This window comes from Ixodes scapularis, unplaced genomic scaffold (assembly GCF_016920785.2).
Source record: "Ixodes scapularis isolate PalLabHiFi unplaced genomic scaffold, ASM1692078v2 PGA_scaffold5__190_contigs__length_132052651, whole genome shotgun sequence".
Classification (NCBI taxonomy): Eukaryota; Metazoa; Arthropoda; class Arachnida; order Ixodida; family Ixodidae; genus Ixodes; species Ixodes scapularis.
Window position 1 is genome coordinate 6,706,468 of NW_024609880.1, and position 59,627 is coordinate 6,766,094.

The 59,627-nt window shown below is 44.0% G+C and overlaps 1 protein-coding gene across 1 annotated transcript; it reads left to right on the forward strand.

The window, feature by feature from the left end:
* Window positions 1-9,867: 9,867 nt before the first annotated feature.
* On the forward strand, window positions 9,868-46,568 carry LOC8037841 (retinol dehydrogenase 12-like). The gene is made up of 6 exons (XM_040214195.3): window positions 9,868-10,054; window positions 20,386-20,625; window positions 23,522-23,614; window positions 39,617-39,811; window positions 40,338-40,447; window positions 46,371-46,568. Exons 1-6 carry the CDS (start codon window positions 9,868-9,870, stop codon window positions 46,566-46,568), a joined length of 1,023 nt encoding a protein of 340 aa, XP_040070129.3.
* The last annotated feature ends 13,059 nt before the right edge of the window (window positions 46,569-59,627 follow it).

Genomic DNA, 59,627 nt, shown 5'->3' on the forward strand with positions numbered 1-59,627 from the left:
TTCGTCCACTCTTACCGCGAGCTGTCGTTCCCCACTCCTACAAAATCAATTGAGGTCGCGATATATTCGAATAAGTAAATAAAAATATATTGCACTATATTTCATTTTATTGCGAGTGATGAGAAGCCTCGGGATGGCGTCGAAGCGGGAAGACAACCTACATTATAGCGACAAACAGCCTAAGAAACACGGGGCATTCCGATCACCTTATCAGTCCGTAGCAGCCAATAAGAACGCGGCATTGGCCAATAAAAAGCGCCGAAAAACCAACCCCGAAGCTTCACTGCGCGTGATTGGGTTAGCGAGTGACGCCAAACGCACAAAGACGACGAGCGGAGGGGCGATATACAGGGCGTTTCAAACAACGGCCAGGCTCTTTAAGTGGTCCGCAAAAATTGGTTTCTTAACCTATCGCGCTACGATTTCGTGCAGCGTCGTTCACAGGTGGTGCATTTTTTCTTATAAAATTTAGAAGAGCGACTTTATCCAAGGAAAAAGTAAAAAAGAAAAAAAAGGGGCTTGACTCCTACGGAAACGCCTCGAAGTCACCGGTCTTTAACCAATAGGGCGCCCTAGGGGCTGATCACGTCGTCTTTGCTCGAATCCTCTAATGGAGAGTTACCATCAGTACCTGAAACTGTTCGGATCTTGCCAGTACGGATCTCGCCGGTACGGCATGTGGGACATTTCCATGTTTACGCCTAGCAGTGTCCGGGAGAGGCAGTAAGTCACTATGTACGTAATAAGTTAACAAACTAAGACAGATGGACAATCATAGGTATCTAGTGGGGGCAGTCAGTCACTGTGTACATGATAGAGACAGAGATAGTCAATCACAGTAGACCGGTAGAAACACAAGAGAGATATAGAGGTACAAAAGAATTACAACAAGCTTTTCAAAATGAAGGTAAGAAAACATTTTGAGTGGTTCCGTCCAATCACTGAGCAATTTTTTTAAGTTGCTTTTTTTGAGGCAAGCGTAAAACTGTCATCAGGAAGTGAACGGAATATATTGTGGGCGTAAATGTCCCAAGTGGCTTGTCCCTAGCGGGTACAGGAACGAGGTGCAGCATAGCGAGGACTGCCTGTGTGCACTCTTGACGGCATAAAAATTTCTTATTTCATGGCTTATCCGTCCAAAAGTGGCGCTAAATTACTGAATTCACGAACAACTTTTGGAAGGAAGGTAAATGAATATACTCGAAGATACTTCCGCACTCGGTCAGATCACACAGTCTTCAGTAAGTTCCGCAGATTATTATGGATTTGTTCTTGCCATCTTATGGGGCAATTGACGCGAAATATTTATTTATTTATTTGGTGATACTGCCAGAATTCTGTGGAGCGCCCAGGAAGGAGGTGTGCAAAATCAATATTCAAAAACAAGCGGAAGCTGTCAAAAAAAACAGACCGAGCCCATACTCAACAAAGTGCGAGAGCAGGGCCTCACTAAAAGTATCTAATAATCTCAAATTTACAACACTTTCAGGAAGCTTATTTCACTCACATGTGGTTCTAGGAGAAATGGATGCTTTGAACAAAGTGGTTTGACACAATGATTCGACAAGTGTTAATTGGTGTTTGCCTCTCGTGAGCCTTGTTTCGTTAAATGAAGTGTAATCACAGAGACGACGCAGTCGTAAATTACCTTGTATCATATTATAAAGAAACTTCAGCCGTTCTGTTTTTCTCCGGGTTGCGAAATCAATCAATCCCGATCTTGCGTACAAATCCGAAACGGATGACATAAAACCATAACGGTTGTATACAAACCGCAATGCTTTTTTTTTTGGCACAGTCGCTAACATATTAATTGACTGCTTTGTATGAGGGTCCCATAGAATACATGCATATTCTAGCATTGGTCTAATGATGGTTTTATAAGCAGTCAGGTTAGTTTCAGGTGAACAGAGGTTAATATTTCGTTTCAAAAACCAGAGCTTCCGCATTGCTTTACGAGCAATAAACTCAATATGTGCACTCCATGACAAATCAGAGGTAATTAAAACTCCGAGATATTGACTGTTTAACAGTCTCGAGCGGTGCTCCATTGATAGAATATGTAAAAAAAAAAAAGGTTGTTCTTCCGCGTCACGATCATTTGAACGCACTTTTTACACTTCAGAACCATATTCCATTTTATCCACCATGCATGAACCAAAGATAGGCAATAATTTAATTCTTGACTAGACGGGCTGTTTATCTTAGCAAATAAAACACAATCGTCAGCAAAAATTCGACTTCGTACATTGGGGTGGTGTATCTTTAATCCTATCTCAAAACCCCATATCTCAAAGTACCGTATGCAAAACTGCTGGCATTAGCTCTGCGCACATAGATCGGAGAAACAGGTCTAAGGGTGCACAAAGGCCTTCTTCTAATTTAGCTACAAATATAGGTCAGGTCGGTGTTCCTAGCATGGTCAGCCTCAAAGTAAACGCACACTTATTTAACTAAATTGACGTAAGAAATTGCCATGCAGGAACAAGAAGCACAATCAGAGGTATGAATCAACAGAATAATTTTAATCACAGTTTATTCTAAGATTTCCTAGAGCATGCTAAACAAGTTCTTGAGGCCTTGATATTGATACAGTTGTCACGAAACCAGTTCATAGCGGTGAAAGCAGCTTGTTGTAACATTTGTACTGCAGATGTGTAGTTGGTGTGACATGCGACTAAAACTGTCGTCCGCATATTGAAAAATCTGAAAATATAAGAGGCTTTCCGAAAGGTCGTTGACACAAATGTTAAGGTTTTCTAAAGGGTCATTCACAAAAATATTAAACACCAAGGGGGAGATAATGGATGTTTGAGGAACACCGCTGGTAAGAGACACCTCTCTACTGATGTTTCAAACTCAAGGAGTAACAACCTGCGAACAATTAGAGAAATAATTTGAAAAAAGAGAGAGAAAAGAAGAAAAGAAGGACAGAAGAAGAAGAGGAAGTTTATGTGAACTTAGAAGGGCGCAGCTGGTAGTGTGAAAGGCTGGACAGATAAGTGAGAACCCTGACGCAGAGTCCCTGCCAGCCCGCCCCCCCCCCCCCCCCCCCCCCCCCCCAACCTGCGGAAAACTAAACAATTTGAGAGGAATCTCAGTGATGTTTGAGGCGCCTCGCCCTGTTGCGAACTAGGCAATACAAACCGAGATATCAGGACATGAATTCAGTGTGTGGAGTATATGGAGAGGAAAAGGAGACGCCTGAACACTAAATACTTTACTGTAAAGGATTTCACCCTGGAGTTGCTCGAGGTGAAATCAATTCAGTAGAGGCGTTGGGCTTTAAAGACAGCGACGGAAATGCAGACTTTGGGAAACGATATACAAAGATATTATCGAACTTGGGGCATAAGTCAAGGGAAGAATAAAGTTTGCTATTTTCTTCCTTTCAATAGCGGGTTAACGTGGTCTCGCTAAATTTAGTGGGAAACCCCTATGGGTCACATAGTCACCTATGAGTCAGGTGGCCGCGTGGCTGGGGACGTTGCGGCTCACGTGACCATCCGACCTGTCAATACGCTGCAGCTCACATGGGGTCAAAGTGTCACGTTGCGGAGCCCCGTGAGGTCCGATCAGGTTGTTCAAGATGCGAAATACTGGGTGACCCAAGGAGCGGCCAGGTTCTTTAGATCAACCACAAGATTAGGCTTCTTCACCGATTGCCCTACGACTTCGTGCAGCGTTGCCCACAGATGGTGCATTTTTTTTTTTTTGTAAAATTTGCAAAGAGCGAACTTACCTGGAGAAAAAGTAAAGAAAGCAGAAGGCTTAGCTCCTGTGGAAACCCAGCAAAGCCACCGGTCCTCAAACAATACGGTGCCGTTTCACACGGGAGACAAGTGATGGCGCAATCGGTCGCGATGCCAACTGCCACCAACGAACGAGCATACGGCGCCGAGAGCCGGCGCCCTTAGCAGACGATCTTTTCGACTCAAAAGCGGCGCGAGCTTTTCTGATATCAATTGGGAATGCATTATTTTAGCATCTTTACCAATAAAACATAATGAATGGACACATAATCGGCTAAAAAATGGTCTGTCGGGATATTTTGACAGTTCTTTTCGGGGTACTGATGTCGTCTTCTTTGCAGTTCCTAGTTGTTGGGGCGCCTGTTTTTGTTTCTGCGACTGCCGCCACCGGCGGAACGCGCGCCGCTTTTGAGTCGAAATGATCGCCTGCTAGAGACGCCGGCTCTCGGCGCCGTATGCTTGTTGTTGGTGGTAGTTGGCATCGCGACCACTTGCGCCATCTTTTGTCTCCCGTGCGAAGTGGCGCCGTATTGTTTGAAGACCGGTGGCTTCGCTGCGTCTCCATAGGAGCTAAGCCTTTTTCTTTCTTTACTTTTTCCGCGGGTAAGTTTGTTCTTTACAAATTTTCCAATAAAAAATGCACCATCTGTGGGCAGCGCTGCACAAAATAGTAGCGCGATAGGTTCAGAAACCGAGTTTTGCGGTCGATTTAAGGAGCCTGGCCGCTCCTTGAGACACCCAGTAGTGCTGTCTCGTAACGTGAGCCCGTCAACAATACTAGACCTATCAACGCTGGGTGCCAAGTCGCGGTGTACGTGACGTCACGCCCCGTAACCATGATGTCTAATGTCAAGTCCCGTGACGCCACAATGTGGCGTGACACTGTCACCTAACGTGACGTCACAACACCACAGTGTGACGGCCTGACGTCACACTATGGCAGGTCATGTCACGTCGCGGTGTGGCATGTCACCAAACTTGACACCTTACACGACGTAGATGTGCGATTCCGCGTTACGTTACTTTTTCAAGCGGCAGATATTGGTGTAGATATTTTAAATAGATTCGCATATGGTACGTTTTGGCGGTACAGCAAAAGAGAGCGTTATTTTTTGTTTCATCTACCCTGGCGAGTAACTTCGGACTAAGGCACAGTTAGGGAGCTGGGCTTCCGTATGTATTTAATTTCAAAGAATTCAATGCCCCGATCACCTGGAGGAATTTAGATATTTAATGAACCAACAGTTTTTGTCTTTAGTTAGTACACCCTTGTCAACTATGCGGCTTTTCTATGTCTAACCCAAAATATTCATATCGGTTGACATGTCTTACAAAATCCTGACCCAGTGTTAGGTAACAATTGCGCCTCTGAATGAATAAGATTCTAACCAGATTTAATGTTCTCCATTTTCTGTGGTTGGAAGTTCTCCACTTTAAACTATTTCCTCTCACGCAAGTTGCATACCTTTCTGGAAAGGTAGCTGATTGAATTTTACTGACATTGGTATTAAAGTGGTGCGATGTAAATAATCGTGTCACCAAATGCACTCGACTTGAAAAGCTTTTTCATTGACGATATCAAAGAGGGGTGACAGTGAGGTCTGGACGGATCACACTAAAACACTAAGGTAGGGCGGGGTAAAGTTACAGGAGGCGTGGGGTATTCGGGAGAGAAATTGTATTCCAGAGGATATGAACAAGAGTAACGTATTAAAGGCAAACCCAGGGTATAAATTCCCCAATTGTTCTCAAATGTGTTTAACGCTGTATTCTCATAAATACAAGTTTTATATTAAGCGGAAATAATATGTAAAGACGGATAAGTCAGATGAAATTGATTCAGTAAGCTTTAGTTGTTAACATTTTAGTTTTCACAAAGAAAAAAAAAAGAGTATTTGTTGGTTTTCCTGACGTGTTTGCCTTGTTAACATTTTAGTTTTCACAAAGGAAAAAAAAGAGTATTTGTTGGTTTTCCTGACGCGTTTGCCTTGTCATTTATACATATACAGTGCTTGACACTGTAAACAAAAAAAAAAGACTTACTGGCTTATATGCCACTTTAAGCATTTTCGGGCGACTGCATAAATTGTATCAATGCTCAAGGGCAAACTGACACTAAATTAGTTTCTCTGAACGAGTGTAGAAAAAGAAACGTCACCGGAAGTGATACAGGGTCGCACGCAGTTTACCAGGGTCATATTTAAAATTCAGCTAAGTAACCAAAGTAAAACGTAAAAAAAAAGTGAAACGGAAATCTTCCCGTCATTGCAAATAATTGGGTGAGTAACCTCGTACCTTCGTCTTCAGTGCACCTCTAATGCGCCGATGTTCAGCGATGCGGCCAGTGTGACGGCCGTTATGCGATGTCGTCTGCCATGATTGGGCTATGTTAATTCTGAGACGAGTTTCGCGCTGCAGCGCATGCGACAGAAATAACAGTTTTTTTTTTCTTAATGCTTCTAACTAGTACCTAGACAGTAAGACGAAAAGAGGAGACCGGAAAACGTCGTGCAGCGAATGGACCAAGGAAAGGTGCGGATTTTGTTATGAGTATAGATATGAGATTTGACGCGGCGTTAAATTCTGGCTTATATTCGGCAGCTCTACCCGAGGGTGCTCGTAAGAACTTCAGTATTAGAGGAATCCAAAAGACCTATCACTAAGGTACAATATTGTTTCCTTAATAATATTTTTTTATATATATATTGAGTTGTGGAATGTCATAAACGCGTGTGAAGTTACCCGATTTCATCCGGTTAATGAACATAAAGGCATTCAAAATACGAAAGAGTTAGACAAAAAGGACGGACAGGGCAAACATCTTTCGCAAAAGCTGTTTGTCCTATCCACCCTTTTTGTCTAACTCTTTCGTATTTTTGAATGTATTATTAACGCACACAATCTAATGTTATAAAATAATTATTTGATTATTTTGTGAGCTTGTAAGAAACAAAAAGTGCATTATACTTTTCTAACCATATCATTATAGGAATTTTTTATTGAATTTGGTCCACCTTTGTGCCTCTTTCTTGCGCGGCGTCATTCAGTGATTTCACCCAGGCATGATTTCACCGACTTTTCTTTTGCAAATTCAGCAACGGCTTCACTGATTTTTTTCTTCAGTAATTTATTATACATTAAAATATATGAAGTGTTAGGTCACTAACTATTCTGAATAACTACGTCATTTAAATGCGTAAGTGTCGCATCATACTATTTACTTGCAACGTCGCAATCTCATTGGTACTATTTAAGAATAGGGAAGGCGGGTACGAGTAAACTTTTGTTTGGTGTCCGTGATTTTCCTTTAAAAGTGTTCTTTGCCCAGCGATCTTATCACTAACATTATGCGAATTGAGTAAGAAAAGAATTTCATTCAAAGCCTTTTAAGTACAACTTCACACCGAGGGAACATTTTATTATAAAGCGATGGAGCTAATTATAATACAATACAATATATTAATTAAAGTTTAATATACCACAATTGTCTTCAACACAAAGCACCTAGGAGTAACGCAGAAAGTACATCAATGAAACCCGCCAGCACGTTGCTAGTTACGTTAAAGTTTGGCTTCGTAGTAATAAAAAACAATTGTTTTACGCATTCATAGGAGGAACAGAAAACCGCGGTTTAATAACTGAATGATCACTCGGCCGCTAAGTGAATGCATGACATCAGCTAAGCAGTTCATTCCTGAAACAATATCAGATATTTTTACGTGTAAAATTGTGTAACTTTGCTCAAGAAGCTTTTAACGAGATGAATTGGCCGGATCCTATTCTTTAGCATGTATTCAAAAAGTACCAGCGTACTTTGACACCCTTTCCAATTACCTGTTTTAATAACTCTTTAGAAGGTAAATGCTTCCTTTTGAATGGATGTATGCCAACATAGCCGCAATACTTATACATTGGGTGATATAAACAGCGTCAATAGGTGTAGGCCAGTTTTGATTTACAATTTGGGCTTCAAAATCATGTAGATTATTGCTTACTTCAATATTATAAAACCTAAAGAACCAAGAAAATCGTTTTGCCCCATCAACGTGATTTTAGACATATTTTGTGTAGTGTCATTCAGTTTAGTCAGCCTTCCCATAATATAATTGCTTTATAAGAAAAAGCCGTGCAAATTGAATTTGTATTCTTGAATTTCCAGAAAGCTTCTGGTACGGTTCCACGTAGTCCTTTTCACATAAAATGCCACCCTCATGGTTACTATACAGGATTACTTCAAGGATCGAATTTGAAGCCGTCGCTTTTTACGAATATTAAAATTACAACAATTTTAATATTATCAGGCATAAAGTGCTACTCCGATCACTCCGAATTTAACAGAAGCGTGCGCAATGTTCCTGATGTCGACGTCTTGCAACATAAACTGGGGTCCGGGTTTGGTCAGCGCGAGAGCGAAAACAAAATTTATTATCAATTTCGAAGATCCAGCTAAGATACCGTTCGTGGGCGGTTTGTCTGCTAACGCAAGCGAAGAAAGCAGTACGTCTGCCGTGAATCGTCATTCCTAGGCGGAAATATAACGATTAAAAGCCTCACGTCGTCTGGTAACACACCGGACAAAAAACTTGATCGTCTGCTTCGAGCCCAGCTCCGCGGAGAAGTGAGGTCGGATGAGGGCTAAACTTCTATAAGTCTGCTATTTTACGTTGGAAGCCATTGACAACTCGAGCTTCGTTCGTTAATCAGAAATTCTTCTGGCTGTCACGGGCGTAAGCAGACATCGAGCGGTTCATGAAAGGGTACTAACCACAAAAAAACATTAATGACTCGCTATTTGTATGGTAATCAAAATCTCACCAAAATCTCGCGTACGGGTCCAAAAGACCCCATTGGTTGATTACGCTCAATTTAAGGAGCAACGTCCAATCACCAGCTGAGAGCGCTCTCGACGTCGGCTTGGCTGAAATTGGACCCCTCGTCTGTTATAATGGGTGTTTCGATTGTATGATTAATCTAAAAGGTGCTTAGACAATAGACATTTTGTATTTCCTTGACTGGGGAAAAACCGTTAAATTTTTATTCGCATCATAACATTACATTATTTTGGAGATGTGTCTGAATCTGCATGAAAACCTGGATTTGAGCTAGTTGGTCCATTTTCATTCATTTTTTCATTCATTCATTCATTTATTTTTCGTGCTCATGAACGGCGAGTAGCCTATGTAATGATGCACAGAGTCAAAAGAAACACACATAAGAAATCAACAGCACATGCAACAGCTAATATCTATTATGGGGGAACAGGAAATAGGTAACAGTTAAATATCAGCCAGAGAACACCTAAACGCTTGAACACTTGAGTTGAAAATGTCGATGTCGATGCTGGTTGTACTGAACCTGTTATAAAAATGTTGGATGCGGTTCATGGGACTGGAGAGGTTGATTTTTTGAACTGAGAAAGTGGGATTAACCCTCAAAAGCACTCGCGGTACATATATGCTAATAGCTGATATAAGGGTCGAACAGTCAATGCAACCATGAACACATTTATACAAAAAAACTAGATCGCGCTCAAGTCTTCTCGAGCTTAGTGTGGTACAATCACATCGTCGTAAAAGCCTGTTATACTCATAATAAACACTGCGGCCAATATAGCGATCATATACAATACGGAAGAAACGTCTCTGCACGTTTTCGATTTTTGCTTGGTTTGCATTACCAATACAATTCCAAACAACAGAACTAAACTCAAGCTTGCTACGTATTAATGAAAAATACAAATTTTAATTTTAATTAAAGGTTGTCTTCAAGTCTTTTTTCTCCTCGTCATGTTGGCGCTTTTTAATATTTTTTTATTTAGTCTGAATTTGGTTTGAAAAGGATCAAGCACATGGGTCACTTAACCAAGAGAGCTTCAAAACGGTAGTTGTTTTTAGCACCTGGCGAGTGTAACAAGAAGAGCAAACACGTTAAAAAACCACAAAACACTCAAACTACTATTTAATTATCCATGAACATTACTGAATTGAACTCATTTTTTTTTTCTCTTGATATCGCAGGCAAGCGCTGAAATTGTCCAGATCAAATGCTTCGAACTTCAGGTGTCAAAAACCATCATATAAAACCAGCTTGTTAACCTGATCTCGAAAGGAGCGCCATGAAAGAATGGAATGCCAGTCGGATATGGCGTTCACTTCAGCTGCTCTGGATGACTCTCACCAAGTTTATCTTTCGGACTGCCGCCGGCGCACTGTGCCTCTTCGCGCTCTTGGTTCGAAAAGGAGTGTGCAGAACAGAAGCAACCATGGCAGGAAAGACCGTCATCGTGACTGGGGGAAGTTCAGGTAAGCTGTGTCGCATCATGCGCATGTGTCTGTTTGCAACTGTATGTAAATGGGTACCTAGAGTTCGGTATTGATGTTTTAGAGCGCAGCTTTTAGGCGCCCGTTTCCGGCTTCAGCGGCGTCGTCGTCGTCGGCGGCGTAACCGCGCGATGCATGATGGGAAAATTTCCCCGCTAAATTTAGCGACAAATTTTCCCCAATAAATTTATTGGAAAAATTTCCCCGCTAAATTTAGCGGAAACTTTCCCCCGCTAAATCAAGCGGAAAATTTCCCCCGCTAAATTTAGTGAGTTTTCCCCGCTAAATTTAGAGGGAAATTTTTCTGCTAAATTTAGCGGAGAAAATTTTCCCACTAAATTTAGCGAGAAATTTTTTCCCGCTAAATTGAGCGGAAAATGTCTCTAAATTTAGCCGAAACTTTCGCCGCTAAATCTAGCGGAAACGTTTCCCCGCGAAATCTAGCGGAAAATTTTTCCCGCGGAAAATTTTGCCGGATAAAATTAGCGGAAAAAATTCCCGGCTAAATTTAGCGAAAAAATATTCCCGCCAAATCTAGCGAAACATTTTGCCCGCTAAATTTAGCGGGGAATTTGTTCCGCTAAGTTTACCGGAAATTTTTGCTATCAATGGGGAGGGCAAGAAAGAGGAGGGGCATAGCCCCCTCTCCGCACCTTCCACTCTTCCTCCTCAAGTGCTGCGCTCCAATAGGTGACCGGCGTTTGAGCCGGAAGTTTCGTCATCCGAAGCGAGGCACCACGTGACTTCACGCTTCCGGTTCGTCCGGTGCCGGTCGCGGTTCGTCCAGCTGCATCGAGGCGTGGTGGCCGTGCTGTATTCGCGGTGAAAATGGCTTACAGCTCCGCGGTACGTTGTTCTAACGCAAGCCATAGAGGGCATAAGATGTTTCAGTTCCCGTGAAACAAAGCATGGAAGCAACGATGAGCCGTCGCTGTTAAGCGAGTGAAAGAGCGAGATGGACCTGTGACAGACAAACGTCGGTGACCGTTTATGCGCGGCCAATATTGTTACAGGCCAGTACAACGTCTTCTTTCTTTCTTCGGGTAGGGCCCGCGGGAAATAACGATCTCTAACAGTCTTTTGGCACCCACCAAAAGCGTCTCGATTATTCCGCGAAGGGGTGAGCACTGCTTGTCGTACAAGGCATCTGCGAGAACGCGGAATACGATCTCGCAGGCAATCAGTTCATGGCACGACGTTTCGTCAACATACAGTGCCATTGCCAGACCTTTTAATAGTTACATCGACAGCTCGAATTAACATTTTCTGTGATGAGCCGCCGCAGACTGTTCCCGGGAAGCGGCATGGATGGGTGGCTTGCTATAATATAAATAAACAAAAGGACAGGTCAGCTTTTTGTAATATAAAGAAACAAAAGCAAATGGGCAGCACCTTCATATTGACGGATGATAAAGCAGTAGTACGACCCTGCGTAGCTCATATCAAAATCGGTGCTCGTTTGTGCATGCTTTCTTACTCGACATCATTAAAAAAAAAAACGTGCGGGAAGGGGTAAAAGGGGGGGGGGGGGCGGGGGGTTATTGTAGTTCACGGGAGACAATTTAGTTGAAGTACCAAAAACGCGTGAGTGTTAAAAAGCAAGGATTGTCACGTAGTCAGATGTCGTCGAAACTAACTTTCGCACGGAAGTTGCGTTTTAATCGCGCGAGAAAACATACTAGCTGAGTTTGAAACGCCGTCTGACCGACTTTTTTCCCCGTCTTAAACATTTGATTGCCTGAAGATTTTCTTACCCAGGCTTAGGTGTTCTAACAAAATGAGAAAAGTATGCCAGACCTCCGACCGGGCACTTCAGCTGGCCGTGTCTTACGGCTTACATTCGCGCCTATTTCAGTCGGTGCTGTGACCTAGCGTAACCATCAAAAATAAACAGAGCCCAAATGAAAAACGCTGGCTCAAAAGGAAAACGAAACATCTAACGTTAGTTTTCATGCGAAGATCCGGAAAGCGCGGTGCGAGTGCAGCTTGCCGCCGGCCGCAGTCGCTCTGCGCTTTCGTGGCCGTTCTCGATGCTTCTGCGTACCGATTAGTACTTAACATATCCGTAGAAGTAACTTGACACGTTCAGAAGTGTGCAAGTCACCCAGCGGCAGAGGAAGGTGGCCCGGATTTGATCGGGTTTCAACAACCGCACACGCTTCCGTAGCCGTCATGGGGCTGCGTCGGCTGCTAGCTACGTACCAGAAGTGAATATTACCCAGAGTTCTTTGAGGCTGCTGCCAAACGCCGGTCACCTATTCCGCGTTACAGGGAGTTGTAAACGGCTTTCATTTTTTCATTCTTTTTTTTTTTTTTACTTGTCTCTCGTATTTTTGACAATAGTATCTTCTACACTATTCGCGATTGCCTTTCGCTTCATTTTTTTATGCTGCCTGGACAGCATGGCGGATGACACGGTATAAATTTCCCCGTTATGTTAGCTTCTCTTAGACGCATACCATAATTTATGTCGGAACACATAAGAAGGAAAGAAACCCCCTTTAACAACGGCGCTTAAGAAACATCACCTAGCCGAGCAGCACCTCGTATACTTCTTTTCGGCTTAAGTCCAGACGTTGACGACTCTACGAGGTAATAAGAATAATCAAGCAGGTTCAAAAGCGCAAGTCACTAGGCTTTTTCTCTTTATAAATTGGTTCAGCGATGATAAAATGCGTACAGAAACATGACCGACATTGTTATGGTGCGCTTTCGAGCCTTGTGACATAACGTTAAGCAATGCAAGCGCGACGTTTTGCATTGCTTAATGTCACAACTGAGGCTGCGTTTTTTTGGTCTAAACCTATGTTTCGGCATTGTCATTCGCTGAGCTGCCTCCGTAAGTTGCGCTGATTGGCTCTCCGAGTGTTGTGCGTGGAAGTAGACGCGCAGACGTTTTTTGAGTTTAGCAAAGCCGTGGTGCTTGGTTTACTACTTCACCTTGAACCTCCTGTAACCGGGCAGAGATAGGGCACGGGTGCTGCGTCGGCGGTCGCTGGGAACTCGTGTTCCGTGTGTTTAAACGCGAGTCGTATCCGAACCCTAAGGCAGCACTCGTGTGCGATCGGTGCCTAACGCAGCTTGGTTGTAAATTGTCGATAGCGTTGGAGGTAGCGCGTTCCAAGTAACGTCGTTATATCGGTAACACGTTGCACATTTCACTAACGTAGTAACCTACACTCTTAAGAAAAAGCTAGTGAAAAGCTAGTAACTGCAGCAGTTACTACCGCTTTCTGACCGTTACTACCTTTCACTAACTATTTACTACCTCAGACGCGCGATAGGTATTAAAAAGTTAGCAAAGGCAGCCATTACTACCTTTTTCTGACCGTTACTAGCTTTTTACTAGCTATTTACTACCGCAAAGGAGCGGAGAAGATGGCGGCGCTTGCTTCATACCCGATTGCCAGCGGTAGCGACGTACTTGCTGCTTCGGATCGCCGGGGGAGGTATCCACACGTAATCGTACCGTCATATATTGTATGAGGGGGCATGTTTAAGGGTTGGAGCTGACTTTATAGCGATCGCAGCCTCCATACCAGCACAACGTGGAAGCCAGCGCTGCAGCGAGCGCAGAAGCCATTGTTGATGCAATGGCCATGTGGCTCACATAATTTCCTTCTCAATTGCATTCGTTTGTGAGCGTTTATATTTTCATTTTGGTTTTAACTCGGATGAAAATAGCCACGTAGTACACACTAAAAGCGTTTCCGAAAACAAGAAATGTCCATTCTGTTTTTTATATTTTATTTTTTTATTTTTTTAAACATATGTTTGTTTGTTTTTTCACAAGAGACGCTTGGCAACGCTGTACGACAAGCAGGTGGGGGCCAGTCGGCGTTCGCAGGACGCTAATTTCTCCGATGTGAACCTGCCGTTTTTACCTTGTGTCGTGTGCAGTTCTTGTCCCGTGTTGGAGTGCATAGTTAACGTTCGGGCGCTCGACGGGGCGAGTGTGTGCCTGGACCTGGACTGCTCCGAGGGTAGTTCTAACGCGAAGGTGCCGCTGTCACTGAATTGGGTTTCGACATCCAAGAAGCTTTTCTCTGCCTCCTCCTACTTGACACTGAGAACTTCTTCACGGTTTGTGTGTGCTCGGTGGTTGAATGATTCTGATTGAGCTGTCTTCGGTCGTGCCAGTGCACTGTCACAACCGTTGATGTGCGTCGTAAATTGTGTATGTAGCTTTACGACTAATGCAAAAAAAAAAAAAAACTGTTGTGGCATTCTACGAGTCTTTTTGTATTCGCTTATATCTTCCCCAAAAACGCGAGCATTCGTCAATGTGCTACAAAAATTAAGATGCGAGCTGCACGCGGTATTAATTTTGTGTGCATTTTTGTAGCGCAGCACGCGAAACGAGTGCGGCTGCCGTCGTACTCCCCGTCAATTACAGCCTTCGCTCGCCGCGGGAGACGGCAAGAAAGCACTCTCTCGCCGACGGCGACCGCAGTCGTTTTAAAGGCTGAACCGCATGTAATCAATTAAGCGAGTGACGGAGTCAGCGACGAACGACGGCGATTTCTCACGGTCACCCGTCGCGTGGCTTGGTTTTAATTTCAAGGAAATTGCACTCATCGCCTTGGCCGCTTGTTCCCGTCGCTTTCATGCGGTTTGCCTCGTCGCGCAGCTGACCTACCGACTGCGAACAACTGACGTGCTGATACACGCCAAGTTTGCGCACTCAAATGGTCAGTATAAAAGACATAAGAGCAGACAAGGAAGTTACCGGGTGGAAGTGGCCCAGTGGGCTAACGCGTCCCGGCTCGAAAGGTTGCACTGAAACCTCCTGGGTTCGATCCCCGCTGCTCCCGCCCATATGTTACCGATTACAGTTATTAAGTTAGCGTGTGTTTGTGTTGAATGCATTGTGACGTTTGTGTGCTAAAAATGAGGGTGTGTATGTATGTACTCGCAAATGTTGAAGAATTGAAATAAACTATAAATAATCGGCTTTCCTTTTTGTGTACGCTTAATTGGACGGTGACGAGCGCCACCTGGATTACTCATTTCCCGTTTAAAATTTCGTTGCGCCTGCCATCTGGTGGTAAGTGGCGTAACCTCCACACCTTTTTCTTTTCCACCGGAAATCACCTGACTAGTCGGGTTTCCGGTCTTCCGTCAGGAGGTAGCGCTAGTTACTAGCTTGAGGTAGTAAAATACATGGATTCTACTTAGAGGCTAGTAACAGTTACTAGGTTTTTGACCTAGTAACCGTTACTAGCTTGACCGTTACTACCTAAGCGTACTAGGTACCTAGTAACATATGTGACAAGCGGTTACTAGCTCTTACCTAGTAAATACTACTAGCTTTTTTTTAAGAGTGTACTTTTAAAACAGTAAAGGGTAACGCATTCAGGTTACTTATTTTGAGTAACGTAGTTACGTTGCTCGTTACGTCTTCTTCCCAAAACCCGAAAACAAAACTACACGGACATTTTTTTCCTGTTTTAATGCTTCGTTTCAACATAAATTGAGTCGCAGCCTACGCTGTGAGCTGATGGAACAAATCAGACGGAGTCAAAAGGGCATCATCAAGATGTTTGTCGTGTTTCTGTACGTGTTCTAGCATCGCTGAACCAGTCAAAAACAAAAATAACCCAGTGACTTTTGACGCTGCTTAATCGGTCCCCTTAGCTCGCAGCGCGTATGGAATTAAAGGTGCCCCAAGGAGGCTTACAAAATCGCCTAAATGTGACAATAACTCACTCTGTTTGCTCTAAGCATCCTAGAAAACCCTAAGACATGACGATGCGCGGCCGACTTCCCCATTAACAAAGCAATTAAAGATCGCAACACACCGTGGTCATTTCCGCCGATGGGAGGAGCCTGTTCCGAAACCAGGACCACAGTCAGCCAATAGCGAGCGAAGGATCCTCGCGCCTCGGACCGGTGAAACCGCGGAGTGATATCTCGAATATGCGTGCGGCTTGTTGCCCATAGAGCCCGGACAATGATTCAACCCATCGAGCGCGCGCTCGAGAGCTGACGACCGAACATATCCCTCCCGCGAACAACTTAAAAAAAAAAAAAAAATATATATATATATATTAATACGCTGTTTTTGAGACGATGATTGCAGTATTCTGATTCCTCTTCGCGGAAGTTTTACATTTTTCAACTACTCTAATTTGATTTGATCATCTACAAAAGCCTGCGCATTTCGTAAGAACAGAGTTTGCACTCTCAACGAAATGTCGCGTTTTCATTGGTCACATGTCGTGCTGGCTGCCGGCACGATGCTTCTCTCATCGCAAAGGTGACCTCAGTGTGGTGGAGCTTTGATTGCTTTCTTAATAGGGAAATCGGAAGCTCATCGTTCCGATTTATGGATTTCTAGGATGCTGAGAGCCCGCGGAGTGAGTTGTCGCCATATTTAGGTGATCTCAGAAACCTCCCTAAAAGCACCTTTAAGCTTAAACAAGGTCATTAATTATTGCACTCATTGCACATACCTTCAAAGTTTTGCCTGTCTTTTCCCCACGCCAAAATGTCCCACTTTAGAAAAACGGGGACCAAGGGGCCACGCCCTTTGTCCCAGTGACGAAAAACGCTGTGCTAAAAAAAAACGGTGTAGCCGTCAATTTAAATATAAAGAGTAACGCCAAATTAATGTGCTTTTTATTTCTAACGGTAGCGGTAACGCGTTCCTGTTATTTTGGGGTAACGTAGGCGGGTAACGCGTCCCCTTATTTTGCAAGTAACAGGTAGCCTATTTCGTTACTTTTTTTTTGGTAACGCCTACAACACTGCTTGTGCGTAACATTAAGACTATAGCGTTACTGCGCTGCTTTTCAGAAGGTGTTTAGCCGGGCAAGTCGGGAGGCGTATTCGGAAACGCTTGTGAGGTAAGTTAACTGGCTTTTCGGCCTTCTGATTGGAGCGTTTTTGTGGACGTCAGATCGCCTGCTTTAAGGTTGGAGAGTGAGGAGAATGAGAGCGAGGCTTACCGTATTTACTCGAGTAATAGCCGCACTCTTTATGAACAAGGCTTTTGCATCTTCTTTACTTCTAGAATACGTGTACAACCAATCATTGCATTGCGCATAAGTAACATAGATAATAATCAGGTCAAGAACACGATTCTCCGTACACAAGCAATCTTCACAGATGGTACCTTAGCACCGAAGACATTATCTCTCTCCTGTAAATAGTTGGAATCGTGGTGTCGATCGCGATGATTGGCAATCTGCGTGTTCCACGGAAAAGCGAACCCTCGGCTTTTATTTACAAACGGTGCGGCTATTACTCGAGTAAATACAGTAGGTAAACACGCCTAAGTGATTCACGCGTTAGCCTTTAACAACCTCGCAGATTTGCTTACTTTATAAGTGTAGGCAAATGTGTTAGCCAGCTAAAGGCTCGTGATGAATAACTAAGACGTGATTTCTAAGATTCTCTCCCCCCCTCTTCTCTCTCTCCACCCGTAAACCAGTTGACGTGACGTTCATGAAAACGCTCCAATCAGGAGGCCGAAAGGTCCGTTAGCTTACTTCACAAGCTTTTTCAAATATACAGCCGGGAGAGCCTGATATGTGAAAGGATAGATTAGGTAGGAGTAAAAATTGCGAATCATAAGCGAGTTTGAAAGGTAGATGGGAATGAAGAGAAGTATGATAGTGGGGTAATGTAATGAACTGTTAGTTAATACGCGAATGTTTCTGAACACGATAATAAACAAAGAGTTTTTCGCAGCGTAATTTTGGCGGTCATTTTACTACTTTTTTTCATATATCAGTTTCACTTGGGTCACCCATAACGGGTTTCAAGCGTAGCGTCTGATATATATATATATACATATATATATATATATATATATATATATAGATATATATATATATATATATATATATTTTTTTTTTTTTTTTTCAATTGACTTTTTAATTTCTTGTAGAAGTAATAATATATTAACTTCAGGGTAGACGCAGTCAGGTTAAATGATCATGTAGCCATGCATTGTGATCTTGCGACAGTGAAATCCTAGAAGACTACAACACTTCAAGGCACTCCACAATCAAAACTGTACAATATTGTTTTGTGCGGAGTAATCATTTTTATTATATTGAGTAAAAGTAATTTTGTTATATTGATTTTGTGGCCACAGATGTGCGTCCCTGCGTTCACAACATACATTTTGCCAACCTCAGACTGCGAAATATTGTTTTTTTCGTCAAACACATTCGGAAAGTTCACGTAACTTTCCCATTGTGCCCTTCGTCTTATTCCTTCCATTTTGGATTTTTGTAGGATAGAAAGGCAATACTGTCTGATCCCAATAGCTAAAAATTAGCATTTGCTGCTTCTTTTAGGTGAAACTCCAAAAAATTAATTTTTATGTTCAAGATACACACAACATACGTTGTTTCTTGCTCCCAAGAAATAATAAGTGTTTTGTAATCCAGGTGGTTCTGTACAGCCCATGTCCTTTACATTGTCTTTTTTTTGCACGCTCTCGCCGATTCTACTTTTGAACGCCAAAAACTTTCAGGAATGGGATTAGAGTGAAGCTGTTGCTGGACATATAGAAAATGTTATTTTTGTTGTTGTTTTTTCCGTTACCTTTGCATGGCACTGTTGTGTTTGATTTTATTTCGTTCATTTCCATTTTAGAAAATGAGAGAAAAAGAATATAGTTGAGGGACAGCAGGATATTTGCCAGTTTATGGCTTATATGATGCCACATTGATTGTCGTGTTTTTTTCCCCGTGGATAGTTTTTATTCAAACAATACCTTTTTTCGTGATTGGCGTGAAGTTCAGATCGCTTAAATTATGTCCTCTTTCAGCTAACAAAAAACACAGATTAGCTAAATTTAGGCTCATATCGATAGTTTTTTTTTTAGAGAATGGTAGCTGAACCCGTCTAAACTAAACTATGTGCGGGATTTCCCGCATTTTAGCGAATCACTAACGTGTTTCTCTGATACGCTTAAAACAAGCATAGCTATTGTTGACGCAAGAAAACATGTAATTATACCTATTGTTAGATTTTGGAAGTATTCAGATGTTGCTTATACTATGCAACCAACATAAATTATTGTGTTTTGCACCGGGCATCTTTTTGTCCTCCCTTTTTTTATCATTTCAAATTTAGTCTTAAATGAAAACGCGCCTTTAGGACAGTCTCATAAACAGTATCCATCACTCTTGTATAAAAAAAGCTCAAAACTGCCGAACGTGCTCAAAGTTTTTTTGCTCTTTTGTTTGGTTATATCTGAACAATATCTTTGAGCCATTTATGATCAGGCAGCCCAAGTGAAATGAGTAACAAGCAGGTATGAGTGCGTGAACTGCGTGGAACCATAGCCGTAGAGATATCCAGCCTTCTGGTTTGACTTGTTTAAACGTGAAATTTCCAAATAGTCTCCCCTCTCTACTTTCACACCGTTCTGCGTGAATCCTTTCTTGGCAAGTATAAAATACTTCGAAAAACATAATTAAACTGAGCGAATAATATCGGAACCATTTTTGTCGTCCACTAATTGCTGGGTCAATGCATAGACCCGCGTAGCGCAGATTTTTTGGGAAACAATTTGTTTTTTGTTTCGGAATCAAGAGTATTCAAAATCCATAAAAACAAGATGGTTCAAAGTGATTTGAGCATATCTTGGTGGCCCCTGTATGGATAACATGATCTCACGGGGGTCACGTGAAGTCACCGGGGTCATGTGACCTCACGGGGGTCACGCGACCTCACGGGGGTTACGTGACCTCACGGGGGTCACGTGACGTCACCGGGGTCATCGTGATGACGTCATCACCCTCGTCATCATGATGACGTAATTAGTAATGTCATCGTCACTGACGACGCCATCAGTGACTTCACCAGAGACGTCAATTGTCCCATAATGCACCGTGTGGTTACGCCGACGGCGACGGCGACGCCGCTCAAGCCGGAAACGGGCGCCTAAGAGCTGGACTCTAAAAAACCAAGGTAGAGTCGAAATTGACCTTCTTTTGGTCGGTCTGGGTATCTTGGCACTAAATCGCCAAACGAGTACCAGAGCCACTCTTCGCTTCTAGTTTGGTTGTCATGTGGCAGCTTTGGACTTTAATTCCCAAACAAGCGCAAGATTAGGGCTAAACTGCTGGTTCTTCGTTTATAAATGGCATTTATGTTTGAAGTCTGGCACTTTGGATTTTATGACAAGCCAGAGAAAAGCCAGAGGAACGTCAACTAAGAGTACTCTGACACTAACTAACGCCTTGGAACGAAAACATATTAGGCACAAGCTAGACCTTTAGGATTGCGAGGCTTGTGCCAAGTTAGGCCTTTTTCTGGAGTACTATCTAAGAAAGTAGTGTCTCACACAGGAATCGGCAAAGCAACCGCCAGGGAGCTGGCTCGACGAAAGGCCCGGGTCATCATCGCCTGCTGTGACCTCAGAGAAGCCGACCAGGCAGCGAGAGAGATTTTCGCCGAAACCAAGGTAGACGTGATCGTCAAGTACTTGGACCTCGCTTCCTTTGAGTCGGTGCGAGGCTTTGCCCAAGACGTGATCGCTACAGAGCCCAGGTTGGACGTGCTGATCAACAACGCGGGCATTATGTTGGGTGAGTTGGGCAGATGTTACATATAATGAACTTGTTACAACTAGTAATCTTCTATCGTGGATATCATGAGGGCACGTTGTTACGCTTGAGTACTTGAGCCATAAGCAACTGCATTTATAATTCATTTCATATTACGTCAAAGCTATACTCTAACAAATATAAGGCCTATAGTTTACCGCAAAGCTCTTACGGGTGCCAATTCGCTCCAATCTGAGGAGCGAGCTCGGCGAATGGCGAGAATAAAATTATGTTTTGACTCAAAATAAACAAGCAGTAGCGCTGTGCCGTCGAAATCACATGTTCACTGCCCACCAAGAAGATTGTCTCTTTTTAAGTGCAAACATAATTTTATCCATTCTATTTTCTAAGCTAACTCCTCAAATTGCAGCGATTGGCTCTCCAATATCTTCACTGAAAAGTAGGCGCTTTAAAAAAAATTTTAAAGTATCGTGAACGTTACGAGCCGAGAAGGCCAATCAAAGAGCGTGAGAAGAGCCACTTCACGACGTTTGTTGTGTTTCCGTGTAGATGTTACTCCAGGGCAAGCCAATCAAGCTCGGTGAATGCTAATAAAGCTTGGACTTGGGTTTGGGCTAGTTGGTTGTACATTGATAGACGTGCTGCGCTGCGAAGTTCTACTTCATTTTCATTTTCATTTTCATTTTCAATTTTTAGTCACGCGTTTGTTCTGTAGAACTTCGCAGCGCAGCACGTCTATCAATCGGTGAATGCGCCTTGACTCTGCGCTTTTGATATGTGCGTGTTTCTTTTAGCCTTTGAACGCGCTTTGACCTATGGTGAACCGAAGTCGAAAACACTCTAAAAATGTTTGTGCGTGTACTTTCACGCACAACACTCGGACAGCCAATCCCTGCAGATTACGGAAGAGCTCAGCGAATGACAATGCCGATACATATGTCTGGCCCAAAGACCGAAGTCGGCGATGTAGTATCAAGCAATGCAAGCGTGACGTTTTGCATTGCTTAATGCTACACTGTGAAAAAAAGTCTGTGCGTCTACTTTCACGCACACCCCTCGGAGAGCCAATCACCGCAACTTACGGAGGCAGCTCAGCGAACGACGATGCCGAAACATATGTTTAGACCAAAAAACGCAGTCTGAGTTGTGACATTAAGCAATTCAAGCGTGACGTTTTGCATTGCTTAATGTCACAACTCGGGCTGCGTTTTTTGGTCTAAACTTATGTTTCCGCATCGTCGTTCGCTGAGCTGCCTCCGTAAGTTGCGCTGATTGGCTCTCCGAGGGGTTTGCGTGAAAGTAGACTTCCATACGTTTTTTAGAGTGTATATGCGCACTTTCTCTTCAATATACTCTAAGAAAAGCCCGTTCGTCTTCTTTCCCGCAGAACATGCGGACAGCCAATCCCTGCTGTTTGCGGAATTAGCTGAGCGAATGACAATGCCGAAAGATATGTCAAGACCAAAAAGCGAAGTCTGCGATGTAGTATCACGCAATGCAAGCGTGACGTTTTTCATTGCTTAATGCTACATCCGAGTGGTTTTAACAGCTTTTTTCACTGCGAGTGTCGTGTTGCCGAAAACGAACGGAGCGCGCCCGCGTTTATCGCAGGTGGCCTTGGCGCTGGGGGAGGCCGAGTACAGCAATATTGTACCCTCGCCCTTTCGCTGATAACGGTCGCGGTCGCCGCGGATTGAGGAGCACGTACGGCCAATCGCGGTTGCGCTGGTGGACATGTGATCGCGCTCCTCTCTACAAGCTCTTCCTCGTGTGCTACTTGTCTACGCGTGTGCTACGTGCAAATGTCTACGCAGTGTTCATGCATAGGCACGTAGCACACACGTAACAATCACCACGCGACGCAAAAAAAAGGAAACGTAATGACACATTACCGTGCAACGCAACATCAACGAAATTGACTGTCAATCATGACGCAATACAACCATTGAAATGGCGCACTTGCTGACGCTGTCCATTCGCATCACGACGCTTGAACGTCGCACAATATTTTCGGTGTTTTTATGGGCCAATTTTGCCGTGTTATTGGGGACGGAGCAATAATTAGATGCTCGACTCGCCACGCCGTGCTCTTCTTCAGCTTCTCAATGACTACACTCTAAAAAAAAATCGGGAGAGCCAATCACCGCAACCTACGGAGACAGCTCAGCCAATGATGATGCCGAAACATATGTTCAGACAAAAAAACGCAGTCCGAGTTGTGACCTTAAGCAATACAGAACGTCACGCTTGCATTGCTTAATGTCACAACTCCGACTGCGTTTTTTGGTCTGAACATATGTTTCGGCATCGTCATTCGCTGAGCTGCCTCCGTAAGTTGTGGCGATTGGCTCTCTGAGGGTTGTGCGGGAAAGTAGACGGAGGGGCTTTTTTTAGAGTGTATGCGGAACTCAGATTCGTCTGCTTCTTGCGCAGGGATCGCGATGATGTCAGAAACACTGAAAACATTAGGCACAAACAAAAATCCCGACTACGAGGAGTCGTAAACAACAAGTGCTAAAATATTGCAGCCCCCATATCTTCATTTTTGGGCGGTATTTGTTACTTTTCTTTACTCAATCCAGAAGTTTATTTCCAAGACCAACCACGCTATTTTCCTGCCGACAATCGAACCCTAGCGTCTCTCCCAAGATTGGCTACTCGAACAAGCACCAGTGGCTAATCGAGGTTACGTTTGCTTCGCATATTTTTGACCGCAATACAATACAATGTAATTTTCAAAATTTGTTTCCTTGCAGGTTTATATTATGGGATACTCCCAACAGTAGAGAAATACGCGAGGCGACCCATCTCTTGAAGTGTTACTTTGACAATTTGCTACATAGTATATATCAATAAGAAGAAAAGTATACCTTCACATAACGCTCCTCTTCCAACCATTCTGTTGTGCTCCGTCCAGGCTCTGAAGAAGTGGAGCTCACTGTGGATGGCTACGAGCGTGCATTCCAAGTCAACTACCTGGGTCCCTTTCTCCTCACCATGCTGCTCGTGGGTAAGACGCTCTCGCGCACGTAAGCTCGCGGCATTTCAGATTATTCTTGTAGTGTGGTGAGTACCGCTGACCTATACGAATTGAGACCAATTTTCTTTAGTTCGTACTAACTGAACGGCCATCCGTTCAACGCGTAGATACCTCACACTGTGCTTAGCTTGGAGAGGACAACAGAAGAATTCAGGTGGGATGCGGACGGCGGACGCCCGCCCTCTTTCACATATATCGTCTCTTATTTCTCTACCTGAATTTCGATGCAAAAAAAAATAAATAATTGTCTCATGGAGCGAGCTGACGCCATCAGTTTGAAGCACGAAAACGGCTCCTGGTTTCCGGCGCCTCCTATTCCATTGGCTGGCGCGCGTCGACGGGGCTCCCATTGGCCGCTCCGCCATGGCCTCCAAGATCACGAAGCGCGCGCACGTTAGTACGCAGCAGACGACAAATGGAGCGGGCGAGCGGCTTGCATGCTTTCGCATTCACAACTCATGAGAGATGCTTAGGTGTACCTCAAGCTTTTTTTCCGTCTTTCTTTTCTCTTTTTTTCAAATCCTATGACAGAGCTTTGCAGCAAGGAGAAAGTTAACGAGTGCGAGAATGTGGCATGCACTCTAGTATCAAGAGTTAAAAAAAAAAACCGCAGGGCATGGTGAGTCTTATGTTTTTTTTTATTAACGCCTTGGATCTAATGAGATGTCGGCATTGGACGACAGCAGCGTTGAAGGATAAATCACGTAGCAAGAAACGAGAGCATCATACGCCCTACGTTTCTTACGTAGTCAGCGAGTGTAAATATAATAATACTTTTCGTTCTCATCTAAGCGGTCGGGGAGGTTGGGGAAAAAAAGCTGAATAATCAACTTGACGAGCTCTCTCTTCTCCGGAAATTGTACAATCAAAGGTCACGAAGGCATACAGTACACTAGGTACATACATTGCGCAAAAGCTGTCCGCATAATCAAACAAAATAAACAAAAACATAAATATGCAACACATGTAATCAGAATAAAACATACAAAGCATCACAAAACAACTCAGATAATGACTATAAATGCAAAAAGACTCGAATGAGCTGTTTTTATATACTCTTATTTGCATAAGAAAGAATAAAATGAAATATATTTTCAATGCTAATTCAAGTCGTAGATTGAATTTGTTTTCATTCAGCAATTCTGAATGCTTACTCTTTCATAACTTTTTTTTCATGGCTTGTTTCGCACGAATTATTGTTTCAAACGCCGGTGCTATAGGTGTGGGATATCTGACCCGTTTTCTGGATAAGCATGCAAAATTAACATGAAGATGCGTGTGATTTAATAGTTTGTCCTTAAAGCCTGAACTGAAACGATACGCACACATCTTCGGAATGCGCATTACACAATATTTCACAGGCAGTAGGGCATAGAGGGGGTCATGATGCCGCGTCCGCAGCTGGCCAAGTAGGCAGCGCGCGCGTGGCCTAACGGTTATCGCGCCTGCCTCCCACGCGAAAAGTCAAGGTTCGATTCTTGGGAGCGACGAATCTTTTGTTATTCATGCAATTTAGTTTCTGGTAAATTCGAGAATCCTGATGCTTGTTCGATGTCCGAATGTTCTACGTGTCGAACATTCTACGTCGATTGTTCCAGAAGCTCACGCATGTACATAAGGGACTCCGCGTGGCGAGCCGCAGTCAGTCTCGCCCCAGCGCTCGGTCCTCCGGTACTGCCGACATCGACGACCGCGACTCTCTGCTGCTTTCTTTTGTTCCCTTTTTGTTTTTGGGCCCAAGTTCGCCCCATTAAACGTTTAGTTTTTTCAGTTATCATCGCCTCATCAATTGTCATTCGTGGCAATATGAAACGTTTTCAATATTTCTTATCCTTTCCTTTCAATAAAGACATATTCTCTTACTTCTGCGACACGCACGCACACGCACACGCACACACAAAAACACTAAGTACTAAGGACAATTTAAGTCTGATATCACCTGTGCAACATCTACCTCTTCGCTGTTTGATCGGTATATCTTGGGGTAAATCCTCGTATTCCACGTTCCGATTACGACATTTTCTCGTTAATGGCTTGCTGCGATATTCATTACCCGTATTTCACACATGTGCGAGCAACATAAAGAATCTCCAGACTGGAAAGAATAAATCTTTACGGTTATGTCTCAGATTGCCACCAGACACACCCACGATGCAAACACTTCCCAAGCCGGAAAAGTTCCGCTTGAAATAATCTGTATTCAGGAAATTCTCCGCGCATATCTCCGATATAAAAATCAGCATCGTCAACATCGCCTTACGAGTGCACATTTGAGGCATACTTAGGTAGTAATTCAATTACATTAATTGAATTACTGTAATTTAATTACTTTTCCTGGTAATTTGTAATTGTAATAATTACTTTTGGCTAAAAGGAATTGTAATTGTAACTTAATTACTTTCTAGCGCCAGTAATTGCTAAATTTCAGGCACAATTACAATTACTTTTGCAAGATTTTGTGGCGGCGACGCTTTTCCCCCCTGGCCACGGAGACGACAGCACAGCTAAAGCGACAGGGGATATAGTGTCTCCCAACCTGCTCAAAAAAGAAAAAAGAGGGATGGGGAAGGGAGGCTGGGATAGAACGGAATGAAGGACTTTGTAGACTGTAAAACGATTTAATGAACAATTTGAGAAATAATTTGATAAATGAGGGCTGCATTCGCGTCCGTTTTCGTTTCTGTCGTAGTTGAATCTGACTCTTCGTCTCGTTCGCTTCCTGTTGCTCCTGTTTCTAGGGGTCTTTCTTATTTCTCATTCCCACACGGGGGCATCATGGGTCGAAGTCGAGCTGGTTGGCTCCGATCACATCATCCGGTCGAAGCGGGAAGGTTCGAGGTTCTCCTTACACGTCTTCGCCGCTAGCATATTCGCTTACATATTTCAGTGAAGTTTGGGGACTTTTTTGTTCATGAAATTATTCTCTTTTCTTTATGAGTTTTTTCGCGTCCTTCTCCTCTATCTCGTATGTTGGTACCACTAACAGTAAGTCGTGCTACTCTAACATCGAAGCGAAGAAGCAAAGAAGCAGCAGGTCTCATTAACACGACTCACCCTGCCTTACTTCCAACTGTTGTTGCTACACTGCTCTTCCTTCTCTCAATCCTCGTCTACCTTTTTGTATAAATCTTTATTATTTAGTGTTCGCTCTACCTAACCTTTTCAACCGTTTGTCAGCCCGAATGGACGAGATTCCAAAACTTACAAACCACGGCTTTAGACTGTAGGGAGCTTGTTTTTACATTTGTTGTTCGGTGAAGGTTTTTTTTTCTTTTTTTTATAAAGGGCTTGGCTTTGTTTTTACACCTCTATCGTGACTCTCCACGCGTTCTCCTCTCGTCCTGGCCTGTGAAACCGTCCCGAGGCGCGCAATGCTGTTTTGCATTGAGAACCTGCAACAGTCTTATCTACAATGGAAAAGGAAAGGCTGCTGGGGCCTTGTTCCGAAAAGTTCTTTAGACAGATTAGCAGCAATGTAAAAAATATAATCGTGAGGTGCAAACTCTCCGCACCGTCTCTGAAAACAAATTCAACAAACCGAAACGCGACCTCCAATTTGCCAAAACAGTTGCAGGTAGCAACTTTTTTGTCACTTTCAAAAATAGTTACAGTTATAAAAAAAAAATAATAATGGCTCGTCTATATCTTTCAGCTGAAACACGCTCAAGTAAATCATGAAATCGAGGCGTCCAAGAGGCCGCAGTTTTGCAATAATTCGCGGATTCTAATTTTCGCAACGCGGTGTGGTCGCAATATAGATTCCAATGTGTTTACATTTTACCGGAATCACTCGCGGGACTTATTTTTCGCGAATTGTAGGCGATTCGCGAAATCGAAAATAAAGTCGTTTACGGTGTATCATGAATTTTGCGAGGTTGTTTTTTCCATGCTAAATTCAAATCGGTCTTCTTTATGAGACGCATAACATCGATACCATCATTGCTATCCTAATGATTAGCTACATGACGATCCTGAATTTATTATCTATATCAGGAGCTTTTTGGGTGTTACCGTGCACTGAATTAACCCAGAATCCCTGGCAATAGAGTGCTGCTATTGTGACACTAGTTTTGTGGAAGCGACCACAGTTCGCGTGCTACGGTTACCCTGTTGCAAGTTCACAGACAGGGAGAGGCAGCGAATCATCGTGGCTGAAATGTTTTCGTAAGTTGTCGTATTCTTTAAATGTTTGACGTCGTCTACAAGTTTCTCTTGTTAGTCATTTTTACGTGAGTTTTATGGTACCAGTACTGTCGCATATTTGTTTCCTTGTATTATTTTTAAGTATATTTTTTGTTGGTTTGACTTGGATACCATTTGCATAAGCTCTAAGGAGATTCACCTCGCACCTGTAAATTTTGTCGCCATTTATTTTTATTTTTTGAGAATATACGAACGCAAGAGTTCATTACTCCAAACTATTAAGTTCTATAATCCATTTAACAAATTTCATAAAAGGAAAGTACAATGCGTGACATTTATACACCATTTATACAATACGGCCATATAACTCGTTTACAGTTATATGGCCCAAGGTGGGTAACTCTCAGAAATAAGTAATTGTAAAGTAATTGCATTACTGTTGAAAAGTAATTTGTAATTGCAATGAACTACTTTCGCGTAGTAGTAATTGTAATTGTAGTTAAACTACTTTGGGAGCTAAGTAATTGTAATTGCAATTATATTACATTTTTAAAGTAATTTACCCATGTATGTGAGGCACCGGAACGAGGAGTTGATTTCATCGCACATCGCACTTCTACAGCATGATATCCCACTATTTGCTGTCTTCAACGAAGCTTCACATTATTCACTTTAAATCTTGCCTCCGCCCACTGTGTCTTTACACATAAACGGGGTTGAGAACAAATCTTCGCAGTCCAAGATTGTACTGCTACAATACACCTTATCACGTATATATATATCTATATATATATATATATATATATATATATATATATATCTATATATATATATATATATATATATATACCTGGACTTTATGCGTATATTTACCAACGAATCAACAAGTGAAATCTCCGCGTCCTCAGGATCGTTCATCCCTTCTCTAGAACTAGTTCACTCATGACATTAAAAAAGGCACCGCAGCACATTCTGGACTGCAGTCTACGGCAAAAATTTGTCATATTTTCAGAATCACAAGCAGTACTAAAATGTATAAAAGAAACGCTTAGCAAATCATCTAATCCCGCGCTTGTTTCTGAACTTCTATTTATTCACGACACGGCAGCAAACAATGGACAACACATTGTGCTTCAGTGGGCGCCAGGTCACTGTAATGTTCCCGGAAATGACGCAGCAGACGCTGCGGCTGCAGATCAGATTCCACGCTACTACATCACCTTCGTGCAAACTGTGCCTACACATGAACGACACATCACAAGATCTCCAGGTCTAGTACACCCAACTGTGCCAGATGCAATGTCCCAGAGGACCTTGATCACGTCTTCCTAAATTGGTCTTACTTCGATCAAGCTCGACGGTCCTTTTTTACCACCATCCTAAGTGCCAGTACAGCTGTGACTCAAAATAACGAAATCCTTTTTCTTACCGGAGGTCGACGAAGAAGAGAACTTCTTTATAAATCTCTTCTTGAGTACCTCCAAGCCACTAGACTTGCAACGCGCCTCTAGCCCACCGGCCCGCCACCTAGACCAGCCATGCTTTCGTCTCAACTGACATCGACTAATTTGTGATCTTCATACCAGAAGACAGTTCTGCAGTGCCCCTCACCCTTAAAAAAATAGCCTCCTCATTCGACCCTACTCATCCAGAGATTGGTGACCAAATCACCCCCCCCCACCCCTCCTCTCTTCTTTTCTCACCCTCTTTCCCCGCCTGTGCTAGTCTTGCCCCTGCCGAAGGAAGGCTAACATTACGTGCAGGCATTCCCCCTTCACGTGTGTAACAACACTCATCAACAACAACAGCTGCTTGCGGACATGACGTAGATCTTTGTAAAGACGTACCATTCACAAAAGTGGACTGCCGTCAACTCATTAGAGCATTAGGAAGAAATCTTTTCCTTGAGACCTGGACATCTACATGCTATCACACCTTCCCTCATCGTATTAAATCTCTTTTACAGAACTTTCTTCCATCTGACCCCCCCAAGAGATGTAGACACCCTTCTTCATCGGTTAAGATTAGACGTATCCTACACAAATTAGCACAAATACAAATTGGGATTTTATGCAGCCCTAAATGCAGTTCATCTGATATACCAGAAAACATTGAACATATTTTTTCCAACGGTCCACTCTACAACACTGAACCTGTAGAGCTCCTGATTTCCATGCCAAGTCACCTCACGACATGAGTATATCATCAATTTTAGGCACTACTGGCCGTCACCATGTGTCCAACGTAAGGCCTTGAAGAGCATTTCAGCCTTTCTTAAAGATACAGGTCTGACAGAGAGACTGTAGCGATAAAACCTGCTTATAATTTTTATCCTAATGATAATTCTGACAGTAACTGCTCTATGAATATTTGTGACTATGAATATATTTGTGACTGTGACTTATGACCAAAAATGTGAGTGTGACCCTGTCGCAATGAAAGTGTTCTGACTTGTAACCGGACACAAGCTGACCAGACAAAAGTTCACCGAACAGAAGCGCACCGGACAAAGGCTAAGCCGTTTTTTTCACAGACTCAGAGAAAAGCTCACCTCATTCTTTTTTTGCTACCCGGGCGAAACACGGGTTGGGATAAAGTGCGGACGCGATGAACATTCCACCATTTTTAGGATAACTGGCATCCCATCCCATGGAAAGGTGCCGACAGATATGCCATAACGGGCAGATAAGTAACAATTTGGGACCAAAATTTACGTCACTGAAAATGCGCGGAGCTGATCATCAAGCTTGCTTGACTCAAGGCATGCCAGAGCACCCTTGTTCCACGCTTAAGGAACTTCGTCAACCGAAGTTTTTGAACCCGAAGATTGACCGAAGAAGCGAAGTCACCCTTCTGTGATCTCACTTTTTCATTGTGCTTACGTCACGCTAAATGTGCACATTACTAATACATTGGTTTTCCTGGGGTTCAGGGTAATATTTGAAGTGAATGGCAGGGAAAAGTAAATTATTTCCGTCATTGAGCGTCGTAAATGTATTTGCAATCAAGCAGGGCGATTTGAAAGGAAAACTGAGGCAAAACTGTAATATACAAACCATTGATTTGCGATTTTTTCATATCTTGAAGGACCGGGAGTTGGGTCCTATGGACAAGCACGAGACAGATGACCAGTTTAGAAAGCTGTGCGGGATTTTGCATAGGCTGGCGTTCTTTCCACCACAGCTTGTGCCCGAAGGACTAACCTACATCAGGGAAAAGTCTACCGGTGACATCGGCGACCTGCTCGACTACTTTGATTGCACGTATGTCAACGTTATGCTTCTGCTCCTTCTGCTGCGGCACCCAGAGCGAATTCTTCTCTCTGCCTGACTGTGCACCGACGACGACCGGAGTTTCCCCCGGAACGGTGGAATATGTACGACGCCACTCTTCAAAATAAAGACCGGATGAACAACACCTGCGAAGGATCGAATATTGGGTCCCAGAAGTTTGTCGGCCACGCCTATCCAAGCGTCTGGAGGCTGATTGAATGCCTACAAGAAAATCAGTCGCTCGTTGCCACGGCATTGACACAAGCCCGGAGGGGTGAACCCCCAGCGAATCGGGTGCAAAAAACCACTCTGTGACTGCAGAATCGTCTGAAATGTATTGTCGAGGGGCTTCAGGTTCACCCAGATCTGCCAAGACTGCTAGAGCTAGTAAGGAACTGCATTCGCTTCTAACCAATCAATAAACAAACTTGTTTCTACTCGAATCAACAAACCATGTGCCTGTCAGATTTAATTTATTGTTGCATTTTAGTGTCGCACGCATGCACCTAAGTTGTTCGCACTCGTGTTAAGAACCAATAAAATTTTCTCCTAGAGAGTTTTTCTCCGGGTCTGTGAACAAATGGGTGAGCTTTCGTCCGGTGAGCTTTTGTCCTGGATTCGTTCTGACTGACCACAGAAAGAGACGTCGCCAGTTAAATTGTGTGTGGGAATTAACGCCGAAGTGTGTGTCCCGCTTCTTCCTCTCTTTTCCCTCCTCTTCTTTTGACATTTTTATGTCCCTTTTCTCATTTCCTAACAGAGTAGCCAGTCGGGGGTACTCCTTGGTTTACCTCTCTGTCCTCTCTATATTTCTGTTTCAATAAAGAAAAAAAAGCACAGTTCTAAGGCCGGTGGTGTCGGAACAGTGGGGGCTGGGGGAGGGGGGGGGGCTGAAATCGGCCCGCCACAAACTAGAGTAGGCACGAGGGTTTCAGACATTCCGCACAAAATTACGAAGGAAGGGGAGAATATTCCATTTCATAAATTTCCTATCGGTTCCGACGCAACCAAAGAGCCAAAAAAGCTGAACCCACAACTGAAGATCAGCGAAGAAAACTGGAAACCAGTCGCTTGCGTACGTTCTCTGCATGTCCTCCGCTTGAAAACAAAAAATGAACCTGAAAACGTTATTCTATTCGCAAGCTTTCCCACCAAGCTTTTCCTCGTGTCACGTGGTTCTCCGTCGCGCTGTGAATGGCCAGAGCGGATGCTGCCGCTCTACCGCCGCGAAAAATTCCCAACCTTCTAGAACCGCAGCGGTTTAGGAGCGAAATCGCTGCATGTGAAACGCGCATTACGAGCAGCGTGAAGTGTCCTCCCCGCCTCTCGCCGCAACACACAGACCTTTGACAAGGAAACAGTTAATCAAAATTTGAAAGTTCGTTTTTTTTTGTTTTTTTTTCAAAGCGTGAAGGGTGTGAAACAATTGTCCGTACACGTGAGTGGAGTTCAAGAAGCTGTTGTGTTGTACGTCGAAAAAATATTTCTATGCCTGTCTCACCGGCACGAATAGTATCCGCGGAGTAGAAATACGGATTCGCACTAAATCTTGCATTCTGAGGTATCATCCAGCGAAACAGCCGAAAGACCGGAGCAGCGAACGAAAATTACGAATCAATATAAATTGACTTACCTGTCCATTTTTTGATGGTATGAACAATGAAAGTGCATGCTTCATGCCACGGGCTCACACTTGACAGCGTGCTTTGAGGCGATTCTGCTTCCGTTTCTGCTTTGGTCCTAAGCGCCGCTCGCTCAGATCCCGAGAACTCACTTGGCTAGCTTTTTCTGCTGGGCAGCCGAGCGTTTGGACAGGCCTGAGCAGAGTGTGCGAAATATCTCAGAGGCCATGATCGAGGCAACATTATCTTAGCTTTTGGAGGTGTTAATTACTTTAAAAACATTAGGGGATTTTATTTGGAAATGTTTAACTGATGAATGGCTAACAATGTGGAACGCTCAGAAGCTTCCAGAAGCATCAGGGATGATATGTTTTGTTCTAGCTAAATAAAAACTCCTAGGCGCCAGTTTCATCGTAACATTTATCTCGTCCGAAGAAAATTAAACTTGACCCAACCATTGGGTTGTTCCGCCAGTACTCTCCTTGTGCGAGTGCCGGCTGCTTACAGAGAAAATCAGAAAGAATGACGCTGGAATGGTTTGACGTCACGCATCGAAGGCATGCAGTCTCGGTCGAGAAATGGCATCGTCAACCGGATGCAGATAACGAAAAAATCCTCGTAAACAACAGTCATAGTGAAATACCTGACTCTGGTGCGAAAACATTAAGAAACTTTGAAGTCGAAGAAAAAAGGCAACAGTAGGAATACGTCTCCTACTGTTGAGGCGTTCTCTTACTGTTCTTTGACGAAAAGGTTTTTGTTTTATTTCTCCACACCAAGGTTTTAGGTGTTACAACGTGATCTGCACACTCACTGCATCAGCACACTGTTATTTCGTTATAAACAACGTTCTGATTTGCGAATTTAGACAAAATATTCGTACCTTATTTTTATATATTAAGACATTGCTCGTAGGCACTTATAACAGGTATGTGCATTGATTCCTATGAAAGTTGGATATATACACCTTTCCAACGCTTATAATCAATTTGACCATAATCATCATCATAACCACCACCACCATCATCATCACCATCATCATCATCATTTTTTTCTGAGCCCATGAAATTACCCGAGCGAAAAAAGCCGAGTCAAATCGGCTGGAGACGTATGCGTGTCGTTTGATAATGCGCAAACGGGTGTAAGTGCGCATGCGCAGAATGCCTTCCACAGCCTAGAAGACAGACCAGCGGGCAGACGGTGACTAGAGAAATGGCCTATGGACGTGAAGTCGCACTCCGGGGCATATCGCTGCATCTATCTCTGCCTTACTTTGCCTTGTTACCCGTATGCATCGGTCAGCAGACGACAGCAACGAAACACTGCCATAAGAACAAAAAGCAAACAAAATGGACAAATATATGCAGGACGACAACAATCTATGTGCAGCAAAAATGCAACATATTGCGTACAATGCTTAATAAAAAAATATTATAAATGATTACAACACCAAATAGAACATCACGCAAATCTTGAAATCGAGTAGACCAAGCAAACGACACTTGAAATTCGTGAACCATAATAGAAGGTACCACTTCATGTTGCTTTTCAAGCTGTCGTTGGAGAGGAAGAGCGCGAGAGAGAGAAAGAATAACCTTTTTATACCACTCAAGGTCGAGCCGTTTGTGGTTTGACCCACAGTCCGGAATAATCTTCCAAAAGGCTGGGTGCTCCCTTGCAAAATCAGGTATTAAGTATGTCAATCGATAACTTTTATAGTTCGTCGTTGATGTAGGCGTTTAGCATCTGATCCACCTCGTAGACCGTACGGCGTGTTGCTAGGGAATAATGAGTCTAACAATGTGAAAAGGTCACACTTTATCTCGTTATTACTGTAAATTGAAAGCTTTAGTTGCAAGAAACTAAAACAGCCCTCTGAAAAAGAAGGACGTTGCGTGGTTTATGACTGCTCTTTTTTTTATTTCTAGAAGCCAACAAAGACACTCGAACTCCGACGCGCTTCATATCTATGGCAATTTTGCCGTGCGCAAGAACAGACGTCTAACGCTTCTGCTCAAAACGAGCAGGTGACCTTAAGGCCCCGCCACCGTGAATGAAGGTGGAAGATCAACCATCGGAATTTACGCCACCGACAACCTGCCAATGGGAATATTGCGGAGCATCTTCTTGGTCCCGGCGTCTGTCACTAGGGTTGTTTTCTCGCATAGGCGCCGTGGCCTTTTCGCCTGTCTTCCAGCGTTCGTGATGGAGAAAGTAAGAAGATCAGCAGAGGCCTTGGTTGACAACCAGGAGTTTTATTACATAGAACATAGTTTTATTTTGGAGTGAATGTGATTAGCCGCGTCCTACGTCATACGTGCATCCATCCACAAAACGAGCAGTCGAAAACGTCGGAAAATAACTGGACCCGGCCGAGACATGGTCGCAAACTTTGCTGTTTACGTTTGGGGTGTTATGCTTCGCGTGGCTACGGTGCCTGAAACTTCTCTACTTCGACTAGTGCGTTTAGCGTCCTTTTCTGCCCATGTTCTGAAGGGGTCCCAAAGTGGCAACAAATGGCTTCACAAAAGCCCGGAGTTAGTGTCATGCTGTCTGATGTCAGCAATCTCGGCGGTTAGTCATAGAAATGCGGATGAAATGCTGGCAAACGTAAGCGTCGCTGTCGTCGCAGCGTCCCAACTCCTGACTGCCGAAGCTTCCGTGGTCTGACAAGCTGAAGAGCGACCTGCAACAGAACAGGCGTCTGCCACATTCACCACCACTGCTGGGACGCCGCCAGGATCGCGGCCGGCGACAGCATGGCACATCTATGATGTCATCAAGCAAATTTCTAAGGAACACTTTTTTCTTTCTTTTTTTTTAGCAGAGGGGCGTTAAACACACCAGGTTAAGGCTCGTCCGTCGTTAAATATTCCTTTGAGCATGTGGAATTTTTTGTTTATATTCTACTTTTATGTTCCCAACACTCCCCCCCCCCCCCCCACACACACACACACTTTGTTTGTTTTTCTATGTTTTTCCATCCGGCCTGCTTCGTTTTCGCTTTGCGGCAATTTAGCCCGCTGTAGCAAAAAGGGGCTGACAAAATAATTTCGAAGATTTCTCACAATAGTAAGCGATCGTGGATGCTGTAAAATACGTGTGTGAGTACATTTCCGTGATCGAGGCTAACTATAATTCAGTTAAATATATCCTGGCGAGCTTTAGAGGTTGCGGGCCCCGCGACCCAATAAGAGCGTCGGAGCAAGACACGTGATAACACTCCGGGGTCGAGACCACGGGGGCCTCGTTCCCGCCACAGCAACAGCGCCGTCCCCAGCAAAATGGAGCGATCGGTTTCTTTTTTCTTTTAGATGCAGTTGAACTCACCCGATCCCATCTCCATCAAGAATATATCCTAGAGACAAATAAAGAAAATAATAACGAATTTATGAGTTTCAATTATATCTAAAGCAAAAAAGTGACGCCCCGTCTACACCCACTCCTGTTTCTTTGCACCTTGTAGCGCCATGGCCGTTGGCTATTGCAGCCGTGTTACCGACCGCATCCGCTTAAAACATCGCACTGGGTCAGTAGCACCTTGAACACAAGGCCTGCGCGTTTCCTCCTCTAAACGTCATCACTAGTGATTCCACTCAGCGGCCCCCAGGTAGCCCGGGTGAACCCCATCGCCTGCTCCATCATCTGCTCCATCGCCTGCTTCAGTGGTTTTTGTACCAGATAATAAAACAGACGCTCACGCCGAGTGTCTATTGCTATAGCAGACGATGAAGTTAGACGTTCACGTGGAGCGTCGAATGCATCAGTGAAAATGCCTAGACAGTGCTGCGCGAAGGGCTGCAAATCAAATGAGCACAGCTCTCATAGCTCACTAAAAGTTTTCGCCTTCCCGACGGATGAACTACGATGGCAGCAGTGGTTGCAAGCCCTTTCGAAGGACAGTGCTTTGTCCCAACACTCAAAGGTGCGCATGAACACCCTGGTGCTTATACGCATATCCCTCCGCCGTCTTAACAACTGCATCACCCTGCGTTAGGACCGCTTACGTCGAGGTGCAATAGTGAGTTAGTGGGACCATTGTGATTCATGTGGTGCATAGAGGCCATGTCAAAGAGTCGAGATACGACCGCGAATCCCGGGACATCAGTGATTCGGACGAAGCGTTAAAAAACGTTAGAGAAGTAGCTTGGAACGCGCAATGCGAAGCCCATGATGTGCCGTCTGAAGCGCGAAATAACAGTGATGCAGGAACGGGGATAGCTAGTCACCGGCGCATTTTACGTAACGCGTTCAAACGCGACAGAGAAAAAAAAAAAAGTTATCACCAACTGTCACTCAGGAGCATCTTAAAGGTGTTCGCCTAGAGCTTGGCTGAAGATTACACAATTCAACTTCAAAACGAACAATTAAATAAACACACGCCAGTGAATCGACACAGTTAACCAAACGCGCGGCCTTTCTGGTTGCGTCAACCTTCTCAGGACGCGACCTCAACCCTTTTTCCCTCACGAAGTAACTCAAGTAACACACTTCGCGAACAAAGAATCAGCACTGGTCTTGATTGGCACACAGACCATGCTTTTCAAAACGGGTCAGCACTTCTACAACCCTCTGGTGACAGTCATTCGGTAGACCCAAACCATGAGAACATCATCAAGATAGCACCCTACCTTAGCAAACTTTTGTCCATTGCACTTTGAAAAAATTCTGGCGCACTCGAGATGCCGGACGGCATACGCGTAAACTCAAACAACCCGTGGTGTGTTGCTACTATGGAAAGTTTCTCAGACGCACCGCCGAGGGCTAACAGTAAATAAGCTGTTTCCAAGTCGAAGAGAGTGAACGCACTGCACCCACGAAAATGTGTGACCACCTCATCTACCCGTGATAGCGGGACGTGCTCCGTGGACGACTGTGGGTTTACAGACACACTGTAATCACCACAAATGCGGACTTTACCTTACGGCTTAGGAACCACGACGAGGGGTGTTGCCCATTCCCTTCTGCAACAAGGTGTTGAGCTGGTCGAGTTGGTAAAAGTTTGACATGGCGGGTGTAACAGCTTCAAAAAATGAGGACGATAAAAAGAATAGACACGACAGCTGTTTTCCGGTCGTGTCTATTCGCTTTATCGTACTCGTTTTTTGAAGCTCTTACACCCACCATGTCAAACCATTCCCTTCTCTTTACTGGTCTCAGAATGCCCTGTGCCACAATTTTCTCAAGTTGATCAATTGTACTTGATCTCTTAACGCGTATGGCACCACTCTGTGTTTCCAAAACACGGTTTGAGCGTTTTCTTTCAACAAAACCGTCGCCTGGAATCCCTTAATCGATCCAACTTGACCGTGAAAGGCGCTGGGAAACGACTTTTTCAGCGCACCCCCAATAGAACGACCTACCAGACAGTATGACGATACCACTGCTGCCGCAATACATCGAGGGAATTTTAGTCTTTCTGCACGTGCGACAACCTCGCTGGTATGCGTCCTGGTATGCATGTTAAGGATGACATAGCCCAAGCCATATCGGCTCAAAACAAACGGTACATACCGTGTTCTAGAATGAGTCAATGCGTGTCTGTCGGCCGCACTAAGATGGATGCCCAAAACTCCAAATAGAATCGGTTGCTTCCGGAACATGCCCTAGACATGTTCAAGAACCCAGTCAGCCATTTTCCCACTAAATGAGCAGCCCATAATACAAACTGCAACAACCGTGATTGCAGAAAAAAAAAAAAGAAGCGCGGAACGAAGGACAGGTTAAGCTTCGTACTGCTATTTTGTTTTGATCGCTGCGACGTATACAGTTGTGACGGGGCCCATACTCTCGTCAATCCTCGGGGTGTTTACCGCTTGGGGCGGGTCGGGAGTCCACAAACGATTACGTCATGCGCAAGCCTTGTCTCCTAGATTGTTTCCACTGCGTCCTGGCATTAACACCCGCAAACAGATTCGCGGGTAAATTGAGCGTTTTGTCTCATGAATTGTTCTCAAAGACCTCGCAGTTCTAGCGTACGGCAATGCTGCGGAGGTGAACGTTCATCCAAAGTTGGCTGGTTTCGCAGGCGAAACCTCTTGGCTAGCAGACGACAGCCGGTTTCTCCGAGCCTCGCATTTGGGGCAGTGACATACGCACTCTAGCGACGTGATGCCACGTGCCTCGCTCCGACGCTCTTCTTAGGTCGCAGTTGCCGTAGCCTCCTCAGTTTGCCCAGTTATCGCGAAACGGTACAACCGCCGTGGCGAGCGCGAGCAGAAAAAAGGATTTGGTTTAACGGAGCACAAAGTAAATGATCGTTCAATTTCTGGAACGTAGAGAACATCACCTACCTTTGTGGTCATCCAGACACTTTTTCTCTCTCTAGGTTCAGAGCTCTTGAAATTCCGCCCGGTAAATGTTATTTATCAGTTGTCTTGTTTATATCAGTGGCACGCCATGAAACGCGAAACGGATCTGCACGCTGAAGTATGTTTCAGAGGTTAGCTACAAGATGGTGCTGTACGTCGGTCAAACGCCATCATTATCATCGTTTACACAGTTGCGCTAGTTTCACAAGTCACAAAAGCTTGTTAAAATTCACATACGTTTTCACGTGTTCTCCAAACACAAGTAACTAAAACTCCCTAATCTTCGGCAAGGTTGTTGACTCAGGTGTACAGTGTGTCCTCTTCCTTGCAGTCTTCAGTGACCGAGTCTATGTTGTGCGCGATCGAGTAAATAAAGAGTGTATATCCATAAGAGTGGGTGCTACTACACGCAGTAACAGCTATCACCGTCACTTCCTACAATCTGGCGCAAAGCTGTGGATATTATTTTTTGTTCGCATAAGTTCACCCTACTAGCCCAGTAGATTATTTTGTAACATTGTGTCTCTCTGAGGCGTAGAATCTTCAGCCGGAGAGATTTCTCCCAAATACCTTGCCCGTCCGTCTTTCACTCGCCCTCATTTCAGCCCGGTGCACATCCCGCAGGTTTGCTGAAGGCGAGCGCACCGTGCAGAGTGATCAACGTGACCGCGATGCTACACCTCCTCGGCAGCGCAGAGCGCTTGGAAGACAGGGCTCGTGGGACACATCCCGTGGCAGACCCGTTAGCCGTCTACTGCGACAGCAAACTGGCCCTCGTTCTCTTCACGAGGGCACTTGCGGTGACACTGCACAACAAAGGCATTTCAAATTGTATTTTTTATTCAAATCTGTAGATTCAGGTAGCCACAAGTAGCCATTACAAATAGACGTTCTCAGAATCCACTGGAGTGCCCCTTTAGATGAGCCCTTCATACAGGCAGTGTTGGTCACGGTGTGCCACAAGGACCCGCGATGAATCGGTCACTCAGATGCTTCACGTCTGTTAAAGGTCTTTGCCAGTGGCTTTGCAACATCAGTGAAGGGCTCTCTAAACCAGGATATAATCCGGTCTTCGGAAGGCAGAAGACGGATAATTTTTGCGACATCAGGATCCCGGTACGAGTCGAAAGCCTGCGGTCTTGTTTAAACGACGCAGGCAGCTCATTGGCGACCGAGGCGGCCGATGAAGTGACGAGGAGCAAAAAGTCGAGTCAATCAATTAAACTCAGTTTTAGATAATTAAAAAAATCCTAATATTTTGTGTTATTGTAATCCAGAGGTGTTCTGTCCAATTGCCGTGCTTACCAAGGTGCGTGATTTTTTGTTATTTTTTTTTTTTTTACAGGCGTCACTGTTAATGCCGTCCATCCGGGACTCGTGAGGACTTCAATAGCGCTCAACTCTCCCAGAATTATGGCATCCTACTTCTCTCTACTCCAGTCTCTCGGCGGAAAAGTATGCTTGCTTTATCTACGCATGAAACAGGTGGACACTATGGTCGCTGGCAGCCTCCATAACTCGGTAGTGTAGGACCGTGAGCATCTCATTTTCTCTCCGCAGTCAACGAGATTGTTGCAGTAGCTCATCAGAACATCGCAGACCGAATTCCAGAGCTAGAAGCAAGCACAGAATAAGCAAAGCTTCGCTTTCCTTAAGCTGTCAGCGACTATTCGCGACTCCAGCGACCTATAGGGGGCGCCACCACCAAACAAACATGGCGGCTGAGTCCAGGTCGCGGCGGCTCGGCCGGGCCGCCTGAATGGGTGGCGCGTTCAAGTTAACATATTTTCTTTTGTTTAATGCCCAATTTTATAGGCATTTGAACTGAGACGGTGAAGTGTAGCCGGTGCAGATAAACTTGCAAAGCATAGTTTTGTTTTGCCGGGGTTTTTTTGTTCTTTTCGTGTCAAACTTTCGTTTCGGAGATTTCGTTCAAAACCGAAACTATGGGCTCCGGAGAGACGGTCATATACTAATCAGTTTTGATCATCTAAGGAAAGCGGCGATGACTATAGAATTGTTCCACAGATAGTAACTTTGCAGCTAACTCGCATGCCTCGACCATGCGACTTATCTGTCCGCGGAATCGAGCTTTTGAGCGTATCCGCGTTAACGAAACAGCTCCAGTCGTCTGCTCGGCCATCAACACAGGCTGCAGGAAAATTACGAAAATTAAGCAACCGCTTTTTGAGCCAAGGACCATGTTAACCCGCCGGCGCCCCACTAAGCAGCTGATACTCGTATTTCAATTCAGGTTTTAGTAGCAATCGAGAAGTCATTTTGACGAGCGGGTTATGTATTATATTACGTACTATGGTCCCACTAAAGCGATATTAGCATATCCTTCGGGTTGAAATATGAGCTTTGTTGACTAGCAATTAGGTGAGCTGCTGAATAAAAGTATATTTGACAGACGAAGACATACTACTTAAATTTAGCCAAATGGTTCTATAGCGGGCAGCACGGAGACAAACTGAAGAGAGTCTTCATTGAAGATCCACGCAGAACCTCTCTGCATTGAACTTTGCTTCGAATCCTGAACGGAGAAAATTAGTATTTTTTTGTGGCCGGTCAACCTGATCAATGTAGACGTATATTGCTGCTGGCTTCGACGTCCTGGTAATATAAACATTGAAAGCGCGATAGGTCAAAATGCCGTGGCAGCATCTAACGTTGCGAGACTTGTCTCCCACCTTTTGAAAACAAATAATATCCCTCATTCATCATTTGCAGCGAGCAAGTTTTCCTGAATCAAGTAATTGCGAAATCAGCCCAACTCCTTCAGTGTGGTCCAGAGGCTTTTTCGGCGAAAAGCAGCCAAGATGAATAGCCAACGCACCGACCGGCGTGGGTAGCTCAAACTTGAAGCTAACCGAACACAACCAAACTCAAGAAAAGCAGCTATCGAACCTTCCCATTCACTTGACTGCAACATTGATGTTCCCTCCAGTATCAGTTACCAAGCAGTCGTCACTTTGAATGTGATTCGAGACAGACAAGAAATCAAAAAGTTTTTCCGTGATTCCTCCCCATCCAAGAAATCGAAAGCACGCGACCGTGTGCTGTGGAGTAAACGGGCTTTCAAACACGTAATAGAAGAAAACAATTTACTGAGGCTTCACCACACTAATGATCACTCAGGCAAACTTAAGAAATATTCGGACCTTCGTCAAATTACATTGTTCGCCACCGCGCCGACAACACGTCTCCGCGAAAGCCACCAGAGACGGGGAGGGGCGCGGAGCGACCTGGACCGGCTGGTTCCCGGTTTTCCCGCTTGGTGGCGTCCGTTTTGCTGGAGTCGCGAATAGTTCTGCATGTATCGTGCCGCATTGTCGCCTGAAAGACGGTTCTCACGTGCTGCACAGTGAGACCCGGCTTATTATTGTGTATATTGGAGTAAAGCAAAGACAAAGACGGTTACCGAAATACATCCTAAAATACCAAACTACGAAATTTAAAAAAAAAAGTTATAAATAACAGACACACAACAAGGGAGGTACTAGCTTCGTTAAGGTCATATATTAAATTACGAGCTAAACTTACCTCATGATTTAGCTTGCTTTGTGAAAAAACTACTAGGACGGCCCAGGGCTGGCCAAGCTACTTCGGAATTGTATCTTCAATACCGATACCTTCGAAAGTTGTATTTGAGATAGCGATAAAAGATTATTACTATAAAGATAGTCGACGCTGTCAAATATAGCTAGACACATTGTAGAAATCGCATTCAAGATATTTTGAAAAGCAGAGTTTGCCGTTTCTTTAGACTAGAAAACATATTTATCAGCTAGATATTTTTTTTATATATTCCGTATGTTTGTATTTAAAATCGAAGCGTATGTTTAGAAAAAAACATTTAGATATTTTTAGCACGCCGTTGTTGTCGTTGGAAAAATAGTGTCATAAACATTTGCAGAATTGCAAGGTTATTCGATCGCCACCACTACTAGCAGTATGACAAAAATTGTTTTTCGAGGCAATCTTTTCTACGCACCGCCGGATGAAAGGGGATTAGGAAAACGAAAAATACTTCATACTTTAATGATATATACAGGGTTGTCGTAGCATTATTTTCTGGGTTATTACTGCGTCGACTTTCCTCTAATTATTAAGCAAGCTACGATTCTTTAAAAAAGAATAATAATCCGCTCACCAGTTTACGTTTTCTGCTACGTTTGTATTAAAGCTATCGTCTATCGAAATGATCGCAACGCGCATGGCGGTGGGGTGTTTTTATTGATCGACTCACGGTGGGCAAGCAGTGAGCTTCTACTACCGCCAAATGACGCTGAATCTGTTTGGTGCCGAGTTCAGTGGCCCAAAGGAGGCACCCTTGTATTAGGCACTTACTATCGTCCCCCAACAGTAAATAAAATCGATGAACTTGGTCGAATACTTTCCAGTATTTCTGAGATTTCTATTGTTCTAGGAGGGGACTTTAATATTCCCAATATCAATTGGGCAGGCACTATTTATACTCGTGATTACAGTTCCTTCTTGTATAATCTTTTAATGACCTCTTTATTTTATTTGCTTCAATAAATTCGTACTCTCACCAACAAGAAGAAACTCTATTTTAGATTTGTTACTGACAAATAACCCTAGTATTATTTCAAATGTCTCCATAATTCCCAGTATAAGTGATCATACTACAGTTGTATGTGAATCACCATTGAATAAAATTAATAGGGTGTGAAAGCCTCCACGCAAAGTAATGATGTATGCAAAGGGTAATTACAAAAGTATTTCGTTAGAGCTCTCGGCATATTTCCCCTAGTTTTGAAATTTGAGTAAAGAGTGCGACTTCAAAGAATTATGGGAAACTTTTAAGCATAAATTAAGGTGCTCGCTGATTCTCATATATGGTATGTGACAACCAGGACTATTAGGGAAACAAATAAACATAAACCTTGAATAAATGCTACAATTCGAAAGCAAATAAAACATAAAAGTCGGGTTTACAAACATTTTACGAAAACTTCGTCCGATATCTTAGAACAAAAACTTAAGGAGATAACCGCAAAGCTTAACAAAACAAAAAATATCCAAAAAAGCAAACAAATTTTCTTCAAGTCTTTTGAAAGCAAATTAAGAAAGGGTCCTACTGAATTCTGGACATTCGTTAAGGCAAATAAACAAGTTGATACTTCAATTCCTGGTTTACTTAGGGATGGCAGATTAGCGAACAGTGATATTGATAAAGCGGAATGTTTTAGCACATACTTTAAATCAATTTTTTCACCCCGCGCTTTTTGAAGTATTCCTTGTGTGTCTGATAGAATAGCAAGAAATGTTATGCCAGAAGTGATAATACGAATGGAAGGGATTATAGCACTTCTAAGAGGCCTAGATACTTCAAAGGCATATAGACCAGATGAGCTCTCGCCGTTAATTTTTCACAATTGTAGAGAGGAATTTGCAAGATGCCTACATATAATTTTTACCAAACCACTAACAATTGGCACAATTCCCGATGATTGGAAAAAAGCAAATGGAACTCCAATTATTAAGTCTGGGTCAAGAAATCTTGTTGAAAACTATCACCCGGTGTCTCTGAGATGTGTCGCGTGCAAACTCTTAGAGCATATATTATGTATCTCAATATATAACTTTATAAGTTCCAGTAATTTTTTGTCCCTCCCAACAAGGTTTCCGTCGAGGTTATTTGTGTGTAACTCAGCTAGCTGAATTTACACATTACCTTTCAAATGCCACTGACAACAAAAAACGAGTAAATTGTATATTCTTTGATTTCTGCAAAACGTTTGACACGGTGCCACATCATTTGTTATTGAATAACCTTGCATTAATAGGAATCAATGAAAATATTATCAATTAGGTTGCTGAGTATTTATCTGGGCGTGAACAAAGTGTTGTACTAAATGGCCAAATATCTTCCACTGTAGTTGTAACCTCCGGGGGTGCCTCAGGGAAGTGTACTAGGGCTCTTGTTACTTCTTATATTCATTAGCGACATTTGCGAGGGAATAAAGTCAAATATTAAGTTATTTTACAAATATTAAGTTATTTTAGGATGATTGTGTATTATACAAAGCTAAAGAAAATGACGCACACGTCTGTATGATGCAGAACGATTGAAGAATGTTAGAACGCTGGTGCGATCTTCGGGAAATGACCTTGAATATAGAAAAGTGAAAATGCACGTGTTTTACTCGATTTATTGTTAACACGGCTACATATGAGATAAAAAATTATGAACTTGAGCAGGTAGATAAACACAGGTATTTGGGAGTTAATTTTTTGAATAATTTCAAATAGAATGACCACGTAAGTGATATTTATTTATTTATTTTATTTATTTATTTCAAAATACTGCAGGCCTTTCTCAAGCCCTGGCAGGTTACAGGCAACGATACACAATAGCACCATATACAACGCTAAAAAAATACTAGCAAAGGCAAGTAATATGTTAGTATTTATTTGGAGGAATAATAAGAATACATCTCGTTGCGTAAGACATACATTATATTTTTCTTTTATCAGACCAATTTTGGAATATGCCCGTGTTATCTGGGATCCGCCTCAGTGTTACCTCGCGAGTCAGTTAGAGAGAGTTCGAAATAAGGCATTAAGGTTTGTCACAGGCGATTACTGTCCGTACTCGAGCTGTACTGAAATGAAGAACAGCCTGGGTTGGGACCTTCTTAGACTTCGGAGAAAGTGTTTGCGGTTGAAATGTTTTCACAATATATATCACGAGGAGACAGGCATTGAAAAGGGTATTTACATTCTGTAACCACACCATGTATCTTCAAGGCGGAATCATCCCAAGACGGCGGCAGAGTATCGTTATCATACTGGCTTTTTCTGTTATTCACTTTTTGTTCAAACCACCCGGGAGTGGAATGCCCTTCCTGAAGAACTGATAGCTGCTATCAATAATGACGTCTTTTATGACGGACTGTAGAGAAGCGTGCACGAGTAAAAATGTAGTACTGAATGATTGTCAATTGCATCACTGAAAATTTCTTTTGAATGCGTTTTTCTTTTGTTCCCCCCTGCATAATGCCTAACGGCGCAGCGGGTATTTGTGAAAAAAAAAAAAAAAACATTTGCTATGGCTGGGGACGATTGTCACGAGTCCTTCTCGTCCAGTGCCATATAAGGAGTAAATGGAGAAGAGATTTTCCGAGAATTACAACCGAGTCAGAAAGTCAGACCCCTTCCTTCACTGGGCTTTGCGGAAAGTACGAGATGAATATCAGGCTGTAATATTTGTCTTGGATACCGTCGCAGATTGTGTGAGTGAACAAAAAAAAATTATCTTCCGTCAACAACAACAACAAAAAAACAGGTTTTGATTTTGTTTTGGGGTACAGTTTGAAAATTGCCATGTTGATACTACCTGTTTCAGACTGCACTGGAAGGTGCTCAGACAACCTTGTTCTTGGCTATTCATCCCGCGGTTGGTCGAGAAACAGGCGCATATTTCTCGGATTGCAAAAAAGGCTGGGTCAGCCGCAAGGCCGTAAACTTCAAGCTGGTCCAGCAAGTCTTCCGATGTTCGATGAGACTCGTGCACCTTGAAGGAGCCGACGTCCCTCTCGTTTAGATGGAAATAAAATGAATGTGCGTAAACCTTTTGTTCAATTGCACAATCACCGAGGGAATGTTGCGGGAGCAGTTACAGTCCTAATCACACTTGTCTATAACGCGCGAGCGTGCGGCTTTCACCGGGGAGCGCTAGACTGGCGGCATTCGCGGAAACTAAGCTAGTCACGTGGCGTACCATGGAACGGCCCGCTCGAAGGGTGTCCTGCCCACTCTATCAGCTGGGACAACCCCGCTTCACTCATTCTGACTATCCTTGTTCGTACATCTTTTGGCACTCCTGGTGTCATTGTCGGCGATCAGTGCTTTTGTCCTGTAGGATTCTCTCGATACTATGCGCACTCGTGTTGAATCCGGTCAATTGATATACTCTTGTTCTTTGCATAGTGGCAAGCCTTATACCAGCTTGACAAGCGATAAAAGTAAAGTGCTGTATGATATATTTTTGTTTTTTGATGACGAAATCGTTGACACGTCTTCATGCTTTAGTTTGTTTATTGTTCGAGCAATGATGTTTGTAAAAAGCGTGCGAACAGCCTTCCGCGTTCGCCGCCAGCTGATAGAGCAGGCAGGACACCCCTCGAGCGGGCCGTTCCAAGTTGCGCCACGTGACTAGCTTAGTTTCTGCAAGTGCCACCATTCTAGCGCTCCCCGGAGAAAGCCGCACGCTCGCGCGTTATAGACAAGTGTGATTATCACTGCACGCGCTGTACCTACCTGCGTTCGCAGCAGCTACTGTTATAAACCAGAAACTTATTAAAAATGGCATTTCGCATGTGCATTCAGTGGCATCACATTGTTTTGACTTGCTGAAATTCATTAGCTGTGCCGGTCACAACATAAATGGCGCGATACACGTTTTTGTTTTTTTCAGAAAGACAAAAAAAAAATACATATTAGATGCTTAGACAGCACGACGGTTGTCTGCCATAGCATGGCGACACTGCCTCACGTGATGAGATGTTTATGCAGTGCATTTCGGCTCCTAGCCTCAACTTTTAACGCGCATGGCTCTGTAGTGACATCCGATCACACGCCAGTCCGGTCCAACTTAGTGTCCAACTTAGAGCACCAGGGGCTTTAAATTAGACATTCAGCGAGAAAGTCGGCGAGGTCGCCAACAGCCGCCATTGTCCAGCACCACGCAGCGACTGGCCAATCGCGGCGGTCGGAGATCTCGCCGACTTTCTCGCCGTGTTAACTTCAGGTTCAAAATGGTAGCCAATCGTTTTGCGATGTCTTGGTTGTCTCTATGTTAGTAAATAGGAAGGCAATGGCGCTGCTATCTCATAATCCAGCGTCTTTAGGGAAAGCCGGACGCAGAGCAGCGTCACTTCAAGATTGAGCTCTGAAAACAGCAGATATCAGCTAAACTTCTCATACTACAAAGATGGCGCCGGCCAGGCAATCTCATTCTCACTGTGCTTGCCTGACCACATAGACATGGCTGGCACCCTTTCGCCAGCCCGGAAACCGCTCGTTTATGCTAATATTTTTAATGCACACTGTACTATGAACTTTCAGTCTGCTCTTTGTACACACAGTATCAGAGTTGTCATTCCCCTCTGATGGTAAGTAGACAGGATCGTAATCGTTTCTAAGGAGATGTCGCGTTTTTATTACCAAAGGAAAACCGTAATCAGTGGCACTCATTCCCTAAACATAAGTATTTTCATATACTCGAACATAGCTGAACCACGTGTCTTAAGTCTTCATTTGAAGGGGGCCGTGCAAGGATATTGAGTTGAAATGATTGTCAGTATACACAAGCTTACTGGTGCTGCCGTCACCCAAAAACACTCGGACGTATCGTCACTAAAGAAGAAGTGTTTTTGTCGTGGTGTAATTTTAGTATAATATCGAATTTCTTTCGGTCCCTCCTTCGCAAAAGTCGATGACGTAGTCACTGGGAATGCAGTGTTCACATAACCACGTAGATTATTCATGATGACGCTATTCAATTTCCCTTCAAAAGTGTATGCGAACACTCGTTTTGGTATTGTGAAAAAAAAATAATTGAGGAGCATTCAAGTTCTGCCTCGTATCCACTCTTTGCAATGACTAGAATAGATGGACCCTCACAATAAGAAGCTTTAAAAAAAGGGGCCCCAACGCTCGGGGGTCTCCCGAGCAGCTCGGGGTATCGCACAGAGCATGCGCAAACCTTCTGCGCATACGCTATGGATATATATGCAGGACCTTTGGATCCGTCCTTTTCTAAAAGGCCGGCGTAGCTGCAGGGCTGGTGACGTCACCAGCCAAGCGCGCGGCGTCCCCTTGCATGCACTTACAGACTTGGCTCTCTTGCCGTCTCGAGCTTCAGCTTCCTCCTCTACCTTCCGCGTTTCGAGCATGCGATTTGTGACGATTATGTCTAGTGCATCGCTTACTTCGTCGAAGTCTCCGACACTGATCGCAGTAGTGGTGGGAGCGATTGTTAACAAAGGATTTTGGAAGCTGTTCATTTTGACTGCAACCTGCTGGCGACCAGATTCGTTGACGGCGAGTTCCCGACGAACTCGCCGTGGCCGCCGTCGTCCGGTGCAATCTTGCAGGCGCATGCAGGGTGGCAGGTCAAAGGACCGGGGCGAGAGCGAGAATTCGGAGGTCAAGTTCATCTGCTTCTTTCGCAGGGGGTAGCGGTGACGTCAGAACGCCGAGCCCTGTTTGGCTAATCGCGACCCCCCATGTGAGCATCGTCGGCTCCTTTGCAACGTCGTCTGCTCGTCAACGTCGCCTGCGTCTGTCTTACCTTTCCTGCGACTTTCGGAAGTGCAGGTCTTTACGAGCGAGCTCGACTTCGCCTTTCAGAGAGGGCCGACGAAATAACTCGAGCGGTACGTTGTTTTCGTCGAGCAACTAGCAGACGCCCATCAAGGAGGGAAGTCAAAGGACTCACTGGCGGGGTGTCCCGAAGCGCCGAGGTTTATTTGCTAAGAACCGAGATTGAGGGTGGATAATGTCCGCAAGTCCCCTCCCAAATACTTTTTCCCTCCTTTCGTGTGCGGCGAGGCTTCTTACTCTTTAAAGGGACACTGACAGGGTATTTATGCTCGCCGAGGTTTTTAGTTGTACGTGTCATATGAGAGCTCAACTACCCAGAACAGAATTTGCGGCTCGAAATTCGGTTTCTTTCCGCCCGAAAACCGCCGATCAAGAACTGGCCGGTTCGAGTCTCGCTCACTCTCTTTTTCGAGGTCACGGGCCGTTTTCTAAGGTATCGATGCGACCACCAAATTTAATCAAAGTCGTGGGTCACTGAAGGCACACACTCAATATTAAAAATAGAAAAAAAATATGAAACCCATTTTTTGTTGCTTCTAAAAAGCTGTAAATACGTTGATTGAAAAAAAAAAGTTCCACAGACAACCGGAAGCATTCTGTGCGTTCGTCGTTTCGCGTATCTTGGTACTCGCGGGGACGGCGATGGCAGCGGACGACGGGCGTGGGACCTCTATTTCAGAACTGTCGTTCGCGGTACCGGCGAATTCTGTCTACCTTTAAAAGAGAAATTTGGGACTGATCAAAAGAAGTGGTATTCATCCTGTACGACACGTCCGGCCACCAAGCCGATTTGCACGAAGACGTCGCCGAGCCGTCGCTCCCTTCTCGTGGCTGAAGACATCGCTCGCGCAAACGTCAAGCACGACGTGTCTACTTCGAGTTGAATATGCACGCGTACGATTTCTTTACTATAGGTGCGAATGTCCCCAAAGCGTGGTGCTTCCCGACTTCGACTCGGGAGTGCTTTTGCTAGAGAAAAATCGACAGCAAACTTCCCAACTTACAGTTTACCGGCTGTATTATTACAAAGGAAAGAGATCCACCAGAAAAGAGATCCCAGTGGGAAAGACGTCCGGTTTACACGCGGTAGGACCGGGTTCGATCCCCCGTGAAACGTTTTTTTTTTTTTCAAACATTTCCCAATGTTTACATATCTTTTTTCTTTTTTTACAATCATCACTGAAGAAAGAAACAAAAAATAACAAACAAATGTTGCGGACGATACTTCGCTGAATTAAATGGTATGTGATTTCCTTTTTGACACCTGCGAACTCAATGTAATCACTTTCCACAAAATGCAAGGAGCATATAAATCAGGTAGCGTCCGCTTTCCGAGGTGCCCGTATATGTTCTACAGGAATTGCAGCCAGCCATTGGTCCCGATCCCGTTGATCTTTCGGAAACTCTGTCGCACAATGCCACTTTTTTTCGGACGCAGGACATGTGAGCCAGCTCTTCACGTAACATCTTGGCTGTATTCTTTTCGGAGCCGGTCATGGAAATTCACCACGGGCACTCGCTACTCATCTCCGACCCGTCAATGTACAAAATAACTCATCTTGGAGTACAGAACAACGAGCGGAACAAACATAACTGCAAAAGAATCGCCCGGCGAGCAGTTCCCGCACGCCGCATCGCACGCCGCATGTCGTGTCGTCTGCTACGGAGAGGAGAAAAAAAAAAAAAAAAACGCACGTACGGGTGTAGCCACGTGACTTCCGCCACTCACTCTCTTCTCTCCACTTCTCCGACCTCCGTCGGGTTTCGGTTTCGGTTTCGAGCAGTTGCGTCTTTCGGCTTTATTAAAAAAATACGCTACTCTGTCGCAAAATATTAATTGGGTAGTCCTCCGACACCATAATGAAGCCCCTGGCAAAAATTGAAAAAAAAACATTTTGGTGGGTGTCAGTGTCCCTTTAACGGCGTAGGCGGGTTGGCGCGGTTGGCGCAGTTAACGCCGTCTGCTTTACGTCTGCTAGTCAAAGCGATAGCTGCTTTACTCTTCCTGCGTCTGTCGGAGATTTAACGCCTTTCACCGGCGAGAACGCGGCCTTCGAAAAAGATTTGTGTTTGTCCTTTGTCCTTCTTGTTCCCCTTCTCCGGGGATTATTTTCGTCATTCTTGTCCAGCTCGCTTGCACCTTTGCATTTAATTGTATTTACTAATAATTACTTCTTGGTGTGAATGACTGTACGACATAACTTCCGCGATACGTTCGACGCCACTCGGGTAGCTCAATCGATCTCGCTCGAATTTTCTTCCACAGATTAGCACACGTTTTCAAACTTTTTGCCACTTGAGTTTACACCACACATACATACCCCAATACGCTAACTGACAACAGCCTTTTAGTCGAGCGAGAAAGTTGTGACAACAAGCAGCGATCGAGCACTTTTGGGCTATGATGTGCTCACAGTACCGATCGCGCGGCCGGATTTATTTATTTACAGTCACTACATCGGCTGTCATCTGTCTTTAGCTGATCATCCTTGAATAACTAATTAAACGCGACGTACCATTCACGAAACTCGTGCAACTAAACATTTTGACACAGCGATGAACATGGTGTTCTCTTATCTGAGCGAGCAACCTGCCGCGGCATGCAGCTCTTGGGGCGTTGCCGCCACTGCTCGAGAAGGTCCGTCTTGGACAGTCCATTTAGACCCGCGCAAAGTGCGGTAACCACCATGTGGCTGCACTTTGCGGCCCCGCAAAGGCACTCAAACCGACTCTCTAAAATGTCACCTTTATCGGAGAGCCTCATCTTTACCGCGTAGCTACAATTCCTAAACGACGCATGGACATTCGCAACTAGAGTGAAATTCTTTACATCAAAAGAAAGGACATATACTTCAAGGTATTCCTTTTCGCCTTTTTCGAAGGCCGCGTTCTCGCCGGTGAAAAAGCGTTGAACCTCCGACAGAAGCAGGAAAGGTAAAGCAGCCATCGCTTTGACTAGCAGACGTAATCCGCGCCAACCCGTCGAGAGGTTTGCCGCACACGAAAGGAGCGAAAAAGTATTTGAGAGGGAACTTGCGGACACTAACCACCCTCACTCTCGGTTCTTAGCTAACAAATTTTGGCGCATCGGGACACCTCGCCAGTGAGTGCTTTGACTTCTCTCCTTGGTGCGCGTTTTCTAGTTGATAGACGTGCTGCGCTGCGAAGTTCTACAGAACAAACGCGTGATTAAAAAATTGAAAATGAAAACGATGAGTTTACATTGAGATGAGGAGAAACACAACGAACACAAATGGGCGCAGACTAACAACTCAGTTGTTAGTCTGCGCCCATTTGTGTTCGTTGTGTTTCTCCTTATCTCAATGTAAACTCATCGTTTTCATTTTCAATTTTTTAATCACGCGTTTGTTCTGTAGAACTTCGCAGCGCAGCACGTCTATCAATGTACAACCAACTAGCCCAAACCCAAGTCCAAGCTTTATTAGTTTTCTAGTTGTTAGACAAAAGCAACGTACCGCTTGAGTTATTTCGTCTGCCCTCTCTGAAAGGCGAAATCGAGCTCGCTCGTAAAGACCTGCACTTCCGAAAGTCGCAGGAAAACTAAAGGGACACTCCGCTCAATTCCGAAGATTTCGGGATAATGAGTGATTTCGAATTAAAAAGCCCTAGTAAAATACACTACGTCGTTTGCTTCGCGAAAAATGGGATATATATTTTTAAATCTAATTTTAAACACGTGCGGAAATCAAAACCGAAACTTCGGCTCCGTCCGGCAACATTGGCCTCGGGCCGCCAAGTACATGGCCATCACGTGGTACGAGATGTCACGTGATCCTCTGCCCAACAACGGGCGGGAGGGGGGCGATCGTGCGGCAGGCGCGAGTGTCGTCTGCACCGCACTCTCCGCCACGTTTTGGTGTCTAACGCATTCGACGACGTCTGCACAACTGCGGCATAACTCTGCGACTCTGCGCACGTGGTGTCCATAGTGTGGACGAAACTCCGAGAGGCAATAATCACAAACGGTGAGACGACGACGGTGGTTGTGACGCGGAAGACGGCGGTAACGGCGGGACCACGGCGGGCGGTTGGTCTGCTCCCAAGATGCGCGCTGCGCAGACGCGTACGCCAATCACGTGGATAACCCTGAGCGCCGAGAGGCGACGTTGCTGACGTCATGCGCTACGCTCGATCGGAGAAGTGAAAACAAGCAAAAGGGGGCCATGTAGATGGCGTTTAGCTCAATGTTGGCTCCGCCCATGCCGTAGCCTTGACTGCGCTGTTGGTTGCGCCTGAATTCTTCCGCTCGAGTCAGCCGATTTCGGCAAGTTGGCAAGTTGCAAAGTTTGCCGGACCGTTTAAGAAACATTTAGACAAAACTGCGTCGTAATATTTGACGTGTGGTTTTTCTATGCGATACTGAAGAGGACTGCATTGTTTTTTCAAAACCAAAAATGAAGCGGAGTTACCCTTTAAAGGGCCCTGCAATCATATTTAAGCGTCTACCTTTTTTGCGGTTTCCACGTCTCTTAAAGTTCGGGCAAGCCAGCGGGCACGGAGAGAGTAACTAAATATCAGTGCGTCATATTTTAACTGGACGACGCGGAAACCTCCTCCACCGACGAGGGCGACCCGCGGTACCGAAAGCGCGCAAAATGTGACGTCTTTGGTCCTTGGCTTACTACTGGTCAGAGCCGCTAAAAGCTTCTTTTTAGTCGAAATACAAAATATTAGTGGCGTGAACCGTTTCAATTATTTATAAAAGTAGTTTTTGTTCACTATTTTAGATGAGAAAAGAAACAAATGCAGTTTATAAAGTACGGAAACAAGAAATGACCCGTCGACATACCCGCCACCAAGCGGTGGAAAAGGCGGCGCATACTAGAAAGAAGTAGTGGGATCAGGCGCCGACACGGAAAAATCCCGGATGTACGCGGCAGCGCTGCGGTCGTATGGGCTCGAGGATCCGGCCGGTTCCAAGCCTTCCCAAGGCCTTCGGCGAGATGCTTCTCTTGCGGTTTGGCCGTTTCGCGGTATGGCAGCGCGAAGGAGCTCCCACTCTGAACTGATCTTTACCCCGTGTTTACTGTCGTTTGTGGCCAATGAAGTGTCATGCCGAATTAGTTGTTAAAAACGCAGCAAATGCAATGAGAGCCGCTCTGGCTGCCCGCTGCATACAGCCTGTCGAGAACATGCTTTAGTGGCGCCCTCTCGCGCCGTCGACACGGAGTGCGGTAGCCGTGAGCGCTCGCGATGAGCTCACTACTCCTCCTCTAGTTCACTGCCGTTCAAGCAACCAAGGACGTCATGAGGGAGGTTATTTTTTGCTTGTTTTTGTAATTTTGATTTGCCTATAACTTTTAAAATAAAGCGAATTTCAAGAAAATAAAAGTTACACTAAGTTACTACGTTCAGTGCGCTCAGGTTTGGTATAAATTAAAAATTAGTAAAAACGTGCTTGCAGGGCCCCTTGAAGACAGACGCAAATGACGTTGGCGAGCAGACGACGTTGCAAAGGAGCAGACGACGCTCAGATAGGGGGTCGCGATCAGCCAATCAGAACTCGGCGTTCTGACGTCACCGCTACCACCTGCGGAAGCAGGTGTACTTGCCCTCCGTATAGCATTGGGGTTGCCGAGTTGCGTGTGCGGTTTTGTTTGTTCCGCGGCAAGGGCAAGCTTGGGCGATCATAGGGGTGCCTATAACAAGAAAGCGTTCATGATCGCGTGGTTTATAAGCACCATGAATGGATAGATGAATTGATGTTAATGGGTATACTTTTGTAACGGGCGGTAGCTTGCGCCACCTAGCGTAAGTCTAAAAAGACAAAAAAATGATTCCTCTCGCCCTGCTAAGTCAATTGTCTCCCCCTAACTGTCGCCAGGCAGTGTGGGATATTACCTTCGGGGGTCGGACAAAAAGCTTAAAACATAACCCCCACGTCTTCTCCCCGGCGAGGGAGTCGCCAAGTTTCCTCTGGACAAACCTTGTCGGAGTTACCCCAGTACCAGACCCACTAGGGCACAGGGTTGAGACTTTGGGCCGGAGCCACGCGGTGGGGAGTCCCAATCAACGTCTGTCCCGCTTGTCCTGAACTCTGCTATTTATTTGTGCAGCATTAATTATATCCTAGATAATTTCCATCAATTTTGTAATCAGCTTGTTTACACTGTTTTCATTTTTTTTTCCGCCCTTCCGTCGTCGCCAACAAAACCGAGGGCCGCGGCAAAATCTGTTACACATTCAAGAAGGGGGAGGGCGAAGCCACGTGCACTTCATTACCAAGTGCTCTAGTGTTTTGCTCTCGTTATGACAGGCAGTGCACAATTTGCCTGTCTTCTGAACTTCGGCCCTATACGTCCTTGACCTCAAAACTCCTGCTCTCGCCTTAAACCGCAAGGAACTTCATAGTGAATTGTTAAACACATTTTCCTTTATAATGTCCTGTTTTCGTGACCTGTACATTGTTAGAGTTGAGTTTTTCTGCCTTCTTACCTGACATTTTCATTTTTGTCTCTTTCACTCCCTTTTCTGCTGAAGTAGGCTGCTCAGCCCCATCACTAGTGTGTAGGTATTTAAGTGTCAGCTTTCAAGGTCGGTTTGTTCATTCTGTGTTTACAATTTTCATGTATAACTACTTGAATACCTCCCGTGCCCAGCGCATATCCATTTTGGTCAACCATTGTTCAAATTTCAACTTACTGATTGCCTCCCTGCTCTGAAAAGACGACCAGCCCATGTTCCCCTGTACACCGTCATTTGGTGTATTTCCATGTGCTTTCAGTGCCAATCTGCCACGCTTCTTTGTCGAATTTCTAATCCTGAATGAAACTCTGATTTCATGCACAGTATTCCCTTGCCAAACGACAGTCCTGGTACAGGTACCCATTTCGATATACCTTTGACCCCTTCATGTCTATTATTGTTCCATAGTGCCATTAGCTTCAGAATAGATTTTTTTTCCTTTTCTAATTATATCAATCAATCAAATCAATCAAATCTTTATTCAACATCGCACGGATGTTGGGGGCGCAGAAAAAAGCCTATAAAAGGCTTGACTAAGAGTCTGCGCCCCCTACAAAAAAAATTAGCATTGCAACAGGGGCACGTCATAACAAACCTAGATAATCACATTGGAGGGGCGTCTCAATTTTGCGAAAAAAACACTGTAAGAGCGGTATAGCAACAAAAAAGAGAACATACTTTGATTTGCAAATGCTAAACAACATTTAGATTATTTAATAAAGAAGGTAAGTTAAAACGAAGCATCTGACGACCGTAATTTGTACGTATTTGTGCAATAATTCAGCGACAAGTGGAACGTATATCGTGTATGTGTACCTTACGTTGTAGATGTGATAAATTAAAAATTGCCATGTTATGTTGTCTGATGCTCATATTGTGTCGTTTCACTAAAATATCGTTATATAATTGAGATATTGGGAGTATTTTGTGTGTTTCAAAAACAGACTTAGTATGGGCATCATATGGTATGTTTGCTATGATTCTAATGGCTCGTTTTTGAATTACATGCAGTTTGTTTATGTTAGAGAAAGTCGTTGTGCCCCAAACCAAAAAACAATAAGAAATTACAGAGAAAAATATTAAGTTGTACAAAAGTGTCTTAATACATTGAGGCATAAAATAACGTAATTTAGACAGTACACCTACAATTTTGGAGATTTTTTCGGCAGTCATATCAATATGCTGATTCCATGTGAGATGGTCTTCAAATAACACTCCTAGGTTTTTTACCACTGAAACAATTTGAATCGATTCTGAGCCAAGCTTAAGGTCAACAGTGGGAACATAGGATATTTATGGGGTCTGAAAAGTACTGCATGAGATTTGCTTGTGTTTATGGTTAACGAATTTGAAATGGTCCAGTTTTGAAGCAAGCGCAAACAATGGGAAGCTTGTTCTTCGAGGTCCAACACTTGTGCGGCGCTACAGAATAAACTGGTGTCGTCGGCGTAATTAACGAATGTTGGGTTAGAATCAATAAGAATAATGCCGTTGATGTAAAGATTAAAGAGTAAAGGTCCTAATATGCTACCTTGAGGAACACCGGCAGAAATGGGTTTGAGGTCTGATAATTAGTTATTTATTACAACTTGCTGACAGCGAAAATCTAGATATGATTTGATTATTTGTAAAAATGTACCACGAAAACAGTAGGAATCAAGTTTTAAAAGCAGTGCTTTATGATTTATGGAGCTAAACGCTTTTGAAAAATCTACAAACACACCAAGTGTAATTTCTCTGTTTTCAAAAAGTTCCAAATTAAGCCCTTTTTGAGTGAGAAGGGCGGTCTCTGTTGAGCGAAGCTTTCGAAAACCGTTTTGGCACGGTGTCCAGAGGCTATATCTATCACAAAAACCGCAAATTCGATTGTAAATTATCTTCTGTAGGCATTTTGAAAAAATGGGAAGAATTGATATTGGGCGATAGTTAGATATACCATTTTTGTCTCCTCCTTCATGAATTACAGTTACTTTTGGCCATGTGCATGCTCTTAGGAAATACTCCTTGCACGAGGCAACTGTTAAATATATGCTCCAAGACAAGACTGACTAGATCTATTACATGTTTTATGGGGTAAATTTGTAGATTATGCGGATCACGTAATTTACTGTTGCGGTGAGTCAAGAAAGAACTTATAATTTCATTTGCGTCCGTTGGAAACAAATAAGCACTGTGGGAATTACGCGGGCCAAAGTACGTCACACAATTTGGATCATGGTCGCTCTTAATTAAGAACACATAATAGTCATTAAAGCAGTCGGCTATATGTTTTCCGGGTAGTTTTTCATTATTTGATGTAATTTCAATATTATGATTTGTGGCTTTTCTGCCATTCAAAATCTGGTTTATTTGTTTCCAGACGAGATCGCTTCTTTTCAATACGACTGTGTTTAATAATCTGTGCATGTAATCTTTTTTGGTCTGGCGGAAATAAGACGTGACTTTATTTCTGTAAGTTTTAAATTTTGCAAGGTCATCTAAGCGTCTACTGCGAATAAAGCGAATGTACAGGAAGTTTTTTCGTTGAATCATGTTTAAACATTCTTTAGTAATCCATGGCTTGCGCGCTTTTCTTGGTATTTTGTATGTTTTAAATGGGAAACACTGAAGATATAATGATGTAAATGTAGTAATAAAAGCATTATACGCGTTCCCTGGATCGGTTTCCTGATAAACATGATCCCAGTTTATATCTTCGAGACTGGTTCTAAAAAGTTGAAGCGTACTACCGTTTATGCTTTGGTATGTGTCATAGCAAGGTTTGTGTCGTGATAAATCGGTGTGACAGGCGGCAAAAAGAAAAGTTGCAAATGATCGCTTATTTGGGTAGATATATTACTCTTGGCAGAAGGGATGAGATATGCATGTTTGTAATGAATGCATCAATTGACGTTGGTGTCCTCTGTATGCGTGTTGCTTCTTTTATGACGTTTGCAAAACCATTGCATTCTAGTATTCTATTTATTTCACGCTCTGCTAGAGACGGGGATAAAAAGTGGATGTTTAGGTCGCCTCTAAGGAATAAATTAAGCTCGTTTTCATTAATCCAAAATAAATATTTATCAAGAAAAGATAAAAACCTAGAGACATTTCTGTTGGGAGGGCGATAGACAACAGAGAACACATTTTGACCACAATTCAAGGATAATATTTCGCAATCACTATTAACTCTTGAAAAAGCGGGGACAGCAGAAAATTTAAAAGACTTTTCGACAGCTATCATAACCCCTCCTCCTCTTTTATCTTGGCGATTTTGAAGAAAGTGTTATGCTGCGGCAGTTCAATTACTTTGCTATCATTTTGGTACCACGTTTCAGTTATCATAATGGTGTCGAAAGTGCAATCTAGCATGCTAAGGAAGGCTGCTATGTCATCGTCTCTATTTTGCAGGGATTGAGTGTTTAGGTGAAAAAAGGAAGTGTGCTTCTTGTTTCTGGCAAACAAAGCACTCACGTCATCGGGCGTCAAAAGGGAAGATTGCATGACAACTTTGCAATGAGGTTACACCTGGTACAGTTCGGGTCTCAGATTATTTCACCTAAGTCACCCACGCAAGCCACCCGAACCACCTGCGAAGTCTCGTCCTTCCTAGCAAAGATGCGGCCGTTCTTTGTCCACACAAATTTCCGTAGCTTTTCCTTTCTTCTTGCCACTGCCATTCCCAGTAGTTTTCTGAGAGTAGGGCACAAGTTTTCGTTTATGTAGACGGGGACATTTTCTTTGTGCCCCAGATGTCTTCTCGTGACCTTTGTCTTTCTGACTTTCGCAAGCACAGCATCACGTTTTGTGC

Coding starts and splice junctions, on each gene's coding strand:
- LOC8037841 (XM_040214195.3), top strand. CDS start 9,868: ATGAAAGAATGGAATGCCAGTCGGATATGGCGTTCACTTCAGCTGCTC. Junction 23,615..39,616: donor CCTCACCATGCTGCTCGTGG/GTAAGACGCTCT, acceptor CACATCCCGCAG/GTTTGCTGAAGGCGAGCGCA. Junction 40,448..46,370: donor TCCAGTCTCTCGGCGGAAAA/GTATGCTTGCTT, acceptor TACCTGTTTCAG/ACTGCACTGGAAGGTGCTCA.